Genomic DNA, 58,124 nt, shown 5'->3' on the forward strand with positions numbered 1-58,124 from the left:
CGCAATTAATGGAGGGTTCAGGGTCACCTGATCCAGCCCTAAGCCATATAAGCTTTATAAAAAAAAGGGAAGTGTCAAGCCTAATCTTAAAAGTAGAGACGGTCTCTGTTTCCCATCTCTATCCAGTTCAGGGAATTCAGGTGTTCCAATCACTTCCATACGTACAGGTGTATGAAATCAAGCATGTAGACTGCTTCTACAAACATTTGTCAAAGAATGGGTCACTCTCAAGAGTTCAGTGAATTCCAGGGTGGTACCATGATCGGATGCAACCTGTGCAACAAGTCCAGTTGTTAAAATTTCCTCACTATTAAATTTTCCACTGTCTGCTCTTCGTGAGATTATAACAAAGTGGGAGTGATTGGGAACGACACACACAAATGATCCTTGCAAATGATATTTTTAGTTTGGCATGACTTGCAACGAGGGGGGATTCTGTGGAAAAACACCCGAGTCATGTGATTTATTTCACATTATTTCAATAAATTCTTCCTGTGTCAGTCATTTAAACCAGAGCATGGTTGAGGGCTTTGTTGCTTACACAGACCACAAAGAGAAAGTTCAGCCTTTCCTGTTCACACACTCACACACGCTTTCTAGAAATTCCCAATCAGGGAAAAATGCTGTCGGTCAGGATGTGAGATTACAGTTATGGTGGTGAACCCCACACACTTTGAAGATATGTCAGCTGTTGGGAAATGTTTTGCTTTTCTTATTTCCTGAAGAATATCCTGTAGAGTTCTCAGTGATCACAACAGTCTCCTCAGATTTCAGCATTTAAGACCCTTTAAGTTGGTTTTTGGAGTTACTCATAGGATTTAGCTCATTTTTTTGACTTTATGAAAACTCAAGTTCAGTTGACTTCAGTTCATATGCAGATTGTGGTCATTTCTGTCACGGTTCTGGGTCATTTTGACCTAGCATTTTCTGTTTCTTATGTTTTGGAGTTTCTCTGTATTATGATTTATGTCTGATTCTTTAGCTTTCCTGTTTTGATGAGTGTTATAAATCGATGTTTCAGTTTGGTTCTGGTCATGAGTTTAGTTTGATGTTAATTCTTCTTTAAGTCTCGGTCATCTCTGGGTTCCATGTGTTATATTCTATAGTCTGCCTCTCAGTGTCAAGTCTGCGTCTTTGTGATTTGTTTCATGTTTTCTGTTTTATTTTGATAGTCCCAGTCTGATGTCAGTGTGTTCAGTTTTACTTCTCCCCTGTCTCGTTAGAATAATTTCTCCCAGCTGTGTCTGCCTCCTGTTTCCCATTCCCTGATTACTCTCCAGTGTATATAAGCCCTGTGTTTTCCTTTGCTCTCTGTTGTTTAGTTAATGTCTGCTCACCCTTATTCTTGCTTTGTGTTCGGTTTGCTTGCTTGCCTGTTAGTTTACTTGTTTTCCCAGTTTAGTTAGTTTTCTGTTCTTCTTATTTTCCTGTAGTAATCCGGGTATCTTCAGTTCACCTCTGCCTCCGCGAGTCCTGCCTTTGGGTTCAATCCTGCCTGCCTGCGCAGCACACAGCCATGACAATTTCTTTACATTCTGATCGCTTCAGTTACACTGGGGAGGTTTTAAACAAGATTATTTATCTAAAGTGCCCATAAAGGGATCATTAGCTGCTCATTCATAACACAAGATTATCTAAATGTTGTTACGCAAAAAAAATTAAAGTTGCCCTGATTTCAAAACCAATGTGACAGACTTGAGGTATTGAGGTATACTTAGGGGCTTAAACAGTGAATATTCAACAAGAAAGTTTTAAGAAAAAAGAACAAAAAGTCTGTGTGCTGAAAACCACCAAAATTCCAGTCAGAAACTGCACATTCACTGACGTGAGTAGAAAATTTGTACCAACAGACACATTTTATTAAATTTACCTTGAATGGTCATGTATAATAATCTGAAAAACAAACATTCTGCTGACAGCTCCCTCTTGTGGTACTGAAGGGTATACAATGCCTTTTTACATGGCAAGACCAAGGTCTATTAAGTTCTCATTAGTGATCATGATAGACTACAGCTAGTAGTTTTGAAAGGGATTTGTTTAAAATTGGGACGATCTCTTAAAGTCCAGACTCATTTTTGGGGCCACTCTCGAGTGAGCACTGTAGGAGCTGTTGGCACTTCAGTGGTGGTTTTCTGCTTGTTTAGGTTGTACATCTTTTACCACCTATGTGGGTTTTGTGGAGACACTAATATGTGTAATTTCAGGAAGGGTAGAAACAAGTTTTTCTTTTTATGATGCACATCAAGTATAGCCAATTAAATTTCGACTTTAGGTTGTTTTTCTTTTTTGCCTTGTTATTTAAGATTTGCACTCTGAGATCAGCTAATGAGTCATCGAAATGTGAAAAGGTGCCTCAACTACTCAGTTGTAGTTAGAGTAGTTTGTGCTTGCAGCTCCTGATGATAAATCTACTGAAATAAAAGTCAATCAGGAAATGCAGGAGGAGTAGAGGAACTGCAGAAATACACCAAAGTACAACTGCTGTGTAAATGCACTCGTATACTTTGCACCCCAGACATGTAATGTGTGACAGCTCATTATCATCAGTACTGCAGTGCTGGCTCCATCTAGTGTTCACTATTCATGCAAACATCACCACAGCAGATCATCATGGTGCCGTAATGTTTCTCTCTAAACCAAAACTCTTTGAAGGTAACCAGGCAAAATCAAATGACATTAAAACACTTGAAGCTTCTTGTTTTATTGGTTTACAGCATTGAATCAATCGTAATTTCTTGGTTCTTATAAACAAATCAACAGCAAAGACCTCTCAAAGCTACATGGAACTATTCACATTTTTTCAATAAGGTAGGGCACTCATAAATACATAAAATACACATAAATCAGTTTGTCAGTTCTGAGATCCTCTATTGTTCATTTTCTCTTCGCTCCAACATGATCAGCTCAGTTTCTGTGATGATGGCAGTCTGATTCAAACAACAGCACTAAATTGAAAATGCAAACAGCTGACATTTGTACAGAATTCACAGGATTCACATGAAAATAAATCAGGCTTTAGAAAGGCTTTTCTCAAATGTCTGAGTGGAATTTCTAGATACATTTTCTTTATTTACACCGTTGGCTTTTAATTGTCCAACAAACAAAATGAACAAAAAGCAAATTTTAGACTGTTCTAGAGGCCAAGTGGGGACCTCATGGAAATCTCTGGATGACCGGGAGAAATGCGTATTCACTGACAGGTTTCTGTAAAGCCAGTTTTTAGCATCACACTTCTCACAGTGTAACTCGAGCTCAGAGGGTAGTTATTGAGTGTCTGCAGGCAAGCCAGTATCTTCCATGCAAACTGCTGGCAACCTGCAATTGCAAGATTTTCGATGCAGCACTGTATAGCTTATCGTGACCAATTTCACCCTAGTAACCTCCATTAGTCACTCCAACCAGCCTGTAATGCAGACCAGGGATTCCATTACCTGTATTTTTATCAGTGTGTGAGTGATTGCTATTTAGGGGGTTGATGTGTGTTAGCAGTCAACTTTTCCTAGTTGCTTCCTCTGGGGTAAACCAATGTGTCAATGTGGGGAGTTTAGGTTAGGGTGTTTCCAATATACATCACTGAATAAAGCACAAATGTTGTTCAAGCTGTTATTGGAGTTTGTATATGTGTAAATATGTCTTCTTTGTATTATATTTTGGTTTGATATTTGTGTATGTCCTTCGACGCATATATTAAACAAATATGTAAGACTGCTTTTTTCCATTTACACAACATCTTTAAAATTAGAAATATCCTGTCTCTTAGTGACTCTGAAAAACTAGTTCATGCATTTATTACTTCCAGGCTGGACGACTGTAATTCATTATTATCAGGATGTCCTAAAAACTTGCTGAAAAGCCTTCAGCTAATCCAAAATGCTGCAGCAAGAGTACTGACAGGGACTAGAAAGAGAGAGCATATTTCTCCTGTTTTGGCTTCCCTTCATTGGCTTCCTGTTAAATCGAGAATTGAATTCAAAATCCTGCTCCTCACATACAAGGTCTTAAATAATCAGGCCTCATCTTATCTTAATGACCTTGTAGTACCATATCACCCTATTAGAGCACTTCGCTCTCGCACTGCAGGCCTACTTGTTGTTCCTAGAGTATTTAAAAGTAGAATGGGAGGCAGAGCCTTCAGTTTGCAGGCCCCTCTTCTGTGGAACCAGCTTCCAGACTGGATTCGACTTTTGTTGTGATTTGGTGCTATATAAATAAAATTGAATTGAATGTGGATGTGTATTTTCTTCATTTGTTTCTTACCCCAGATCTGGGTGGTCTCACGTGAAGCGAGTATAAAAGGAAGCCAGCTGCAGTTGTAGGTGTTGGTTAGTGTGTTGGTGTTACGTTTTATTCGAGCCTGCTGTCGTCTCTTTAAATCCACAACTGACCGCTGGCCAAAGTGACACAGCTGTAACCAGTAAGGAATCACATATTTTCCTCTCGTGAGAAATGGTTGACAGGTGATTTGAACGCACAACCTTCCTGCAACAAGGTGACAGTGCTAACTAGCACCACAACACCACCAATGTACAGAACTGAACTAAAATGTATTGCATGCTTTTAATTGAAGCAAAACATGAAAACAGTAGAGCTCCTTTGAACATCTAGCGGGTCACTGTGTGGATGAGGGCAGCTTGTGTTCCATGCAGTAGTTAAGGTCTCTTCAAGTACGTGTGCAAGGCTTAAACGTGTTCACACATGCAGCCGCTATTTGGAAGTTTTCTGTGGTAACAAAATGTATGTGGACGCACAGGAAATGGGACTGTCTGGTTCCTCCTCTAACTCAGTTGTGGTAAAGGTCTCTTCAGGACTCTGTGGCTGGCATTCACTATCAATTATAGGCATCCCCTCCTGGATCTCGGGATGTGATTGTGACTCCTGGTCCTGTACTATCAGGTTATATGAAGGGTTAGGAAACACATCATTAATTGGAAAAGATGGCAAGCCTGGCTGAGATGTGAGGCCTGTAGTGGGTAAAGTAAGGCATGGCTGGAGTTTCTTCAGAGGCTTATTGTAGTAACCTTTGGGAGTCTGAGAGAAGGTAAAAGGCATGTAGTCCTGGCCAACAACAGGCTGTGGTGGTCTGAATTTATCATGTAGTTCAGGAACATCCAAGACCTCACTGTAGTAACTCTGATCAAAGGGAAGATGACGAACTGTATGTTCATCCTGAAAAATAGAGAAAATGACATCACATTCACAGGAAAGACATCTGGATCCATATCGATTATGATGATGCACTATACAAGGAAACCAATAAATAACAGAGTAGTACAAATGTGTAGTGGAGAGATTTAGCATTAGCTAGCTAATGCTATAATGTCCAAAACACTTCAAATGGCTCTAAAAGTGAATCAGCAAAAAGTGAGTCAGTGTGCAAACATTTGAATACCCTGTTAATGCACCCAACTCTACATCTGAAATATATCTGAGAGTTAAGTTGAACTTAAGTTTGGCACCAGAAACGAATTGGTTAGATTTAGGAACACAAAAAAAAAAACTTACCGGTGATGCCAGCCACTTTTCAGTCAGCACTGGTTTTGGGATTGGAGGATAGACTTTGTGCTTGATGCTGTTGGGAGAAAATGCATTAAAATAAATGTCGGACAATGATTGGAAGCAAAAGTGGACAATATTTCACAGAAAATGTATATGCATTGCTTACCATGCCCATTGTCTGTAGCAGATAATTGTGCTGACAGACAGAATAAGAAAAACTGCTCCCAGGGATATCAAGATCAGCATTATCAGTTGATCAGCTGGTGAAAACAATGAACCGCATCGAGTAAATCAAAGAAAATGACAAATGTTGACAGTCTTACTAAAGAAAATAGTCCATATGGGGAAATAATTAACCTACCCGGGGGATTCAAGGTGACATTGATGGATGAATTACCACAAAGTCCAAATGCTGTTGATGCTGTCACCGTGAAGGTGTACATACTGATGTTCAGGTTCTTTGCAGTGAGGCTGGTGGCTTCAGGATCATCTAAATCAACACAGAGTGACCGCCATTATTACAACATAAATACATGTTTACGATCATCGGGCAACACTGGAGACTTACTTTATTTATCTCAGTCCCAAGCTAATCTTTGTGTGTGGAGAAACAAAACCAGGACTTTGTTATCAGAAGAGAAACTTAATAGTGTGATTAAAGGTCATTACCCAACAAGTGCTTTGCAAGAAAACGGCACAAAATTCTAAATATTTCAGATGTGAATTCGTATTGTGTACATACACACAGAAAGCTTTGTGTTTTTCTGAAAAATATGTCCTTAAAAAAAAAAAAAAAATCACACTTCAATCAAAACATGAAGTGATGACAGCTGGTCCTAAAACTTTGAACCAGAAAAAGAAGAAAAGATTCTGGTTTAAACCAGGAGGTAGTATCACAGCCGCATTTGAACATACTTAAGGATCACAGTGTGATATTTGTTTTGAGCTACAGCGCACTAAATGCAGTGGTCTAATTGGTCAGATCTGTGTCTTTGCATCCATAGAATCAGAAAAATGGTTCATGGTTCAAAAAAAGAAAAGCCATAACTTCATTGAGCAAAATTACATTGTTGGTGTGAACATCTGTATTAACAATAGGTAAACCTGAAAAATATTTCTAACACACAAAATATTTGCACAACCTTTGCGCGTCCAGTGTGTAAAGGCTTTAAGTGTGCTGTCCTACTAGTGCCAGCAATACATTTATAAACAAACTCAGCAAAATATTGCAGTTAAGTGTGCAATATTGGTGGCTGTAGCTCAGGTGGTAGAGCAGGTCATCTACTGATCGGAAGGTTGGTGGTTCGATTCCCGGCTTCCCCTAGTCTGCATGCCAAATATCCTTGGGCAAGATACTAACCCGAAATTGCTCTCTGATGCATTCATCGGAGTATGAATGTGTGTGAATGTCAGTTGTGCTTGTGCGAATGGGTGTGAATGGGTGAATGCACAAGTTGTGTAAAGCGCTTTGAGTGCTCAGAAGAGTGGAAAAGCGCTATATAAGAACTAGTCCATTTACCATTTACCAATAAAGAACAAATGGATTTGGCTAAGAACATAATTATTAAAACGTTTTTGTGTCAGACACTTCCCCCCCAATCTGATCTTTTCTGCAACCAAGTTAAACTGTTATAATTCTTAGTTAATTTATCCAATTGCAGTCATACTTTGCTTAAATCGACAGACTGACACCACTAAAAAGGGGGACTTGGTTTCTGTTAAACTTGCACCACAAGCGGGCATTATATAAGTCTATGTTCCATCCAAATACGCTTTCATTTCCCAAACTCAAACACATTTTGAGGCACTGCTGACAGTTAAACAGATGCTGGGAAGAATGTTCATGCTGAGGATCCTCGTAGGTGGAGAGAAAGCTCATCATATGGCAGGACGTAAACAGGAAGCTGATCCTATACTTAATGTCCAGACTGAAATCTTAGCTGGCCTGAGTGAGTATGCCTTCATACTGTACCTGTGCTCACGTTAAAAACATTCCCGCTCTTGTCCTGGTAGTAGAGAATATATCCATGGATGGAAGCAGTCTGCTTTTCCCGAGGTATGGGCTCCCAGGATACCTCAACAGCCGAGTCTTCCTGTTTGTATTTGAGTTTAAACAGCTCGACTCCTATTTCTGGAAAGATGTGACATGCATAAAATACACTGCTGATTGAACCATCGCATTTTGTGAGAAATCACTGAATCAGTCTTACTGGTCTCTCTGATGTAGCCCTTTCTTCTCTGTAGTAGCACCGCAGCTCCCTCAGTGCAGGCGTATATGGACAGCAGGTATCTCCGACCATCTTCAAAGTTCTCTGGAACAACAAAAGGGGCTGTGCTGAAACAGATGCAAATATGATCTGCAACAGTTTTGTAGGCAAAGATGAGGACGTACTTGAAAAAACTGTGGTATGAGTTCTGTTGGGAGGCACTTTCATCCACTCAAAGGTGCAATTACCGAAGACTGGACACCAGTCCACTATGTAGCCACAGCTGGCGTTAGGACTATCAGGCCAGGACAGGAAGAAGCTACCATTGCTGCCACTGATCCAGGAGGTCTTCACCTCGGATGTATCTGAAAAAGACTCTTTAAAATTAGATTTTACAACATACTCCACTTAAAAAAGGAAGAGGTTAAATCAGTATATATAGTTAAACCTTGAGAATTTTTCATGGGTTTTAAAAACAGTTTCATGCACTTTTAAGGCATTTAGCTTCCCTTTGCAGACCAATAAAATGTGCAAAAATGTACATACTCATCATGACTTGGATATATAGAATATAAACAACAATTACAAATTTGTATACTTATAATAGATATAATCTCAATCATGTGATCATGAAAACTGCTATTCCTTTTCTGCATTAGTTTGGAAACCCCTTTGCTTACAGCCTTCTGCACAGATTAGATAAAATCAAACCTCTTCCTCAAATGGAAATCAAAGTGAGCTTATCTGTAATGTGTGGTGCTCTGTTAGCTTCATACCTAGATTGCTGCGGGGGATGATGATGGTCGATGGTGATGAGCTGCCGTTTATGTTTCTAGCCGTGACAGTGACCATGTACTCCTCACTGGGGTCCAGCGTGAGTGTAAGACTGTGATTGCTTCTGGACACGTTGGTTTGGTTTGACTGATTTTTGTCTTTGGTCTTTGCCCAGGACACTTTGTAGTCAAAGATTTCTCCATGGCTCTGATTGGTCAGTGGCACCTGTGGAGACGTAACATCAAGACCTGAAATGGTAACTGTGTCCTCTGAAACATCACTTTCTAACTGTATAAGATGTTGCACTGATATTTTGTCAAATAGATTTAATAAAGATATTTTTTATTGCATCAAGTTGTGAGGAAAAAAATGAATCCAACATGCAAGTACCAAAAGCTCTAGTTTTTCTAAAGACCACTTGAGGCTGTCTCCAAAAGTCAGTTTCCAGATTTAGACCTTACCAAGAGGCCTCATAAAAGCCTTGTAAAAGCCAACTTGGACTCACCTTCCAGGAGATTACAGCCTGGTCTGCCTTCACCTTCATCCACACGTCAAGAGCATCTGGAACTGTGGTGCAACCAGACAAACGACATCTGTTACATTCACAAACTTTTTAAAGTCTTTTCTCTTAAAAAAAAACAAAAAACAAAAACAACTTACCATCACCCTTCGTGCGGATTTTGACACAATAGCTCCAGTCACCCCATTTCCAGAAATGCTGTGCTGTTCCACATCGGACCCTCACGTCATAGTCCCAGTGTGGTATCAAGTCCTTGATGACTGCAGCTGTGAGGCCAACTCCAATGTTTTCAGTCTACAAGGACAAAAATTATGTTAGCTGACTTCAGTGAAGACTTTTACTTTGAAAAGCCAATATGTAAACTTTCTTTTTTAATCTACTCACTTTGGTATTAGAGTTTCCATCACTGACATCTACTTGGCATGTGATGTTGAGATTACTGTACTTCTTCACAGTCCAGCTCCATTTCAGACTGATGTTTCTGGGGTTCACAGTTGAAGCTGCCACTTTGTCTGGAGCAACCATGTGCACTAAAACAAGAGATCACAACAATCAGCTGATCTTAAAGATTAAGAATAGCCTTTTTCCCCTCGTTTTTTCCAAAGTTTTACCTCTTTTGGTCAGGTCCACCCTGTCATGGAGCTCGAGCTTTCCCAGAGGATTAGTGACTGTTAAGGTCCAGTTCCTCTCAGCAGCATCCAGCTCCACTTTTTGCGAGCATTTACCCAATTGATGCATTGGTCCAATGTTGCATGGGCTAAAATGTAAAAATATACACTGCTTAAATATTAACAACAACAAAAAATCGAAGAACCCAGCAGGACTGCTAATGTTTTATGGAAGCAAATAAAGGCCCTTTCTCTCACCAGCCTCCACCGGCAGATTTTGTGAGCATTTTCCCAATGCTGTAGTGCAAAAGCATAAGTAGCTTAAATCTTTACCACAAAGGCTTCTGTTGGCTTCTCTGTTTACCACAAAGTAAACACAAAGTATGATGCAGTACTCGATACTACTGTGCCTGAGTGTGGTATCCATTTAGCCCATTAGCTTTCATAGTGAGAGAAAAAGAAAAAGACAAACTAACCGATGTTTGTGCATTTTGGACTGTATATAACAAACATATAAACATAAGAGATTTTCAGTGGTCCCAACTGCGGCCATTCACATATTCCCGTCTACCTCACTAATCCAACAGAGGTTGCTTCATCAATTATTCAGAAAGAGAAAATGAAATGAAATCTAGTACAACAAAGACATTTATATGTAAAGCAGGGAGTGACTGTATAATATTTTTCTGAAATCAGTAGTCAGATTACATTTTATTTACTTATTCTGACTAGCCTTTCTTTAGTCCCATACTGGAGCTCATTGTTACAACAGAGGTGTTGTGTATTTCCTTTTACCTTTCCTGGAGCAGGTATTTTCTTCTCACTTCTTCAACATCCTCTATTTTCCTTGTTATATTCCAAAAACAATCGATGGATTCCAGATCCTGGGTTTCACACTGAAGACTACTGTCACTAGGGGGGTCTAAATTTAAGGGAAATGTCAAGAAAACAAAAAAGAAGAACCAGCATTTAATTACAAGGTACATTTGACAAAACCACAAACCGCCCTCAAATGCTACAGTGCAGTGAAAAAGTATTTGGCCTCATTGTGCCAAATTTAAATGTTTCAAATCATCAAACAAATGTTAACAATAGACAAAAAAAAAGAGTAAGTACAAAATACAGTTTTTAAGTGATGGTTTTTTTCATTAAGACAAAATGCTATCAAAAGCTCCCTGGCCTGTGTTGTGTGTACAGTAATTCCTTTTTCTCAGTACTTTGTGTCATACTTACATCCAGCATGAAAACTGGCTCCGCTGATGTCTCCTTTGGTTGTTTCACATATTACATCCCTCCAGTTTTCTGATTGTTGGTCCAGGTGAACAGTCAGGGAGTGCACATGTTCACTGATCTTTGTAGTCGTTACATTAGTGCCTTTATAGTTGAGTAGAAACATTGTTTTAATACTTTCCCCATCTGGCACCATGCAGCAGAATGTGGCTGTGCTGCCCACCTCCAATATTTGGTCTCTTGGGAGAACCAGTATTTCACCCTGGTCTGAAGAAGCACAGTGATAAGAATAAACAAGACTGTAAAGTGTTTAAGAATCAAAAAAAGATCAAATGATTTGAACTTAATATTAACCAGGTAGTGTCTTCTGCATCCATGGGCTTGATTGGTTGTTGTATTGGGACCTGAGCCGGACTGAATGGCGAACACACTGCGATGGTAAATGGGAAGTCCATTTCCAGGAATGAGTAGATCCTATCTGTGCAGGTGCCACAACAACTTCACCCTACAACATTATCATAAACACATTAGAGGAACAGCTTTTTGTTTGGAGGCTACAGAAGTGAGGATTATAGTTACCCATAATAATCTCTTACATTGTGTTCAGGTTTGTCTGCAATGAGAAGCTGCAGCTCGTACACGAGCCCATCTCGTATCACAGAGCAAGAAGGGTCATCTTCCCACTTTAACAGGAAACTCTTGTAGTCAAGAGTCACATTCTGAGGTCCACAACGCAAAACACCTAAAGGAAGTGACCACAGGACATTTTATGGTTAAAGTGGAACACTGAGCAATTCTTGAGATAAAAAAGACATAGTTAGGCTGTCAGTGAGCACACAGACTCATACTGATATTTTGTTAATGGCCTCTGGTATCTAGCAGACACAAACAGTGTCATGAACAAGTATAGTATTATAGGCACGTCCATTATGTCTGCCAGATGGGGTGACTAGGACACTAAAACACTGAGGCTTAAAAATGCAGAGTCCAAAATCAGTGGTTAAATCGTGCTGCCTGTATCATTTTTTGGGAGGAGCTGAGAGTAAATATAAAAACAACTTACTAAGCAGACATTTGAAAGCTCTGCTCTATTTTTAGACTTGACTGATGAGGAATAGCAAGGGAACACTTTAGTTTCGGGGAATAACAGGTGATTTTCTGTACCGATTATGTTTTTTTAAAAAAGCAAGATGAAAAAGAAAAGCCACTGTGCAGTCATGTGATGTTGTACAGCTAACTGATGTGTGATTTAAGGGCAAAGATGATGCGCTGCTGGTTTGTAAAGTCTTTTTTCAAACCACTTCATCAAGTCATTGAACATATGTGTCCACACATGGATGTCTGCTATATATTTCTTAATAATACAATAATATTTTTCTCTACAAAGCTGAAACAGAGTTTTTGAGGTTCTGTCAAGAGAATTAACCACACAGGAAGTGATATTATTTGTCAGATATTTGCATTTAAAATGCTCAAAAACTGACAGACAGGAACAAGAAATCCACACAAATTAGTGAAGGTAAAGAAGATAGCTTGCAGACTTGTCTGCACCAGTCTGCCAGTTACAATGACCTTGGTTCTGAAAAATTGCAAACTTTGAACATTTATGTGAAACAAATTTGAATTATCAATTTGATTCAGAATAAGAATTAAGAAAAAAACTATTTCTACACACACAAAATGTTTAAAAAGAAATTATGCACATATTCTTTCACATCCACAAAAATGAGTTCTTGGGCCACCTATGACCACACCTCCACCCTCGCATGCTGTAACTTTATCTTGCTGACACGCACTGTATTTGTTTGTTTTATGACCAGTAAGAATCTGCACATAAAAAAATATCCTGTATACACAATTACAGCCTTTGCTGAAAATGGAGACTTCTTTACTAAAAATATCAGATACTTTCTGTACCTACAGATTGTCACAGAGGTTAGAGGATGACATACTCACCGTCTTCTTGTCCATCTTGTGTGCTTTCTCTGAAGAGTGAGAGCAATAACAACCACGTGATCATGATAATAATAATCCTGATAATCCTCGTTTAGAGCTGTTTGTTTATTTAGATAGAAAAAACCTTCAAGAATTCAGCCGGGTAGTTGCGGTGATAAACATCAGCTCGTCAGAGTGGTTGAAAAGCAGATTCCTGAGGCTTCTTTCATAGAAACAAAAGCATGTTCACGGGGAAGTTTGGGTTTTATTTGAAGAATCCGAGAACAAAGACTCGAACAGGGAAGAGTCACAGTGTTGGTGTCAGGTTACTCCCTGTAGCCTCCCTCCCTTCACATATACAATATGGAAATCCATTTGATTGTGAAATCCATGTGGACCCCACCACAGGAAATGGAGCATTATGTTCTCGGAAATGTGACTCACAGCAGCGAGCTCAGACATGCTCTGATGCTCCAGAAAAACATCGGTCAGGGAGAATCGAGCCTTAGATTCTGAAAAACATGATGATTCCAAACTTGGCATAATGACAGGACCTGCCGGCTCTGATTTTCAGACCAGTTATTGTAAAGCTTTAATTTAAAATTGATTCTTTGCTAAGGTCTCTGTGTAGACACTACACTGGTTCATCCTTCTAGTTAAGTGTTTTTTTTATGCATGAATGATTCATAGTTCAGTGTTAAGTGGTAAAACATTTCTCTGAAAACAGCCAGGTACGATGACTGGACTGAAAGTGAGAGCAAAAGCAGACAATGTCCAAAGGAAAATGCTAGAAGACCATGAAAAAGTCTGAAGAACTAATGGTTAAGCTCACTTGACCCTTTATACTGGTGCTGCAGTTGTGACATCACTTTTAGGGCACACTGCTTTTTATGAAGTTAATAACTCGGCACTCCAGCATCAAATCCAAATACTTCTCTGAGTTCTTGCACAAAGTAAATAAGCACCAAAAACCACTTAATAATAACAACAACAACAACAACAACAACAAGGCAGACAAAAAGTTGCTGCTGATGCTTTAAAATGTGGAGTCCAAAATGGTAGCTCTATTGTTTGCATACAGTCAAAATTATGTATGCACATTTTTATGATTAGATAATTAAATGTCTGCACCCTTGCTAACCCTGCAGCCAAAACATTTCATGTATCCATAAATAAGTAGGTGCCTATCAAAGAAAATTCCTGTTATTCCTGTTGAAGCTCAACATGTACAAGTATGAGATTTCCATTAGTTTACTCCAATAAGTGAAACAAAGAATTATTTATCTGCATAAAAACGGAAGACCGTCAGCAAAGGAAGCTGAGGCCATGAAGACCAGCATTAACACTACAGTTCTAGGGAAAAATAAATCTCATTAACATGTATGTACATGCACTTTGTCTCTTTTACATTAAATTGCACAGAAATTAGCGACACTAAATCCCTGACCTCCAAACTCATCTTAAAAACAATTTTAATCCCATTTGTCAAAATTTTATGGTAGGTAATATGCAGAGGTGGCAAAAGTACAGACTTTCCTTACTTAAGTAGAAATAAACTGTGTTAAAAACACTCCAGTAAAAACTGAATTATTGAAGAAACTTCTTTACTTAAGTAAAAGTGAAAAAGTGCCTACTCTGAAATGTACTCAAAGAAAGTAAAAAGTAGCTCCTTAAAGGACAATTCTACTAACCATTTGTGTACAACTGAACCTTATATAGTAATGTAACAGTAAAATGATATTTTAACATATCTAGAATGAAAAAATCTTCTAATCTAAATTCTAATTCAAATCTGGTATGTAGGACACAAGGAAACAAATCATTTAAAAAATACCTCCTTTCTGTTGCCTACATGGTAGAGGGTGACTTTGCCTGCATACCAAAACAGTCAAATGAGAACAGTCAGGGATTACAGTAGGATTCAGCAGGTGCAGGTGCTATGATCTCTGTAGTGGCTCAGCAAAGGGAACATATTGAGAAGTTAATAATTAAGTTAGAATTAAGCAAATTCTCTTCTACACTTGACGTAACCTAAATCTGACCATGAGTACCACAGCCACTGTGCACCAGTCCAACACAGAGCTTTACTGTGAGCTCACCACATTAATGCAAGCTAACCTGTTTATCTTTAAGAAAACTACACAGAATGTTCATGCTACGCTTCAATAAAACTGAGCGGAAACTTCACGGTGTGGGTTTCTATGCCTGAGCAGCTCTTGTAGGCCATCACTTTTGTCCTTCAAAATCACTGCCTTAACAGTGAAGTAACTTTTTTTTTGGTTTGATTACATACTTACATTGCATGAGAGTTTATTCACAAGAGTGTAACAAAGATCCATAGATTATTTCTCTGTTGTTGGCTAACAGCAGCTAACAGATAAAAACAGCAGTTCTTTCTGACAGAAAAGTTCAGGATATTCTCAACAACTAACCTCAGTATTAATATCATCTGTCAGAAGTGAGTCTCACTGACTCATCAGCCCATCCAGTAAACGGTGGAATGACAGCCTACCTGGTCCAACAAAGAGCTTAAGGGTGGATCAGGTCGGGAGCAATTTTGCTGTTTGAATTCACTAACTACAGATGAACACTGGCCAGTTTTGGGGGTAACTCTGGGATAAGAGTGTATAATACTGACAAATATTTAATTGACAAAGATCCAGTTTATTATTTAGTGCTGATATTATTCAGATATGTTAAAATATTGTGCATATACAAACAGTACTGGAAATACACCACAGAAACACACACAGTACGAGCCTCCTCAGATTTCAGCATTTCAGACCATTGAAGTTGCTTTTTTTCCTGTCAGTTTTAGCTGAAGTTTCATGGCCAGGGAGCAGCTGTTTACCTGCACACACATGGGGGCATAGTGGCATGTGGCTAGCACTGATGGATCACAGTGGGTACTCTCGCGTACGCCAGCTTCCTTCTACAGTTCAAAGGGTGGATCAGGTCGGGTTTAGTGGTTATTCTAAATGACCCGCAGGTGTGAATGTGAGTGTTTATGGTTGTCTCTCTTTCTGTCTTAGCCCTTTGACAGACTGGCAACCTGTCCAGTGTGTGTGCCGCCTCCCGCCCTATAGCAACTAGGATAGGCTCATGCCCCCCTATGACTTCGATAAGCAGAATAGGACGTATGGCTGTACACAGATGTTTTCAGATATGTGTTGCTGAACTTTAAACATTTATTTTTAGCTGACATTTATTTGCTGCAACATCAAAGTGGTGTGACAGCTTGACTTAGCTGTAGACTTCAGTTACTTTGGGATGGTTTTAAACTTTGTTTTCTGTTAACACTAAAAGTGCCTTTAAAGGGGTATTTTGCTTACAACTTTTTTATTGGTGTGTGTTACGTCCCCACATAAAAGTCTAGGCGATGAGGGTGGGGGACAGTAACAGTTAGATCCAGGTGGAATGAAAAGAACGCCAGGCAGAGGTATTTAACATAAAATAGATCTTTATTGTAGGCAAACACCTCAATAATCATATAAATGGCAACAACAAAAGGAGACAGCACCGCTGCTATAATAAGAAATCAGGGAGGTCAACCCAAAGTGGTAATGACCACTCAACAAAGAAAGCAACAATAAGGTTTCAACAGAAAGAGACAGCAACGCTGCTAACAAACAATATCCAGGCAGGCCACACAAACAAATGAAGGCCGCCGTCACTCATGGGCAATCACTGCTCAGATAAACACTACTCACAAAGAGCCACACACCAGAAGGCTGGTCATACGCAGCAGGCTGTTCCACACCTAAGCCAGTAGCACGCTCTGACCAGCACAGAGGAAATCCACCAGAAACCTCTCCTTCCTCCTCCACACTGCTCTTCTCCAGCTTATATCACCCCTGAGGGTAATTGGTTGTAACGAGAGCAGATGAGCAGCAGGTGTGACCTAAAGGAGAGGGCAGGGGCAGAGAGAGACAAGGGGAGGGGCCAGAACGAAGGAGGAGGAGAGAGAGAAGACAACACCACGCCCACACACTCCCACAGCCTCCCAGGATGTAACATTCCCCCCACCCTAAATCCACACTATACAAAACACAGAAGAAACTCATCACTATGCACTGCGTGAGAGTGCATCAGCCACCAGATTTGGGCGTAAGTAAACATGGAGAGCTCCAAGGGCTGCGACTCTGTTTCGCCAAACCATTCTCCGCTAGATAACTGACCTCCTTCCTCATCACCTCACGCTTTCCCATAGGGCAGCGGTACGCGTGCTGTTTGATTGGGGTTGCGTCCCCAACATCGATACCATGTTCACAAACATTTGTACGCGAGGGCACATCACCAAAGAGAGAGGGGTAGGAGTGCAGTAGATTAAGCACATCTTCGCATTGTGAAGGGGACAGATGAGACAAGTGGGCCGTTACTTCGGCTACGTAAGCTGAATTCGCCAACCGTCCACACTGTTGTCCCTCAGAAAGTATATGCAGATCGTCGTCAGCACTGGCCTCTACACTCAGCACGGTGGCGGAGACAGAGCTGGAGGTTGCCGCACTGGCAACAGTCTCATGGGTTTCCCTATCATGGTAGGGTTTTAACATGTTGATGTGGCACAGGCGTGTTTTCCTCCTGCGCTCTGGGGTACTGAGAACATAATCTGTCTCAGACACTTTCCTCACTATGACGTACGGTCCTGCGAAACGGGCCGTAAGAGCAGAACCAGGCACCGGTAGCAACACTAAAACCTTGTCCCCAGCCTGAAAATGCCTTTTCACAGCCTTTCTGTCATGCCACGTCTTCATGCACGCCTGGGCAGTACACAGGGCCTCTTTAGCTAATGAGGTAGCACGTTGCCAACGATCCTTACATGTCTTTACAAAATCTGCCACGTTAGTTTTTGGAGCACCCCCACTAAGGAACCTCTCTTTCAACATCTTTAGCGGGCCCCGCACCTCGCGGCCAAACACAAGTGTAGCTGGGCTGAATCCTAAGGACTCTTGCTTAACATTGCGTATTGCGAACAGTACAAAGGGGACACCCTCATCCCAGCTTCTGCCCGTGTCATGGCAGTACTTTTTTAGCATAGCCTTAAGTGTTTGGTGCCAACGCTCAAGTGCACCCTGCGACTCTGGGTGATAAGCACTAGACACAGAATGAGAGACGCCCAGGGAAGCTAAAGTCTGTTTGAATGCTCGAGATAAGAAGTTAGTTCCCTGGTCTGTTTGCACTGTTTTTGGAAGACCAAAGGTGGTGAAAAATTTGATTAGCGTCTTAGTAATGTTTGCAGTGGTGACCCTCCGCAGAGGAATTGCTTCGGGGAACCGCGTGGACAAACACATTATGGTCAACAAAAACTGATTGCCTGCTCGTGTTCTTGGCAACGGACCAACACAATCGACCAAAACATGCTCGAATGGCTCACCAACAGCTGGTATTGGACATAGTGGGGCGGGGGGCACAGTTTGATTTGGTTTGCCCACCAGTTGACACGTATGACAAGTATTACAGTACTTCGCAACATCTGTCTTCATTGCCGGCCAGAAGAAGTGCTGCAGAATACGGTCATATGTTTTAGTTATCCCCAAATGTCCTGACCATGAATGGTCATGGGCTAACTGTAGCACGTGCTGACGTAAACTAGCCGGGACCACTATCTGTTGGACTACACTCCAGTCCTCCCCTGGCTTTGAAGTCCACCTGCGCATTAGCAATCCATCACATACAACAAATGTCTGCTTCCTGTCTCCTGCCAGATGATCACTCTCATCTACGGCAGCAAAACATTTGGTTAACGATGGGTCTGCTTTCTGAGCGATAATAAGGGCCTCCCGTGTGAGGAGAGGGGGGGCTGCGGGTTCAGGAGCAGGCTCAGCCACTTCTTGAGCCAGTTCCTTGGCATCAGGACCCACCTCCCCCTCCTCAGAGGGCATCACATCCATCCCCAGCATAGAGCCGACCACTGACCCTGACAAGTCAACCACTTCTCCCTGCCGATGGGCCTGTGACCGGGTAAGAACACCTACGGGAAATACATCCGGGTGCTGCCGGTTTAAAACATCTGGCCAGGGGCTTGGGTCAGGGGTCTTTGTAACCTCTGGGGCAGGATAAACCTTCCCGCCTGCAATGTCATTGCCCATTATGAAGTCCACACCATCAATCGGGAAACAAGGACACACAGCTACAGGAAAAACACCGCTTATCAGGTCACTCTGCACCCAAATTCGATGGAGGGGGGCTGGCACATAAGTCATTCCAACGCCCCTAACAATAACATCAGTGCCGCTGGCGGTCTTTTCATCAAAGGCAAGTGCACTAGCCAGTATGAGGGACTGTGAACCACCTGTGTCGCGTAGAATGGTCACAGTACGTCCATCTCCAGGCTTACCAGAGAGTGACACCGCTCCTTTGAAAATGAAAGGTTTAAAACATTCGTCAGGCGTTTCAGTGCTAAGTGGTCTACTACCAGAAGAAGCGTTTTTAATCAGCCCTATCCCTTTTGGTTTACGTGGTGTTGAAACTGGCTGTCTTTGCCTGTAGGCCTCGCAATCCGCTATTAAATGGCCGGATTTAAAACAATAGAAACATTTCCGGTCTGACCTGGGACGAGGCACAGGCACCTCTCTCCTTGTGTCTTGCTCACCACTAGCCTTTGCTAGTATGTCGCGTCGCTCATGCTTAACAACACTGGTTTTATGGACGAGTGCAAACTCGTCAGCCAGGGTCGCGGTCTGCTGCAACGTAGAGACCTTCTGCTCATTCAGATATACCGCCATCCGCTCGGTGACGCAATTCTTGAACTCCTCAATGAGAATCAATTCCCGTATCGAAGCTAGGTCTGCAGCTTTACAGGCCATACACCACCGATCAAAGAGGATACTCTTTTCTCTTGCGAAATCCAGGAAGGATTGACCCTGCACCTTTTTCAGCCCCCGAAATCGCTGCCTGTAAGCCTCGGGAACTAGTTCATAGGCTAACAGGATTGCACTTTTCAGTTTGTCGTAGTCCAAGCTGCATTCAGCGGACAACGAGGAACAAACTTCCTGCGCCTTGCCCACCAGCTTGCACTGTAGCAGGATGGCCCACACATCCCGCGGCCAACGCAAGGCTGTCGCTATCCGCTCAAACGATTCAAAATAAATCTCCACCTCAGTGTCACGAAATGCAGGGACCAGACGACTATTCCTTCCTACATCAAACTGAACGTCTGTATGTGACAGCGAAGCCACCACAGGAGGGGTGGAGGCCTGCTGGAGTTCCAGCTGTCGCAGCTTGACCTTCGTCTCCGCCTCCACTTTCATCAGCTCAACCTCTCTAGCCCTAGCCAGTTCTGCGTCCAAACGCCTAAGCTCTATCTCCCTCTTCAGCTGGAACTCTCTCTCGCTCTGCTCCTTCTCCAGCTGGAGGCGAGCTAGACGGACTTTGAGCCTAGCATCCTGCTTAGAACCCTCTGATGACTGGATGGAGAGTGGATCAAAACGGGGCAGCGTCATAGGCCCCCCCTCGGGCAACCCCTGGTCCATAGGTGTGGACACTGCTGGTTCTACAACCTGGCCTCGAACAGGAGGCGCCGCACTTGGTCCAGCCGGACCGGGTGTGCTCGGAGGTTCTTGCATTACAACCACCCTCTTCTCCAACAACCCGGACACCAGAGCGGCTTTCAGCTCGGCTTTGCGTAGACCAGTGGAGACACTGATCCCGTAATGTGTAGCCAGCTCATGCAGATCCCTCTTCCTACAAACATCTAGCAGGGCAAGCGACGGCTCTGCTGTAAACCCAGCAATATCAAAAGTGGCCATGAAAACCCAAAATGGCCTGCCAAAACACAAGCAAACCACTAAAAGGCCACACACACACACACACACACACACACAATGCCTTCACTACAGAACTACACACGGGCGAAAGAGAAATGTGTTGTGTCAAAAAAAGTCAACCATTAATTGAAAAGCCCACACTCCCCCCAGTCCTGCCTGCTCAGAATCTAGCCTGTCCTAGCTTCTGGAGCGTACCAGGCTCGAGGCCACTTTAAAGGCGAATCATCAAGTGCCAAAAGGCACCGACAAGCCTACCCCCAACAGAGAATTAATCCCCACCCGGGTTTGCTCCGAAAATAAAAAAGGCAAAACAAAAAAACGAGTGTCCGAAGGAAGAGCAAATGCTCAGCTAGACACTCCCCTGTGCTAGCCGGGGAGAGCAGCAGTTGCCAAATGACCTTCACACAACACACAAACACCTGTACGCACTTGTAATCAACCCAATTCCTTTCATTCCGATCCCGGACGAGCCCCCACTTTGTTACGTCCCCACATAAAAGTCTAGGCGATGAGGGTGGGGGACAGTAACAGTTAGATCCAGGTGGAATGAAAAGAACGCCAGGCAGAGGTATTTAACATAAAATAGATCTTTATTGTAGGCAAACACCTCAATAATCATATAAATGGCAACAACAAAAGGAGACAGCACTGCTGCTTTAATAAGAAATCAGGGAGGTCAACCCAAAGTGGTAATGACCACTCAACAAAGAAAGCAACAATAAGGTTTCAACAGAAAGAGACAGCAACGCTGCTAACAAACAATATCCAGGCAGGCCACACAAACAAATGAAGGCCGCCGTCACTCATGGGCAATCACTGCTCAGATAAACACTACTCACAAAGAGCCACACACCAGAAGGCTGGTCATACGCAGCAGGCTGTTCCACACCTAAGCCAGTAGCACGCTCTGACCAGCACAGAGGAAATCCACCAGAAACCTCTCCTTCCTCCTCCACACTGCTCTTCTCCAGCTTATATCACCCCTGAGGGTAATTGGTTGTAACGAGAGCAGATGAGCAGCAGGTGTGACCTAAAGGAGAGGGCAGGGGCAGAGAGAGACAAGGGGAGGGGCCAGAACGAAGGAGGAGGAGAGAGAGAAGACAACACCACGCCCACACACTCCCACAGCCTCCCAGGATGTAACAGTGTGTTTCCAGGATTTTCTAAAAGATGTTGAACAACAACAATGAAGTGTGGCCAGAGGACACTTAATGGGCATGCCAGCCTTTTATGATCTTGAGGAATAGTAGGGGCTCAAAAAATGAATATTTAGTATGTTCATTAACAATATATCTGGCTCAGTTGTAAGAATGATTAATAAGAAGTTTGTGGCTGAAAGTCATTTAATGATATTTATCTCTAATGGTCATGAATAGAAACCCCAGAACAATTTAAATTTCAGATGACAGTTTCCCTTTAGTGGCCTCAACTGAATGGGCTAAAATAAAACAACCATAACAAATGTATCGTCATGGGGCCGGCCGGGCAGACACAGGGACCATGACATGTGGTACATCACCCAATAAGTGGTAAATGTAATTGTATACGGTACCGGTAAATGACACATTCCAACATTTCCAGAAGGCACATGAAGGGCAACTAATTTTATAGAGATTGTTTTTCTTTGTTAGCCTTTTTATATACCCCCTGACAACAGCTAACAAGCGTTGGGTGCCTTAACTACTCTGCTGTAATTAAAGCAATTTGTGCCTTTAGCTATTGGTGATAAAATAAGTGAAAATAAAAGTGGAAAGAATCAGGACATCAAATCAAATCAAATCACTTTTATTGTCACATCACATGTGCAGGCACACTGGCACAGCACATGCGAGTGAAATTCTTGTGTGCGAGCCCCACAAGCAACAGAGATGTGCAAACACAACAACACAAACGAGCAAAATACAAGAATGGCCAACCTGAAACTAATAAATATATGTACAATATATAATAGTGTATGCATTTCTGGATGTGTATACTAAATATTTTCCTACGTGTGTGTGTGTGTGTGTGTGTGTGTGTGTGTGTGTGTGTGTGTGTGTGTGTGTGTGTGTGTGTGTGTGTGTGTATACACATTTTTACAAATTAAATAGTAAAAAATAAAAAATAAAAAAATAATAAAATAATAATAACAATAATGATAATAATAATAATAATAAAATATACAGAGTTGAATATGTGCAAAACAAGTGGCATTTATATACAGTGTGGAGTGCATAATGTTGAAGTTCCAGTAGTGAAGCTGAGGTGTCTATGACGTGTTCAGCAGTCTGATGGCCTGATGGAAAAAGCTGTCTCTCAGTCTGCTGGTACGGGACCGGATGCTGCAGAACCTCCTTCCTGATGGAAGCAGTCTGAACAGTTTATGGCTGGGGTGACTGGAGTCCTTGATGATCCTCCCCGCTTTCCTCAGGCAGCGCTTCCTGTAGATGTCTTGGAGGGAGGGAAGCTCACCTCCAATTATCCGTTCAGAGCACCGCACTACTCGCTGGAGACATGCACTAAGAGTAGAGGTACCTCAGAAATACGCTTAATTATATCCTTATATAGTGTTTGATACACATGCATGTTACGACCCAGCTCAAAAGCCGCAACATAAAAAAGGAGACAAATACCGTTTGTCAGAAGAGGTTTTTTTTTTCTTAAAATGGAATACCAGGTTGGCTAAAATGGCTGGTGCCACCAAGGCAAAGACAAGTGAGCTCCCTGGAAGCTTGCCTCAGGTATGCTTTTATCCACACCTGACTAGGTGTGGCCAATTAGCACCAGCTGAACACATTGAGGAGATTAGCGGCTGCAGAGGGACGTAACAATGCAATCATCAACACAGCAGGTCACACAGCCTTCCTGGTGCTGTACTGTTTATCTCCATATGAACAGACTTTGAAGGAAACCAGACACAATCAAAGCATTAAAAAAACACTTCTTGTTTGAAGCTTCTTGTTTTATTGGTTTACAGCATTGATTCAAAGGTGATTTCTTGGTTCTTACAGACAGAGATCAACAGCAAAGACCTCTCAGCAGCTACATGAAATATTCACATTTTTTAATAAGGTAGGACACACATAATCAATCGGTCGGTACTGAAGTCCTCTCTTCATTGTTCATTATTTATTTGCTTCAATATGATGAGTTGCGTTTCTGTGGTGATGGCACAGAGATTCAGACACGTCATTAAAGTAAAAATGCAAACAGCTGTAACTTGTACAGACTTTGCAGTCAGGTTTGCAGAGATTCAACACAGAAAAATAATTCAAGCTTTAGAGGGGCTTCTCTCAAATGTCTGACTCAGTGGAACGTCTAGATACATTTAAAGAAACTTTTAGAATTTCTTAGAGATCGGTTAGCAATGCCCTAGGAACATCTAGGATAAACTATGTATTCACTGACAAAGGTCACTGAGGTTTTTGCAGTCTCTCATAATTTGCATGGAAGATGCTGAGCTGGCTGCAAACACTCACCATTTACTCTCTGAGTAAGTGCAACAGAAACAGAAAATGTTCCCTTATAAAGTAAAACTTTAAATGTGATGATAACATTAGTAAGACAAAGCCTTTACTTAGAAGGTGAAGAATCTCCATTTCCAGTTTGTGGCACACTTTTTTCACAGTTTCATTACAGTTCAGAGAGCCGTTAACAAGTTATTTCTAGACAAGTTCAAACTTCTGGCAACCTGCTAGTAACCAAAGCAGTTATCAGTGCAGCACTGTATACCCGTTTGTGACCAATTTCTTGTCAACTGACAGTCAGGGAGCACACATTTTTCCACAGCGACCAGTGGTTGTACTCTCTGATGTGTCCCTAGTATTGTGGGACAGAGCCCTTAAAAATTAAGTACCTTGAGGGATACAATGTCCCGTCATGAGAGCAGTGTTTCCAGAGTAAATTCAAATAATGCCCATTTGGTGCCACTTGGACACCAACAAGAGAAACCTGTCCTTTTCATGTCTTAAAGAGACCTTGATGTGAGCCAGCCACAGGAATGACTGTACAGTAGTGTCTGAAACGAACAGACCCCAAAGGTTCAACAGCAGCATCTTAGAGCAGTGTTTTTCAAACCCGCCATTCATACTGTATGTGTCACTGATGTGGTGACAAACAAAATAAATTTGCAGGGCACAAAATCTTTGAAAACCACTAATGCTCTGGTCCACTAACATAATTGGCTAACAACAAACAACTAGGATTATAATTCAGGTGTGAGTGTGTGAGCATCTAAACAGAAAAGCTTTAATGCCAAAATGTACTCCTAGGATCTCATTTGAAAGGAAACATCTTCTATTTTCTGAAAATGTCCTGTTTGTGTGAATGAAACTAAACTCACACCTAACTTTAGCTGAGTTGCTGATGACCTGGTGGATGAAGCTAACCAACTATGCAGTAGTTAACGATGCATAAAGTGCCTGAATAAGGCTTAAATGTGTTCACATATGCAGCAGCTAGTTAGATGTCTTCTGTGGTAGCAAAATGTATGTGGACACACAGGATATGGGACTGTTTGGGTACTCCTCTAACTCAGTTGTGGTAAAGGTCTCATCAGGACTCTGAGGCTGGTATCCACTAAAGCTTCTGATGAAAGGTATTCCCTCATGGACCTCGGGCCCTGATTTGACTTCACGGTCCACACTTTGCAATACCAGGTTGTACGATGGGTTGTACAACGGATTAGGAAATACGCCATTGATTGGAGAAGATGGCAAGCCTGGCTGAGATGTGAGGCCTGTAGTGGGTAAAGTGAGACATGGCTGGGATTTCTTCAGAGGCTTATTGTAGTAACCTTTGGGAGTCTGAGAGAAGGTAAAAGGCTTGTAGTCCTGGTCAACCTCAGGCTGTGGTGGTCTGAATTGATCATGTAGCTTAGGAATATCCAAGACCTCTCTGTAGTAACTCTGATCAAAATGAAGATGATGACTCGTATGTTCATCCTGAAAAACAGAGAAAATGACCTCACATTCACAGGAAAGATATCTTGGTGCTTAGAGATTAGGATAATGGACTATACAAGGAAATCAACAAATAACTGAATAGTAGAATATCCTGATATATAGATGCATCATTAGCTGGCCAATGCTACATGATATAGTACTGGCCATCTCAACTTACTGGTAATGTCAGCCACTGGTCGGTCAGCACTGGCTTTGGGATTGGAGGATAGACTTTGTGTTTGATGCTGTTGGGTCAAAGAATGCATCAAAATTTAAACAAAACCAATTATTGGAAGCAAAAGTGACAAATTTCACAGAAAATAAATGTGCATTGCTTACCATGCCCATTGTCTGTAGCAGATAATTGTGCTGACAGACAGAATAAGAAAAACTGCTCCCAGGGATATCAAGATCAGCATTATCAGTTGATCAGCTGGTGAAAACAATGAACCGCATCGAGTAAATCAAAGAAAATGACAAATGTTGACAGTCTTACTAAAGAAAATAGTCCATATGGGGAAATAATTAACCTACCCGGGGGATTCAAGGTGACATTGATGGATGAATTACCACAAAGTCCAAATGCTGTTGATGCTGTCACCGTGAAGGTGTACATACTGATGTTCAGGTTCTTTGCAGTGAGGCTGGTGGCTTCAGGATCATCTAAATCAACACAGAGTGACCGCCATTATTACAACATAAATACATGTTTACGATCATCGGGCAACACTGGAGACTTACTTTATTTATCTCAGTCCCAAGCTAATCTTTGTGTGTGGAGAAACAAAACCAGGACTTTGTTATCAGTAGAGAAACTTAATAGTGTGATTAAGTGTGTCATCGTCCGAGTGACAATCAATTTGTAAACGACACGTCGGCAACATGTTTCAGTTAACACCTTAATACTACAAAAGATGCAAGAAAAAACTTGATGTACAGCAAATCAGTTGAAGACATAATTTTTGACATTTTTTAGTATAAAAGACTTTCAAACGAATCTGATATTTTCTGCCACCAATTTGAAGAGTTATAGCCCTTAATATTTCATCCAATTACAACCATAAAACAGGCATGGTTTGTTTTACGTTTGTGCCACAAGGGGTTGTTATTTCCATTTGTTAGATCTGGCATTATTAACAGTTTCTAAGTCCAAGATAATGGAAAAAAGTGGCATCATGGTCAAATTAACCCAATAAAATCATCATATGCCAGGAGGTAAACACTAACGATGGATTAAAATCAGCTAACAGAGCACCTATGGAAAAGTGCTGATCCTTTGACTTCTAAGAACCTGGCGCATCAATTGATTCATTTCAAAACCATACACAGAACAAACATTACACCCTATAGGAGGTTCCAGATGAAACTACAGGCTACGTATCACTGTCACATCTGCAATGATTCGTCACCAGGCACGTTTTTGCACATGTTTTGGGACTGTCCTGTTGTATCCAATTTTTGGGTCTTTGTGAACTCTGTGTTATCTGAGGTGCTGGACGTTTTTTATATTCCCAATCCTGGTCTTTGTCTCCTTAATGATACCTCTGAAATCTCCTTAAAACAAATACAATGCAAAATGTTGTTCGCTGGATTCACATCCGCAAAGAAGACTATTACAAAGCAATGGTTCAGTCCTGACATTTGTATGGAATCATTCTGGATACGATGTCTTATCCGTGTTATTAATTTTGAACATACCACAGCAAAATTAAATAAAGCTCGACCCACGACTGTTGAAGTTTGGAAAATCTTCTCATCCAAAGTTATCTCCTGGAACAGGCACTAACTGTTTTTGACTGTGTTTTTGTGTTTTTTCTTTGCTGTCCCTATGCCTTGTGACCAATGTTTGCTTTGCTACTGCAGTTTACAAATGTGCTGTATATGTCTGTACCCCCCCCCCCTCCCCCAACCCCGTTTTAAATCAATAAAATGTTGATCACAAAAAAAAAAGTGCTGATCCTATACTTAATGTCCAGACTGAAATCTTAGCTGGCCTGAGTGAGTATGCCTTCATACTGTACCTGTGCTCACGTTAAAAACGTTCCCGCTCTTGTCCTGGTAGTAGAGAATATATCCATGGATGGAAGCAGTCTGCTTTTCCAGAGGTATGGGCTCCCAGGATACCTCAACAGCCGAGTCTTCCTGTTTGTATTTGAGTTTAAACAGCTCGACTCCTATTTCTGGAAAGATGTGACATGCATAAAATACACTGCTGATTGAACCATCGCATTTTGTGAGAAATCACTGAATCAGTCTTACTGGTCTCTCTGATGTAGCCCTTTCTTCTCTGTAGTAGCACCGCAGCTCCCTCAGTGCAGGCGTATATGGACAGCAGGTATCTCCGACCATCTTCAAAGTTCTCTGGAACAACAAAAGGAGCTGTGCTGAAACAGATGCAAATATGATCTGCAACAGTTTTGTAGGCAAAGATGAGGACGTACTTGAAAAAACTGTGGTATGAGTTCTGTTGGGAGGCACTTTCATCCACTCGAAGGTGCAATTACCGAAGACTGGACACCAGTCCACTATGTAGCCACAGCTGGCGTTAGGACTATCAGGCCAGGACAGGAAGAAGCTACCATTGCTGCCACTGATCCAGGAGGTCTTCACCTCGGATGTATCTGAAAAAGACTCTTTAAAATTAGATTTTACAACATACTCCACTTAAAAAAGGAAGAGGTTAAATCAGTATATATAGTTAAACCTTGAGAATTTTTCATGGGTTTTAAAAACAGTTTCATGCACTTTTAAGGCATTTAGCTTCCCTTTGCAGACCAATAAAATGTGCAAAAATGTACATACTCATCATGACTTGGATATATAGAATATAAACACAACAATTACAAATTTGTATACTTATAATAGATATAATCTCAATCATGTGATCATGAAAACTGCTATTCCTTTTCTGCATTAGTTTGGAAAACCTTTTGCTTACAGCCTTCTGCACAGATTAGATAAAATCAAACCTCTTCCTCAAATGGAAATCAAAGTGAGCTTATCTGTAATGTGTGGTGCTCTGTTAGCTTCATACCTAGATTGCTGCGGGGGATGATGATGGTCGATGGTGATGAGCTGCCGTTTATGTTTCTAGCCGTGACAGTGACCATGTACTCCTCACTGGGGTCCAGCGTGAGTGTAAGACTGTGATTGCTTCTGGACACGTTGGTTTGGTTTGACTGATTTTTGTCTTTGGTCTTTGCCCAGGACACTTTGTAGTCAAAGATTTCTCCATGGCTCTGATTGGTCAGTGGCACCTGTGGAGACGTAACATCAAGACCTGAAATGGTAACAGTGTCCTCTGAAACATCACTTTCTAACTGTATAAGATGTTGCACTGATATTTTGTCAAATAGATTTAATAAAGATATTTTTTATTGCATCAAGTTGTGAGGAAAAAAATGAATCCAACATGCAAGTACCAAAAGCTCTAGTTCTTCTAAAGACCACTTGAGGCTGTCTCCAAAAGTCAGTTTCCAGATTTAGACCTTACCAAGAGGCCTCATAAAAGCCTTGTAAAAGCCAACTTGGACTCACCTTCCAGGAGATTACAGCCTGGTCTGCCTTCACCTTCATCCACACGTCAAGAGCATCTGGAACTGTGGTGCAACCAGACAAACGACATCTGTTACATTCACAAACCTTTTAGGTCTTTATCTTAAAATATTTTTTATTTTAAGATTAAAATAAAGTCTTAAAATAAAAACTACTTACCATCACCCTTTGTGCGGATTTTGACACTATTGCTCCAGTCACCCCATTTCCAGAAATGCTGTGCTGTTCCACATCGGACCCTCACAACATAGTCCCAGTGTGGTATCAAGTCCTTGATGACTGCAGCTGTGAGGCCAACTCCAATGTTTTCAGTCTACAAGGACAAAAATTATGTTAGCTGACTTCAGTGAAGACTTTTACTTTGAAAAGCCAATACCTTAGCCTCCTTTTTAATCTACTCACTTTGGTATTAGAGTTTCCATCACTGACATCTACTTGGCATGTGATGTTGAGATTACTGTACTTCTGCACAGTCCAGCTCCATTTCAGACTGATGTTTCTGGGGTTCACAGTTGAAGCTGCCACTTTGTCTGGCACGACCATGTGCACTAAAACAAGAGATCACAACAATCAGCCGATCTTAAGGATTAAAAATAATCATTTAACCAAATTTTATTCAAAGCTTTACCTCTTTTGGTCAGGTCCGCGTTGTCATGGATCTCGAGCTTTCCCAGCCGATTAGTTGCTGTTAAGGTCCAGTTCCTCTCAGCTGCATCCAGCTTTACTTTTTGCGAGCATTTACCTGAACGTCCATTGATGCATGAGCTAAAATGTAAAAGATATACACCGCTATTACTAAATATTTACAACTAAATAAATACAGAGGCTAGCAGGACTGCACATTCACTAGGAAGCAAAGTAAGAGTACGTTTTAAATTTGTCATTGACTGAACTCCTTATTGCTTAATCAATAATGTTTGGTGCTTTAAAGTTTAGTCTATAGATCCCAAAATGTTTTTGCTTTGATGGTCTTTTAAATCAGAGCATTTCTCTCAACTGCTTGAAACTACTTTTATAAATATTCAGGTTTTTGGGTTTTTTAAGAGCTCTGGTGACGAGGTGTAATGTGTGCAGTTTTCACTGCAAATCATATAAAGTGAAATTAAAGAAGAATAGCCCTGAAAACAACTCCACTGTGATTTCATCAAGGACGTTCTCTTTGTAAACTCACTTTGACTTTTGACCTATATGGCATTACATACTGTGAGAAGCATAACTACTGTTTATCCCATAATTAATCAATTTGTTTTTTGGACTATGTTTATTCTGGGCACTTTATTTTAGTTTTCAAATAATGTGTTAACCATCTCTGCGTGTGTGTGTGGCTTATACTTGGATATGCATGGATTTTACAAAGGAGAGTGGCGCACTTTAAAAGGGAATGTTTTGACAAGGCCTGATATGTTGTAGATTTTCACTCTAACTAAAAGTAGTAAACAGGGCAGCCTGTCTGTCTGTGATAGCACTGGAGTCTGCATGCTCTCGCAGTAGAGCACTTTGCTTTCTGACTATTATTTTTTCAGGGTTTTTTTTCCCCAATAAATCATCCTGCAACTGAAGTTGTATAGCAAGTGCTCATTTTTGTAACTTCTGACTACAGATCATCGAGATCATCTAAAAGTACTGTTCATCAACTTTTTGTTCTTCTGAATCTGAAACGGTCTGCAGTGGTTTTTAACAAGGTGTCCAGTGAGGTGTCTTATTTTAAGATTCACACCCTCAGATGCTTCCATACAGGAGACTGTAGATATATTAGGGGTGGTTGGGTCTTATTATACCTTCCTTGGAGCTGATATGTTCTTTCCATTGCAGGATGTTCGTTTGCTGCCCTTCCTACGTTCCAAAAACAATCGATTGATTCCAGATCCCGGGTTTCACACTTAAGATCACTGTCATCAGGAGGATCTAAGTTTGTGGCAAATACCAGGAAAAACAGAAGCACATTTAAAAGAGAACCATTTATTTACAAGATCAATTTGAGAAACCACAATCTCAAATGCTACATCATACTTACAGCTGGCGTGAAAACTGGCTCCGTTGATGTTTCCTTTGGTTGTTTCACATCGTACATCACTATAGTTTTCTGATTCTTGGTCCAGGTGAACAGTCAGGGAGTGCACATGTTCACTGATCTTTGTAGTTGTTACATTAGTGCCTTTGTAGTCATATAGAAACATTGTTTTAATACTTTCCCCATCTGGCACCATGCAGCAGAATGTGGCTGTGCTGCCCACCTCCAATATTTGGTCTCTTGGGAGAACCAGTATTTCACCCTGGTCTGAAGAAGCACAGTGATAAGAATAAACGAGACTGTAAAGTGTTTAAGAATCAAAAAAGATCAAATGATTTGAACTTAATATTAACCAGGTAGTGTCTTCTGCATCCATGGGCTTGATTGGTTGTTGTATTGGGACCTGAGCCGGACTGAATGGCGAGCACACTGCGATGGTAAATGGGAAGTCCATTTCCAGGAATGAGTAGATCCTATCTGTGCAGGTGCCACAACAACTTCACCCTACAACATTATCATAAACACATTAGAGGAACAGCTTTTTGTTTGGAGGCTACAGAAGTGAGGATTATAGTTACCCATAATAATCTCTTACATTGTGTTCAGGTTTGTCTGCAATGAGAAGCTGCAGCTCGTACACGAGCCCATCTCGTATCACAGAGCAAGAAGGGTCATCTTCCCACTTTAACAGGAAACTGTCGTAGTCAAGAGTCACATTCTGAGGTCCACAACGCAAAACACCTAAAGGAAGTGACCACAGGACATTTTATGGTTAAAGTGACCTGAACAATTCTTCACAGTCATCGTTGGGCTATTTGAACAGCAGTCAGTGAGGACACAGCCAGTGGTGCCAATAGTGTCGTCACTGCCCGGGCATCAAATACTGATGTTTTGTTAAAGATTTTGTTAAAAACTGTTGCCTAAAATGGAGTTCATCTATTCTTCATTTGAGATATCCTTAAAAGGTGTGTCAATTCCCATAGATGTGTCACCCTGTTCAAAATGCCCAGCTTTACAGCAAAACATGTTTACAGCCTCATACAATTTTTTTTTTTTTTTTTTTTTGCACTTGGTAACAAATTTCACTCATGCAGCAACTGTTTAAGTTGTATTAAGACTCCTCATTATACATTTCAGGCAGATTTTGACTAGCAAATGGGTCCAAATAGGGCACTAGTTCTCTCTTGCCTCAGCTAATTCAAGTAGATTTATCTGTTCTCCGTGCTGAGGGTCAACCTGCTTTCATCTGTGAAAAGAACAGGTTGTCAGAATGTCCATCACTGCAATCTATGGCAGATGCCACTCGGACGTGACGATGGATAACCACCCTAATGAAGTCAGTTTCTGATTGTTTGGTCAGAAAGATTCCCTGCCTCTCTTCCTTACTCCCACTCATCTCTGCTATCCTCCTTATTCAAGATTGCTTCAGTCACTCCCATACTGAAAAAACCTTCTTTAGACCCTAACAACTTGAACAACCTTCGTCCGATATCTAATAAGTAGTTGCAGTTCAACTTCATTCACACTTGGTTAATATAAAACATCTACAAGAGATTTTAATCTGGTTTTCGTTCATGTCACAGTAAAGAAACTGCTTTACTTAAAGTCACTAATGATCTTCTAATCGGAGCCGACTCTGCTCATTCTCATCCTTTTAGATCTGAGCTCAGCCTTCGACACCATCTTTCACTCTGTCCTTATAAGCAGACTCTCCTCTCTTGGCATCTCTGACCAGTGTTGGTGAAGTTACTTGAAAAAAGTAATCAGTAACTAATTACTGATTACTTCCCCCAAAAAGTAATCCCGTTACTTTACTGATTACTTCTTTTCAAAAGTAATTAATTACTTAGTTACTTAGTTACTTTTTAAAAACACGATTTACAACCTGAAGAGGTGATAAAGCGATAGATCTTTCAGCCCAATTCTACTTTTTCTGCATAATCCATCATACAAAATGTAATCAAATGGAAAAGTCTCTTTTTTTTTTAACTTGTTTTATCGGTTTTAATCTTTTAACTTTATGGATCAAGCAAAAATTTAATTATATGCAACATTCTTTGACTTGAAGAAATTAGTTTAACATTTAAACCTATTTTCTGCACATTCCAGCACATAAAATAAAATATTTTTTGTGTTTACACTCACTCTTTCAAATAGATGCAAGTAAAACACAGCAGAAAATAAATAAAGTCAAAGACTCAGCGGTCCTGTTGCTCTATTTTCACCTGTAAAGCAGGACTGAGGTAGGCGGAGGTTTACCCTGGTGCAGGTGTGCCGCGGTCAGTTGAAGAATCCGCGACTTTCTCTGTGAGTTTCCCATTACGTCATGGCGCACTCGGTGCTTGCTTGGAAGTTTAGGGTTTTTTTCGCTGTAAAAAGAAGTTTTCTTCCCACGCACGATGGACGCTAATGTTTTTGTCACTTTTTATGGAATCAAACTCAAAGTAAGGTCAGTACTTCCACGCTTTAAACGCTGCACGCTCATACTCTCTCCCACAATCGATATGTGATCCATTGTTGATCTGCACACAGCTGTTGTCACTAACGGCGCACTCGCTTACGTCACTGTCGTGAGACATTCTCGCAAAAAATCACGGTTTTAGTAACGCAGTAACGCAGCGTTCCTACGGGAAAGTAACGGTAATCTAATTACCGATTTTGCAATAGTAATCCCTTACTTTACTCGTTACTTGAAAAAAGTAATCAGATTACAGTAACGCGTTACAAGTAACGCGTTACAAGTAACGCGTTACTGCCCATCTCTGTCTCTGACACACAGATATGATTGAACCCCTGGTTTCAATCATATCTCCTCGACCGCTCCCAGTTTATTCAACTGAAATCATTCCACTCTCGTCTATTCCCGGTCACTTCTGGTGTACCCTAAGGTTCAGTCTTAGACCCTCTTCTCTTCATAATATACATCCTCCCTCTAGGTACCATTTTCCACAAATTTGATCTTCACTTTCACTGTTTTGCTGATGACACCCAGTTACATCTCTCCTGCAGACCTGATTCCTCCCTCCCACCTGCTTCCCTTACAGAATGTCTATCCGAATTAAAATTCTGGTTTAGCTCTAATTTTCTAAAGCTCAATGAGGATAAAACTGAAATCCTCCTTATTGGCACCAAATCCAACCTTTTGAAGGCGAAACATTTCTCACTCACCATCGATAACTCCACAGTTTTGCCTTCTTCTCAGGTTAAGAGCCTTGGTGTCACATTAGACAGTTCACTTTCCTACAAGTCTCACATCAGGAATCTCACCCGTTCTGCCTATTTCCATCTACGCAACATTAACAGATTACGTCCTTCTCTTTACACACAGTCCACGTCCATTCTTGTCCACGGTCTTGTTACCTCCCGTATTGGCTACTGCAATTGTCTTTTGCATGGTCTCCCCCAAAAATCCCTCCATAAGCTTCAACTGGTTCACAACTCTGCTGCTCGGATTATCACCAGAACCCCGTCCTACCAGCACATCACCCCTGTTCTTCAGGAATATGTCTGTGAAGGTTCTCAGTCATCCAGGTCATCGTAGTCAAAGGAGCTTGCAAAGAAAAGCGTCTGGACTTCTTTAAGTTGCTTGAAGACGTTTCACCTCTCATCCGAGAAGCTTCTTCAGTTCTAAGGTCAAATGGTGGAGAGTCCCAGATATAAACCTAGTGGGAGTGACCCCCCACAGAGGGACAAAAGGACCCCCTGATGATCCTCTAATCGCCTGGAAGTTCTTCTCCTGGAAGTTCTTCAGGAACTTCACTTCTTCTGCTCACCTTCAAGGCCATTCATAACCTCGCACCTCCTTACGTTTCTGACCTGTTAAGCACTACCTTTCCTGCCCGCTCACTTCGATCTTCTTCTGTCCAGCTTGTTGTGCCTTATTTTGGCCTCACCACCACAGGAAGCAGAGCTTTTAGCTGCTCTGCTCCCAGGCTGTGGCGCTCTACCACCAGATATAAGAAACATTGGTTCTCTCCCCCAGTTTAAATCTCAACTCAAAACCCATCAGTTCAAATCTGTATATTCACTGTTTGTTAATTATATCCTGTGCTTTTGTTTTATTGTTCTTCATAGTGTCATTGTTATATTATGTGTTTTTATCTATTGTACAGTGTCCTTGGGTGTCTTGAAAGGCGCTTTAAAAATTAAATGTATTATCATTATTATTATTATTATTACAGCAGTGGCATGGTGGAGGTCATTTTGTGGAGCTCTGGCAGAGCTCATCCTTGCAGAAAGAAACAGATACAGGTCCTGCTGCTGGGCCCTGTCCAGCTGTCCTACCTGTCTCCTGGAATTTCCCCAAACCTTTCTGATTCCAAGATATTTCCTTTTTTTTTTTTTTTTTTTGGGGGGGGGGGGGGGGGGGTCACCATTGGTCCAGCCACAAACTACATGTTTCATTTCCTTTAAGCTCCCTTCATAAATACTTAGATCAAATATTGCAGCCTACCCTGTCTAATAATACTGTTTAATACATTCCACATACCTTTAATACATTTCTATTATTCTGTAATATTTTATTATACATCTTTGTAATTTTTTATATATTTTTGTTTCCTTTCTTCTGTATTGTTCTATTATAATTTGCCTGTAAACAACATTTACATTTCACCTGTAAAAGCCACTCTTCTGTCAGTGATCAATTTTATGTTCTGTCACCCACCCATCGCTATTTTTTTTTAAAAAAATCACAAGTTTTCTGGGGGAACCTCAGAGGGCACAAATAGTTTAAAAGCCAGTTCACTAACTGGCCACTTGAGAGCTCTTCTCTTTTTACACAATGACTGTTGAGAAAGTTGGAAGGAAGCATTTAAGAAGTTTTGCAAGGGAAGATGGGAAGTTAGAAGCTGACTGTCTGCATAAAGTATGTGGACATAAAGCAAGACAAAAAGGAAATCAATCATGCATTATTGTAGATGTTGAAGACATAGTGCTAACTGTTGGGTTTCAGCCATCATAGCAGCAGAGCTTCAGGGGCAAACATCATAACCACTGCCATGATGCTGGTTTGTGAAGTCTTGCTTCAAAGACAGTTCATCTAGTCATCAACCTCTTGGTCTTTCAAAGTGACCATATTTGGGCACACATGGACGTCTAGAATTTAGGTACTGTTCAATTACACCCACAGAAAAATGTATAATTTGTCAGATATTTGCATTAAAAACAAACTGGGTCAAGAAATCCACACAAATCAGCGGCAGTAAAGCCTAGCAGGGAGCTCACAGTCAAAATAGCCATACTTCTAATACGGCAAAGTGTAATCAAATTTAAACAGGTGGTTAGCAATTAGCAGCTAATGCTCACTGAAATCTGTAGTGTGTGGAAAGCATGATCCCCTGAAACGCCTTGTGTTTGTTATATGAACAGGAAAAACTGCACATAAAAATATCCTGCATGCACACCTGAGAGCATTTACTCATTGGAGCAGCTGAAACACGACATCTTCAATCAAGACGATGAAATACTCACTGTTTTCTTGTCCATCTTGTGTGCTCGTTGTGGAGAGTGACAGCAGTAACAACCATGCGATCATGATAATCCTCCCGTGTTTATTTCTTTGTAGAAAAAAAACTTCATGGATTGAGTCAAATGGTTGCCATAGCTCTGGTGATAAACATTTACAAATGGTTGTAAAGCAGGTTCCTGAGGCTTCCTTTATAGAAACAAAAAACTTTCACACACAAAACACTTTTGTGAGTTTTATTTGAAGACTCTGAAGAGAAAAGTCACCATGTCAGTGTCAGATAACTCCCTGGAGTCGCTCTCCCTTCTCATGTAAGCTTTGGGAAATCATTTCAGTTCATGATTGTGAAATCCATGTGAGCTCCAGTACAGGAAACAGAGCAGTCGCGTTCTCGTAACTGTGACTCACAGCAGCGAGGCCAGACATTCCTCACTTGCTCTAAGATTGTTTTCAGACTTGAAACCTTTTAGAAAAACACTAGTCAGAGAGAGAGAATCGGTCATCAGACTAAGGAAAACACTTGTTATCAGTGGTTCAGAACAGAAGCAGGGAGGGTTTTTTTTCCAGGTAAACAAAAACAACACGCCCAGATTAAATCTCTTAAACAGAGGCTTCTCAGATCTTGGTTAAGGATGAGATTTCTGTCAGTTCACCTATCAGTCAGTATGCTGCAGTTTTTCCAGTAATGAAAGGGAGGAACAGGAAGAAAGGAATACAAGGAAAATTGAAGATAAGGAAGCTCAATAAGTGCTACATTAAACAATACTTCTTATTAAGAGGCTGTTACAAGCTTTTATGTACTCCTTTTGTTTGGCTTTCCTCCAACTCATCCCCTGACAGCAGTAAAACTGACTCCCCTCCCCCAATTCTGAGTAAAATCCTTTCTGCCTCACCCTGCCCTCTGCTTCCTGGAGTGTGGACATTGGTTGAACATGTCATTTGGAGCCAGTAAATATGGACAGTAAATAAAAGTGTTGCGATGTGCCTGGGATGAGCTCTTAACAGTACAGTAGGACTCACATAGACTGCATAAATGGTGCTTCAGGTTTTTTTCTGTCTTATTGTCACATGTGTATGAAATCAAATCACCTAGCCACGTAGTTTGACTTCACAGACATTTGTGAAAGAGCTCATTGAACTGGTCTAATATAGGATGCTACTGTTGCAACATGTCAGTTTCCTCCCTGTTGAATACTAAGGAGTATGTGGTGTTACTGCAAAGCAGAAGCATTTATGAACCACAGGAAGTTGCTGAAGTGCCTAAAAATCACCAATGCTCTACTTACTCAGTGACTGCAGAGCTGCAAAACTTGCTGACATTAACATCAGCACAGAAACCCGGAGCCAGGGGCTTCATGGCATGAGTTTCCACGGTCAAGCAACTCCTTCGGGTGGTCAGGCACTTAATTTCTTCCATTCATCCATCCTTTCCTGCTTATCCAATTCAGGGTCGTGGCTTTAATGTTCCGTATACAGAAAATGACTGGAAGAAGACACTATGAATACATAAAGCATTTAATTAAATAAGGGGGGGAAATAAAACCATAAATCATTAAATAAAATTTAATTTTGTGATGTTTTTTTGTCTCTAATATGGTAATAATAAGATAATAACACAACAAAAACTGCTGTTTACACACATACACACACTTTCATGCACAAAGCCACTTTTTAGTTGTCATGAGTGACTGTGAGAAGGAAAATTACCCGAGTCAGTTATCTAATGAAATTCCTCCTTTATCAGTCATTTGAACCAGATCGTAATGACAGGCTTAGTTTTGTTTTCATACAAAGACAACAAAGAAAAGGTTCAGTCTTTCCTTTTCCCACTAAACATCTAAAGAATTCCCTCCACTCCCTGTTTCCACTGAATTTTCATTTCGGAACCACACAGCACTCCAGAAATTCCAGAGAAGGCAAGTGAGTATGTGAGTTTATAATTGCAGTGTTGACTTTAAACTGAGCTACTAGCTGATCTGCAGCTGCACTGAGAGCCGCACTGAGTCACTGGTTTTACTAGACGTGTATTTAGCCACGTCTTCATGTGTGATGTCAGCTGTTGGGAATTTTTTCTTTCTTGTTATCTCCTGTCCACAGAATTATGAAAACACAACGATCCTATTCTAAGGTGTTCTCACCAATGACACACAGCTTCAAACAGTTTTCTCAGATTTCAGCATATAAGAACATTAAGTTGCTTTTTGTAGTCATCATTCTGTGAGACTGTGTACACAGATATTGTCGGGCATGTCCTTTTAAATTATTACATTTATTTTTTTATCACATATACTTACTCCACCATCATGTGGTACAAATTAATACAATTCAGTTGATAAACAGATGTTTTTTTTTTAATTCTTAACAGAATAATTTACCAGAAGTGACTTTAAATGGTGCCTTTGCTGCTCATTTATAGCTCTTTTGGGGGGGGGATGTTTCCAGGATATTTTACTTGGTGTTTCAGAGAAACAATAAAGTTTGGCCAGAGGATTGAGTGGACAACCACTGGGTGTGACAGAGTTTCATGACCTTGAGGCATACTGTGGGCTCAAAATATGAATATTTATTCTGGACAGCACAGTGACGCAGTGGTTAGCACTGTTGCCTTACAGCAAGAAGGTCCTGAGTTTGACTCCTCCATCTGGGCAGGGCCTTTCTGTGTGGAGTTTGCTGGAGTTTCCTCCCATAGTCCATGCAGTTAGTGTGGTTAGATTTATGCAAAAAATTAAGGGCTCAAAAGTCTGTTAGACTGGACTTTTTTGAAACACAAATATTTAGAAAAGCGTTTGATATATGGAGCTAAAAAAAAATTAGGAATCATTATATATGTCTAAATTTTGGATCATAAATTATTTTTGCAAATCAGAGACGCTTAAGCAGAAAATGTTTTATTTTCACTTGCTGAATACGGGACAGACTTGACTGGAGGAAAGAAGGGGAGAAAGAAAGAGGGAAAGAGAAACAGCTGAGAAGAGGGACGGGGGAGAAGGGCAAAAAACAAGAACCAACAGAATGGGCAGGGGGAAAAAATGCATATATCAATCACCTGGATCACCTGCTGAGAAAGAAAAAAGAAAACAAGCAGAAGAGAACAAGAGTAATAGAATAAACAACATCACAATGATATATGGGAATATGACAGTAAATACTAAATATTAAACATTATTGTGCAGCACATAAGATCAACAGAACACAGTGTGCTTTGAGGTAGCAGCCAAAAGGGTGTAGTTTGTGGGTGTGATCACCCGTGTGTACACCTGTGAGCATGGACGCGCTTGTTTTTTTAAAAGGTTCCTTCATGTAATGATCTGCTAGAGGGTGTGGGGGGGCCACAGCCCCGTCCTTCAGGGCATGAAGCAGGTATGGAGGAGATCAAGACTCCAGACATCCAGAGGCCCCCAGAACACAAGAGACCAAGGAAGACTAACAGAGGAGCAGCCGCGCCACTGTCCCAGTAAGAGCTGAGGAGAGTCCCAGATGAGGGCTCACTCAGCAGCCGCGGAGCAGAAGCCAGGGGGAGTTGCAGTGACACGCCCGTGAGCTCCGCCGGCAGCCAGCCGTGCCTGAGTGACTGAGCCCCAGGCCGAGAGGCCGGGGGCACCCCACCTCCGAAGTGGCCCGAGGGAGCCCCAGGCTCCAGGCCCCGATAAGCAGCCGCCAAGGAGTGAGCCGGTGTGTACCTGGACGCCCATCCCCAGACACAAAGAACCACCAACGCACCGATGTCTGAGGGAGTCCGCCACTGGCAGGGCAAGTGGTGGTGGGGGGAGATAGGCCTCCAAACCTTGGAGGGCCTGAGATGTCCCCAGAGAGGTGGCGTCTGATACCCAGCCTGACATATAGACACAGACATACAGGCACACACAGACACAAACATCCATTCCCACCCTCATGCTCTCATATGCACTTACTCCACACTCAACCAACGAGGAGACAGACATAAAGAGACGCTGTACACACGATCACACTCCCCAAGCGTACTCTACAAACCGGGTCTAGGTACCCTTGCCCCTGGAGGGGGGAACTGCACCCAGACCCAGGTGGTGTTACCCTTTTCCCTGCTACCTGCCAGAAAGCAGCCGGTAAGCGCATGGTCCCTCCTGCTAGCCCTCAATGTCTACGTGTATTTAACATTGAGAGGTGGGCAACGACGCCAGGGGTGGGGCGTACACCCTGATGGTACTTTGGACTCCGTGTATCGTGCCCACCCCCAAGATCCTATATGTATGCGTAATGAGAGTGTGAGTAATGTGAATGTCTAAGTTGTGGGATAAAATTGAGGCAGAGGCAGCCAGAAGGGGACAGAGGGGGGGGTAGCCTCCTCTGCACCCTGGTGACATACCCTTACTCCAAGGTCCTGCATGTGTGGGTGGTTGTGGTGGAGCGGGAAGAGGGAGGCAGCTGGAGATGGGGAGGAAAGGAAGGGAGGGGCAAGTGACCCCTCCCTGGGGCCAGCTCCCCCGCTGACCCCAGTAGGCACCCCCATACTCTGCAACCCGCCAGGGAAAGGGGGCCCAGGCCCATCCAGACCGGGGCCCAGTGCAGCAGTGCCTCCCAGCCCCACAGAGCCCGGGACAGTCCACCCAACCCCACCACAGAGAAAACTGCACCCACCCCACCATCCACTTATCTTCCAGACTACATAAGACAATAGACGCCAAGAGGGGGAAAAGAGAGAAAAAAAAATGAGAAGAAAAAAAAAAAACAGAAACAAAACGTAAACATTCCAATTAAATCACTGACGGAGAGTGACGGTGTTAATTCTGCTATGAAATCACACTTTAAGATGCGATTTGATACTGGTAAGTTAAACAGATGTTAATGCAAGTTAGTGTGAGTGGATAGGGAAATGGTGTAGCTGATTCTTATCTGGTGTGAGGTTAATACAGCCACGGAGTGATGTTGGGGTCGCAGTGGAGCTGTCCGTCCGCGTACAGCCGGTCCACAGCGATGACAGCGCGGGAGCCCTTCTGGATGAAGCCGCGTCGGATTGGGAAGAGGACCCTGCGTCGTTCCAAGATCTCTTTGGGGAACTGGTCGTTCACACTGAAGTCCGTTCCTTTTAATTCCCTGCCGCGGCTTTTCACATGTTGCTTTTGTTTGAAGTGGCCGAATTTGGCCACGATAGGACGTGGCCTCCCGGCCGTAGCCCGAATGGGGCCGAGGCGATGTACCCAATCAAAGACGATGTTCTTCACAGTGTCCTCCGGCAGCTTCAGGTGGGTTTTGATGAAGCTTTTTACCGTGGTCTCCGCGTCCTCTCCAGCGGCTTCTGGAATACCAGAAAATACCAGATTATCATGCATGCTACGAGCTTGTAGATCGATAACTGTTTCTTTTATTTTTTTATTTTCGTTATTGAGCTGGGTAACATTATCTGTGAGACATTTCACCGACTCCCTTAGCGTGGCATTTTCAGCAGCAAGCGTTTCCACCTGCTGCTGGCTGTACTCCAGGGATTCTCGCAAGCATTTAAATTCTCGGTGAAGAATCTCCACCAAGGACAGCCTTGCGTCGAAACTGGACAATCACTTGTCGATTGACTCCAGTATGTCGGCAATATCTTTGCCGGCTGGCGATGTTGAGCCGGGGGAATCTGCCGGGCGTTGTCTTTTCGACGACGGCGTCTCAGGTTTGGCCGGGGAAGCTGCACACTGGGTCTTCTTCATCACGAGATCCTGAAAGCACTGATCAATATAATCTTGGAGAGTCTCTAAACTCTCCCCGTTGTTCTCCAGGGTGTTGGAGATTATTTACACAAATATTGTTAGTTATAAGACAGTTGATAAGTGTATTTGGTAATACTGAAGCTTAAATGAATTTGTTCAAATCTAAACTACCATTTGCTTTAATTTTCCGCCAAAATCTCCGGCGTCTGACGTCAGTTACAACATGAGTCGCTTACCTTGTCCGTCACTTACCTCTCCCTTCCGTCCTCTTACCTTGTCGCTCCTTTGTTTATTGTGCATAAATAGTGAATTGTCCTGACACAATATTGCGTTTCGCTTCTGTTATTACCATGGTACATTGACAAAAACATATACTTTTATTCACAGGATAAAACAGTTGCTTTGTATCACCAATTGTCCAGTGCGATTACAACATACAATATTATTGTCACTGCTACATTTCTGTTATGCTACCAGATATTATTTCCACTGCTAATTAATTACCGTTAAGCTCAAAGGTTATATTAATAAACGGTTAACGAATGTGTATTTATGACGACGATTTGTGAGACTGGTAAACTTACCTTTGTTCGTACGATGGTCTTTCGTTCTACACGGTGCATTTCAAGGTCCTGCACCTGTCCGTCGGTAAACTGTACCTGGGCTTGTTGCAGTGACCTGAAGTTACTAAACTTCACGAGTGTATGCACTCACTCCAAGAACCGTATGATTATAAATATGAGCGTGGTGAAAGTTGGGCAGCACGCTAACGTCTTTTGTCCACTCTGTGTGCTCGTAAGGGTCTAAACCTTTCACTCCTTTGATTTTTTCCTTGTATCTTTTCTTTGTCTTTTCGTTGAGTCTGTCTTTGTACGGACCGGCATTGTTCTCCTTTTGTTTTGTACATTATTTTTTTGTGCGGCAAAGAAAAAACAAGAAGGTATTGGAACCGGAGAATGAACATTTTGCGGTGCCTCAAATGTTTGCATTTGATGCGGTACTTGGATTCAAAGGAGCTTGCCACTTCACAGACACTTCACAGGCGCATGGCACAACATAGAAGAGCCACCTCCACAGGACAAGACTCAGCAGTCCATCTGCATCTTAAGGATAAAGGTCACTCTTTCGAGGATGCCAATGTTCACATTTTGGACAGAGAGGACAGATGGTTTGAAAGAGGAGTGAAAGAAGCCATCTATGTCCACTGTGAGCGACCATCTTTGAACAGAGGCGGGGGTTTACGACACCAACTCTCTGCCATCTATAATCCAGTTTTGAGATCCCTTCCCAGACACCTTAACGCCCACTCACATCCTGGGCCATCTGACCTCAGGAATTCGCATGATAAGGTGGGGCCAGGTTTCACAATGAACACACCCGAAACTCTGGCTGATTGGGACCCACACCCAGTTTCACACCTTGGCTCAGGCGATTAGAGGATCATCAGGGGGTCCTTTTGTCCCTCTGTGGGGGGAAACTCCCACTAGGTTTATATCTGGGACTCTCCACCATTTGACCTTAGAACTGAAGAAGCTTCTCAGATGAGAGGTGAAACGTCTTCAAGTAACTTAAAGAAGTCCAGATGCTTTTCTTTGCAAGCTCCTTTGACTACGATGACCTGGATGACAGAACCTTCACAGGTACTTGGATTGTTTTGCCACGAGTTCCCGGCATGCAATGCGTGAAAATCACGTGATTGCTAAACAAGGGGGAGGGTGCATCTGGCCTCCTCGGCTGTAATTGGTCCAGCCCAGAGTCGATCATTTCCAATTGGCCAATCCAACACCTTTCATTATATATACCCTTCCTAAAATAAAAATAAAAATCCATCGGCCCATAAAAACAAAAAATCGCCAGCGACCCACCGGGCAGATGCCCGGTATGCCCGATGGCCAGTCCAGCTATGATAGCTGTGTAAATGCACTTTACACTCCTGGCATGCAACGTGTGACAGCTCATCATTAATGCAGAGCTGGCTCCCTCTAGTGTTCATTACTCATGCCAAAATCAACACCGCAGGTCACACAGTCTTCATGGTGCTTTACTGTTTCTCTGGAAACCAACAACCAAGTTTCTGGCAGTAACCAGACACAATCAAAGCATCACATAAAGCACTTTGGAAGCTTATTGTTTTACTGGTTTACAGCATTGAATCAAAGGTAAGTTCTTGGTTCTTATAAACACAGATCAAAGGAAAATATCTCTCATCAAATTTTTCACTAACATGGGCTAAACATTAATGATCAGTCAGTCGGTTCTAAGGTCACTCTGGTGTGCAATACTTGTTCAATTCAATTCAGTTTTATTTACTCAGCACCAAATCACAACAACAGTCGCCTCAATGCTCTTATTAATGTAAGGCAGACCCTATAATAATACAGAGAAAAGCCCAACAATCATATGACCCCCTATGAGTAAGCACTTTGGCGACAGTGGGAAGGAAAAACTCCCTTTCAACAGGAAGAAACTTCCGGCAGAACCAGGCTCAGGGAGGGTGGGCATCTGTTGCGACCAGGTGGGGTGAGAGAAGGAAGACAGGATAAGACATGCTGTGGAAGCTCCAACATGACCAGTTTAGTTTCTGTAGTGATGGCAGAGCCAGTCTGACACATGAACTGAAATCAGCTGATCATAGTGACAGTGCAAGAACCAATAAACAGGATCGATAGGCAGGCAGACTAGTGATTCCAAGGAATCGTTAGTACTGGATCCAATTCCCATCGCTACGGTTGACTGTAGTTTCCATGGAAAATTCTCTGTAAACACTTTCCATTTAGTTTCCGAGTAAGGGCACTAAAACCGTAAACACAGAAGATTCCTTTCAGAGTAAAAGCTGCATCGTTTAAATGTATTGGTTGCAATGGTAAGGCAAAGTTTTTACTGTGAAGGTGAACACTACCAGTTTCTGGTTTCTGTCACACTCTTCACAATTTCACAACTGCTCAAAGAGGAGTTATCAAGTGTTTTTTAGAGACCTGCTAGTAACCAAAGCACTACATCAGTTTCAAACAAACGACTTCCGGAGCCCATTTGAAGCCAGTCAGGAAACACACATTTTTACATGGCAACCAGTGGTCGCCAGATGATCTCTGACGAGTCTCTAGGGTTGGGCGACTGAGGTGTTAGAAAATAAGGTAACTTGAGGGATACGTTTTGTCATAGGAGCAGTAACCTTTCCTCTTTGTGTCCTAAAGAGAAGCAGGAATGACTGGCCAGTAGTCTGTGTAATGAACAGACCACAAAGGTACAACAGTGCCTTAGAGGAGTGGTTTTCAAATATGAAGGGATTCAAATCTCATAGAAAAAATAATATTTTGCCAAATTTTTCCTTTTCTGTGTGGATAATACGTAGGGCTTGCATGATTTTTTTTTAAAAAGAGAGGCCTCTGTCTGCAGAGATGCAGTTGAATAATAAAGTATGAATAGTTTGAGCAAGGGGGAAAATCATGTGAAACTATGGCTCATGTGAAACTGTGGGGATAGACAACATAGGAAGAGAGGCGCCAGAATGTGTCCATATGTATCTGCACTGTGACCGCTTTCTGACCTGGCCTTAAGCAGGAAACAGGGAAATAAACAGGGCAATGTGACATTTTTCATTTCTGAGAATAGCAGGAGGAATGTGGAGCCAGGATATATGTAGGTAAGAGACAAGACAGCTGCACATACCAACGGTCATAGGATAGTGTGTATGGATTCAGTGATATAGTCACATGTGGGGGTCAGGTCAAAGGTGTTCTAAATTTATTGTGGGCTTAGAGTATAAATGTAACAGACTGAAGGAGCGTCCTTCAGATCTGCAGGAGCACTGTGCACATCTCCCCATGTGCATGTGTAAATAAGGAGGAACATGGGAAGTGAAGTATTCTGTCTCGTGTCTTACCAGGTCAGAATCAAAGGATCGGGAGCAACAGCTGGTCGCAACAGTCTGTTTAACCACGTACAACCTTTTGATTTTGCACCTAAACAAATAAAAGAACGGGTGCTAATGTATACCTTTTACAGGTTTTGAACAAGTATGTGCCTCTTTGGTCCTCAGAAGGTACAAATCAATTCAGTTCAGAATCAGAAACCTTTATTGTCATTGAGCATCAGCTGTTAGAAGCAGCTCTTGGTAGCAGCATTTATAATACATAACAATAAAACCAATAAATAGGTAACAATAAAAACAAATTTAAAGAATACAAACTATCTAATCAATAAATTCAATTTTATTTATATGGAGCCAAATCAGAACAGCTGCCTCAAGGCCCAGTACATTGTAAGGTAAAGACCCTACAGTAATAAGAGAACCCCAACAATCAGACAACCCCCTTTGAGCAACAATGGAAATAAAAAACTCCCTTTTAACAGGAAGAAACCTCCAGCAGAACCAGGCTCAAGGAGGGGCAATCATCTGTCACAATCTGTTGGGGTGAGGATAGGAAGACAGCTCAAAGACATGCTGTAAAAGAGAGCCAGTGACTGGCTCATGTGACTGAAGCAAAACCCAGCCCTAACCCTAGCCGAAGACGATAATGAAGTTGATTAACTATGTTGTAGTTCAGGGGTGGGCAATTCCAGGCCCCGAGGGCCAGTGTCCTGCAGGTTTTAGATCTCACCTTGGGTCAACACACCTGAATCACATGATTAGTTTGTTACCAGGCCTCTGGAGAACTGCAGGAGCTAATTTAGCCATTTAAATCAGCTGTGTTGGTCCAAGGACACATCTAAAACCTGCAGGGACACCGGCCCTCGAGGCCTGGAGTTGCCCACCCCTGTTGTAGTTAATGATGTCTAAAGTTCCTGTGTAAAGTTTAAATGTGTTCACACATCTAGCAGCTATGCAGATGTCTTGGTAGTAATAAAATGTATGTGGACACACAGGAAATGGGACTGTGTGGTTACTCCTCTGTGGGTAAAGTGGGGCATGGCGGGGTTTCTGCAGAAGCCTATTGTAGTCATCTTTGGAAGATGGAGAGAAGGTACAACACATCAGGTCCTGGCTACCAACAGGCTCTAGTGGTCAGAAATTATCATGCAGTTCAGGAACATCCATGACCTCGCTGTAGTGACTCTGACCAAAGTGATGATGATCAAACACATGTTCATTCTGAAAAACAGAGAAAATGACCTCATGATAATGCAATATACAGGGAAACTAATAAAGAACTGAGTAGTACAGTTGTGTGGAGTATAGAGGTAGCATTAAGCAGCCAGACAGAAAGTAATTTATTGCACTCCTCGTTGCATCCATAAACTGACCTGAAACACACAAGAAATATCAGCTAACAAAAGAAACAACAGTTCCCCGACAGATATCCTGATTCTCTTACAGATATGTCAATATGGGGTCACTAAAATTAATATTGAATCGGTGCGTGACGTTGCCTAAACAATGCTGGATTCTGTAGTTTGTGGTTCCCTCCCAAATCGGACCACAACTGACATGTTTAGCCGAATGCTCTCTTTGTGCTTGATGCTGTTGGGTGATAGAATGCATGAAAATAAATGCCAAACAAAGATTTGGAGACAAAAGAGGCAAATGTGCACTGCTTACCACACCCGGTGTCTGTAGCAGAGGATTGTGCAGATGGACAGAATAATAAAAACTGCTCCCAGGGCTATCAAGGTCAGCACTGTCAAGTAAGCTGGTGAAAATAATGAAACGCATCGAGTAAATCAAAGAAAATGATACAGTTGACAGTCTAATTAAAGAAAACAGTCTTCAAGATGAAAAAAGTAACCTACTCGATGGATTCAAAGTAACGGTGTTGGATGAAACTGCTGTTTGTGCGTTTATCATGAAGGTGTACGAACTGATGTTCAGGTTCTTTTCAATCAGGCTGGTAGCTCCAAGAGCAACTGTATCAAGACAGAGTGACCACCAATATTACAACATAAACACATCTTTATGATCTTCAGGCAACCAGCTAATCTTTCTGTGTAGAGAAACAAAATCAGGAGTCAAACCTTGCAGATTAAATATTTTTCTTCTAGAAATGTTCATAATCAATCAAAAGATAGATTGCTGTGTTTTTATGACTCCAGTGGTACCATGATTTACAAAATGAGCACCACATTTACTTCAGTAAGAGACTTTAATCAATCAACTGAGACCAAAAGCTCATCAGGTAAATGTTTACTGAAGTCACATCAGTTGAGAAGCAGCAACTTTTTCTTACTTTCATATGACCTGACTTTACTCAGACTGTATAAAAGATTTGACTCATCTGTATCTCATCATACAGTTTTATTTAAAACCCTATGATTTTTAAAGAAAATACTTACCATCACCCTTCGTGCAGATTTTGACACTTTTGCTCCAGTCACCCCATTTCCAGAAATGCTGTGCTGTTCCACATCGGACCCTCACAACATAGTCCCAGTGTGGTATCAAGTCCTTGATGACTGCAGCTGTGAGGCCAACTCCAATGTTTTCAGTCTACAAGGACAAAAATTATGTTAGCTGACTTCAGTGAAGACTTTTACTTTGAAAAGCCAATACCTTAGCCTCCTTTTTAATCTACTCACTTTGGTATTAGAGTTTCCATCACTGACATGTACTTGGCATGTGATGTTGAGATTACTGTACTTCTGCACAGTCCAGCTCCATTTCAGACTGATGTTTCTGGGGTTCACAGTTGAAGCTGCCACTTTGTCTGGAGCAACCAGGTGCACTAAAACAAGAGATCACAACAATCAGCTGATCTTAAAGATTAAAAATAATCATTTTAACGAAATTTTATTCAAAGCTTTACCTCTTTTGGTCAGGTCCGCGTTGTCATGGATCTCGAGCTTTCCCAGCCGATTAGTTGCTGTTAAGGTCCAGTTCCTCTCAGCTGCATCCAGCTTTACTTTTTGCGAGCATTTACCTGAACGTCCATTGATGCATGAGCTAAAATGTAAAAAATATACACCGCTATTACTAAATATTTACAACTAAATAAATACAGAGGCTAGCAGGACTGCACATTCACTAGGAAGCAAAGTAAGAGTACGTTTTAAATTTGTCATTGACTGAACTCCTTATTGCTTAATCAATAATGTTTGGTGCTTTAAAGTTTAGTCTATAGATCCCAAAATGTTTTTGCTTTGATGGTCTTTTAAATCAGAGCATTTCTCTCAACTGCTTGAAACTACTTTTATAAATATTCAGGTTTTTGGGTTTTTTAAGAGCTCTGGTGACGAGGTGTAATGTGTGCAGTTTTCACTGCAAATCATATAAAGTGAAATTAAAGAAGAATAGCCCTGAAAACAACTCCACTGTGATTTCATCAAGGACGTTCTCTTTGTAAACTCACTTTGACTTTTGACCTATATGGCATTACATACTGTGAGAAGCATAACTACTGTTTATCCCATAATTAATCAATTTGTTTTTTGGACTATGTTTATTCTGGGCACTTTATTTTAGTTTTCAAATAATGTGTTAACCATCTCTGCGTGTGTGTGTGGCTTATACTTGGATATGCATGGATTTTACAAAGGAGAGTGGCGCACTTTAAAAGGGAATGTTTTGACAAGGCCTGATATGTTGTAGATTTTCACTCTAACTAAAAGTAGTAAACAGGGCAGCCTGTCTGTCTGTGATAGCACTGGAGTCTGCATGCTCTCGCAGTAGAGCACTTTGCTTTCTGACTATTATTTTTTCAGGTTTTTTTTTCCCCAATAAATCATCCTGCAACTGAAGTTGTATAGCAAGTGCTCATTTTTGTAACTTCTGACTACAGATCATCGAGATCATCTAAAAGTACTGTTCATCAACTTTTTGTTCTTCTGAATCTGAAACGGTCTGCAGTGGTTTTTAACAAGGTGTCCAGTGAGGTGTCTTATTTTAAGATTCACACCCTCAGATGCTTCCATACAGGAGACTGTAGATATATTAGGGGTGGTTGGGTCTTATTATACCTTCCTTGGAGCTGATATGTTCTTTCCATTGCAGGATGTTCGTTTGCTGCCCTTCCTACGTTCCAAAAACAATCGATTGATTCCAGATCCCGGGTTTCACACTTAAGATCACTGTCATCAGGAGGATCTAAGTTTGTGGCAAATACCAGGAAAAACAGAAGCACATTTAAAAGAGAACCATTTATTTACAAGATCAATTTGAGAAACCACAATCTCAAATGCTACATCATACTTACAGCTGGCGTGAAAACTGGCTCCGTTGATGTTTCCTTTGGTTGTGTCACATATTACATCACTATAGTTTTCTGATTCTTGGTCCAGGTGAACAGTCAGGGAGTGCACATGTTCACTGATCTTTGTAGTTGTTACATTAGTGCCTTTGTAGTCATATAGAAACATTGTTTTAATACTTTCCCCATCTGGCACCATGCAGCAGAATGTGGCTGTGCTGCCCACCTCCAATATTTGGTCTCTTGGGAGAACCAGTATTTCACCCTGGTCTGAAGAAGCACAGTGATAAGAATAAACGAGACTGTAAAGTGTTTAAGAATCAAAAAAGATCAAATGATTTGAACTTAATATTAACCAGGTAGCGTCTTCTGCATCCATGGGCTTGATTGGTTGTTGTATTGGGACCTGAGCCGGACTGAATGGCGAGCACACTGCGATGGTAAATGGGAAGTCCATTTCCAGGAATGAGTAGATCCTATCTGTGCAGGTGCCACAACAACTTCACCCTACAACATTATCATAAACACATTAGAGGAACAGCTTTTTGTTTGGAGGCTACAGAAGTGAGGATTATAGTTACCCATAATAATCTCTTACATTGTGTTCAGGTTTGTCTGCAATGAGAAGCTGCAGCTCGTACACGAGCCCATCTCGTATCACAGAGCAAGAAGGGTCATCTTCCCACTTTAACAGGAAACTGTCGTAGTCAAGAGTCACATTCTGAGGTCCACAACGCAAAACACCTAAAGGAAGTGACCACAGGACATTTTATGGTTAAAGTGACCTGAACAATTCTTCACAGTCATCGTTGGGCTATTTGAACAGCAGTCAGTGAGGACACAGCCAGTGGTGCCAATAGTGTCGTCACTGCCCGGGCATCAAATACTGATGTTTTATTAAAGACTGTCATATCTATCTGTGCTGGTGGATGAATGAACCTACTATAGCAATCCACTTCTTAGAGCTGATGTCATTAGACATTTTCAGGTTCAAACACTACTTCAGTTCTCGAATTCAAACAATGAGCCACCAACAAAAAATTGGATATCGTATTTGAAGTGCATGTTGTGTTAGCCAGTGTTGAGCATCAAGCTATGAGGCAGAAAATTGTGGTGATCCCGTCATGTGCAATGTCCTGTAATGTAGTTATACCCATCAACTCCCATGGTAAAATATCCAACTTTAGAGCAGAAATAAACATGTTCACAACCTGATACAAAAGAGTTTTGGCCTCTGTAAACCCCTGTAATAAACAAAATAAAATCAGTTTACATTTGAGAAAAAAATACATTGTTAAAGTTTACAAAGCAGGCACTGGTGTACAAAGTTATCACAGCATGTCCAAAGGTCAAAACTGGAATGAGATGTATCATTGAAAAATAGAGGAGAGAGAGACACTGCAGCACAAGTCTGCCAGAGGCAGGAGGTAAAAGATTTCAAAGACTCAGAGAAAGACCAAGAAAAGCTTCTCTTCTGCAGAGAGGCCTTCAAGCCAGACATAAGTATGCTAAGGACACGTGGAGAAAATTACGCATAATAGAAGTATGTCCATTAGTAGATATGACAAAATGAGATCTCTTTGGCTAAATTCAATTCAATTATATTCAGTTTTATTTATACAACGCCAAATCACAACAACAGTTGCCTCAAGGTGCTTTATATTGTAAGGTAGACCCTACAATAGTACATACAGAGAAAAACCCAGACTGTTTGGGGTGAGAGAAGGAAGACAGGATAAAGACATGCTGTGGAAGAGAGCCAGAGATTAATAACAAGTCTGATTCAATGCAGAGAGGTCTGTTAATACATATTGAGTAAGCAAGGTGACTGAAGAAGAAATATGCAATGTATCATGGGAATCCCCCATCAGCCTTCGTCTATTGCAGCATAACTAAGGGAGGATTCAGGGTCACCTGGTCCAGCCCTAACTATATGCTTTAGCAAAAAGGAAAGTTTTAAGCCTGATCTTAAAAGTAGAGATAGTGTCTGTCTCCTGAATCCAAATTGAAAGCTGGTTCCACAGAAGAGGAGCCTGAAAACTGAAGGCTCTGCCTCCCATTCTACTTTTAAATACTCTAGGAACAACAAGCCTGCAGTGTGAGAGCGAAGGGCCTGATTATTTAAGACCTTGTCTGTGAGGAGCAGGATTTTGAATTCAATTCTGGATTTAACAGGGAGCCAAAAAGGGGAAGCCAATACAGGAGAAATATGCTCTCTCTTTCTAGTCCCTGTCAGTACTCTTGCTGCAGCATTTTGAATTAGCTGAAGGCTTTTCAGGGAGTTTTTAGGACTTCCTGTTAATAATGAATTACAGTAGTCCAGCCTGGAAGTAATACATGCATGAACTAGTTTTTCAGCATCACTCTGAGACAGGATATTTCTCATTTTAGAGATGTTGCGCAAAAGAAATGCTGCTTATGTTTGGAGAAAGAAGAAGGAGGTTACAGCTCGAGAACACTGTCCTTCTCATACAGAAAAGACTCCCATGAAGATATCTAAAGATTAAAAGCAAAAAAGCAAAGAAGAAAAATCCATCAAGCAAGTCTTGATGCAAGCTTACTCTTCCAGGTAAGGAAATCCCAAAAAGTTGATTTTGTTTATCTGGATTGAAGCCCGAAGAAGTCACTTGGATGAGTAATGAAACGATACATCCAGATGAACAGGATCAACTTTTTGGGAATCCCACTGTAAAGTTGTGAGGTGAACTGAAGATGTGACCATTTGTGTCCACAATAGTAATAATAATAATAATATCCTAGAATTTTGCTCAAAAAAGCTGAAGCAGACTTCATGGGGCCTGTTAGTAAAATTAGCCACACAGCATTTTATATTTTTTGTCAGATATTTGAGTTACAAAAAAACCCCAAACCCACCAACAAGAGGTCCACAATTATCGAAGCTAAAGACCAACAGATAGCTCGCAATGAGGTCTGTGCCCATCTGCTAGTCAAAACGATGTTGAAAATGCAAACTTTAAACCTTTATAAAACATTTAAATGGGTTGGTTATAAAAAACGAATTATCAATTAAAAAATCACCCCCTGTGCAGTTGTTACAAAGGGGAAATTACAGACACTACTTATGCCTTGATTCTGCATCTCAGTGGCTAATGCTTCCTGAAAACTCTGGTGAGTGCAAAGTCAACATAACCTGGAGCTCCACTGCATGTCTTTGGCTTTTAGCATACATAGTAAAGATTCTTTGTGCAAACTCAGGTGTATACACAACTAAGAGCTGAAATCTGAAATCTTCTTTACTAAAAATATCCAATCCTTTTCATACCTGAAGACTATTACAGAGGACGACATACTTACCCTCTCCTTGTCCATCTTGCGTGCTTTGTCTGAAGAGTGAAAACAGTAGCAACCATGTGATCATGATCTTCTTCCTTTGAGGCAATGAGCATCAGCTAACAGGTGGCTGAAAAGCATATGAAGCAAGGTTCAGGTTTTTTTTGAAGAATCAGTGCGCAAAATATCAGAGAGAAGAAGAAAGTTAGTGTCAGGTTACTCTGTGGAGCTGTGCTCCATTCACACACTCACTCTGCAGATCCATTTATATAGTAATGACTGTGAGAGCCAGGTGGACCACACACAGGAAGCTGTGTGTTCTCATAACTAGGACTCAGCTGCCAGTTGGGACACGCCTCACCCACTCTGCTGCTTTTACTGGGAACTGACCTTTTAGAAAAACATCAGTCAGAGGGAGTGAATCAGAGCCAACAAACAGAATCAATCCAAACTTCCTCATCGGATTCATCCCTCCATTACACCTGCTGGAACTAGTGTTCAGTACAGTTCTTGTGCAGTGTGGCATACCTCATCCTCTTTTACCCATTTCCTTCATAAAGAATGGCTTCTTGACAGCCACCCTTCCACTGAAACCATTTCTGATGAGTCTTCAGTGAACAGCAGATGAATCAGCTGAAGGGGCAGCTGCACCTCTCAGGTGTTTGCTGGATTTTTTTCCCCTAGTTCTTAAGGACATGACTTTCAGATTCTGGTCACCTGCTGTAGATAGCTTTGAGGTCTGTCACTTCTTCTGTTATCCACCACGAGACAAGATCTTGCTTGGAGTCCAAGACTGAGTGTGATTGATGGTCATTTGTAGGAGATGAAACTTTTATGTTATGTGTGTTTTTCTGGATTTTTGTTGATATTCTGTTTCTCTCCTTTAAAATTGGAGGCAGCTAATTTCTTTGTGTGTGAGCAAACTTACAAATTAAGCAGAGGATCAAATAATTATTTCACCCAGTGTACACACACACAGACACGCACACTTCTCAGTCCATACAAAGAGCCCTTCTAAGGTCTGAGTGACTGTGAGGGCGAAATCTGTGGAAAATGATGTGTTGTATGATGATGTATTTCTCATAACCTAATCTCTACTTTTCCAGTCATTTAAAAAGATTAATTATCTTTACACAGATTACAAAGAGGGTCTTCAGTCATGACTAACAGAAGAATTCCTTCCACTTCCCGCTTTCCACTGTGTTTTGGCAGCAAGTGACGGTTTAGAAATTTCAGAGAAATTCAAGCACGACAGTCAAAATGTGAGTTTGCAGTTTCCCTGTGAGTGTTTGGTTTTAGGGATGGGGGCAAGGTAGACAAAGAACAGGGTCTGAATGAACCGGAACTGAACTTCAGCTCCAGCATGAGCCGCACTGAGTCATTGGTTTACTCAAAGTCTTTTCATGTTTAATTCACTGTAATGTTTCGTCTGCTGGGAAATGTCACCTTCTGACTACAGCAATATAAAAACACAAGTGTCCTGCACAGTTCCCACCAGTCACACACGGCATGAGGCTCCTATGATTTCTGCATTTAAGAACCTTAAAGGTACTTATTGTAGTTGTGGTTGAGTTAAACTGAGTTTATTGACTCCAGAGGAGCCAAATTCGTGCTCATTTTATGCTTCATCTTTGGCCAAAAATTTGCTTCACGCCGTGTCCTGGAAACCCATCAGGGGCAGTTGTTTGATTCTGTTTGTGGGTGGCCGGTGCTTTTTGGTCAGCATGATTTGAAAGAATAATCATAGGTCACATATTAAATGTTCATGTCATACTAAATGTCCAGTTGGAATAACATTGGACTCTTTCTCATCCTATTTGTTGTTAGTGGCAAATATTTGGGGCTTTCCAGTGTGACTGTATTCACATGGGCAACACGAGGCCAAGCTTTGCTTCGCATTTGGTGTAACACATCAGACTGTTCATGCTTTCATGCTTATGTAGCTTTGGTTAAAGTGTTTTTTTCCCCTAGTGCTAAACAAATTATTCACCATCACCGTCACATCATAAAAAGGGCTTGTTATATATTTTCCAACAGCAATTTTAGCACAGGGGAACTCCAGGCCTCGAGGGCCGGTGTCCTGCAGGACATGTCTTGAAGTTCTCCAGAGGCCTGGTAATGAACTAATTATTTAATTCACGTGGGTTAACCCAGGGTGATATCTAAAACCTGCAGGACACCGGCCCTTGAGGCCTGGAGTTCCCCACCCCTGTTTTAGCAGATTATGAGTCTACCTTCCGACTGTGGAGCCCATTTAAATTCAGTAAATATTATCACCTTCACAGGACCAAGTTGCTGCCACGTGATTGGCTGATTTGTGTTAAACAACTTAACTGGTATACCTAATGAAGTGGCTGTGAGTGTCCATGAACCATGGTGCTAAGAGAAAAAACAAACAAAAAAACCCCACATGTTACCATAAGAATAAAATAAAGAAAAACATACAAGAAACAAGTGCTTTGAACAATATTCATTTAATCATTCTTTTAACTTTGTATTTTTTACATTCACAATAATTATATCGTTCCCATCGTTTAAACTGGCCAACAAAATTCTGTTAGTCAAATGTGAACACACAACCTCATTTAGACTCCAGTAAACATGTTTTAGTGTAATCTTAAAGCCTAATCTTTAAGTGCTGCAGAACAAAGCAACATAACATATGGCCTTAAACCCAGTTAAGGCCATTTGCGATCTATGATTGTGGTGAACTTTTAGACTCTAGTCAAAAGTCAAGTTCACACAGTGTGGGAAAAGTCATCAAGAAGAGAAGGCAGAGTAGAGCAGGGTTGCAAAATGGCTTGCAGCTGTTACTGATTTCCAACAATGTGGTCTCTGGTGGGCTTGATCTAAACTTCTCTGGTTATGTTTTAAACTATGGAATAGTCCAAACATGTTATTTTCTAAAACTTTCTCCTATTTTTACAAGTTCAAGACTAAAAAAAGTAATAAAAACATTTTCACCCTGCGCAGCTTTGTGCATTACACAATGATGGAAGTCTAAGGCACACAAGTACAAACCAGACTGCTAGCTACAGATAACTAGAGATAACAGATAAATATTCTTATCAGACAACGAGCAGTCTTCATTAATGATTTTTTTTTTCAAAGTACAGAAAATAATCTGTGTGATCAAGTTTTTAGGGCCCGAGCACTGAGAGTGCGAAGGCCCTATTGTATCTGCTCCGTTTGTTCTTCTTCTTCTTGTTATTATTATTATTATTCAGGAAAAACAAGGGCGTTTTTCAGGGCCTAAACATGCTCAAAAACTCATGAAATTTTGCACACATGCCAGGTCTGGTGAAAAATTTTGTATTTTAATGGTTTTACATATGAGCACTGGGAAATGGCTCTAGAGCGCTACCTATGCCTTGTTAAATGCAGCCCTACGACCACATCGTTTGAGCTACATGTATGAAATCTGGCACACATGTGTATCTTGCCGAGACAAACAAAAAAGTCTGTGGGCCCATTGACGCAAACCAAACAGGAAGTCCGCAATTTAGAAGTGAAGGTGACATTTTGGCTCTAATTTTGCCATTTCCATGCCTCGAACTTTTTTGAACTCCTTGGGATTTGGTCGTATAAGCTTCATCTTTGGTCAGTGCCAACTACACACCTGGGCCATGTTAAATTGTGGAGCTTTTGACTTTTCGCGATACGGTGAGCCCGTGGCGCCACGGCGAATTTCGATGACTCGCCATGAAAATCTTATAGCCTCTCATTTTGTCATACATTGTCCGATCTGGACCAAAGAGCACACATATGATAAGGCTCCACCCCTGAACATATTTCAACTGCCATATTTGACATCAGGGACAGCGCCACCTAGTGGGAACAGGAAATGTCATGTTTTACACTTTGGGGTACAGTATAGTGATGGGTGACATCTGCAGCCTCAAATTTCTCCAGGAAAGCCTTAAGGAGTTGGTCTTGGGTTACAGTGAAAACTGTGACTTTTCGCGAAAGGGTGTGACCCCAGCAGCATGGCGAACTTTGATGTCTCGCCATGAAGAAACAAATTAGTATAACTCAATGAAATCCAGTCTGATCAGTACCAGACTTTACAGGCATGATGTCAGACCCGCCCTGAACAGATTGATGTGCCCATTGTCGGAAATACGGACAGCGCCACCTAGTGGCAACAGGAAATGTCATGGCTTTAATTTTGTTGTACTGATTTTCACAGGTTGATCGTGGCCACCTCAAAAGCGGTGAATATCACCATCAGTCCCTCGTGATGCTTCAGTGCAAAAATTGTGACTTTAAACTGAACGGCGCATCCTGGTGGCAACGCGGTTCACCATGAACAATGAAGTGGCTTTTGAGGGGCTTGGAAAGTTTAAAAAGTCTTGAAATTTGGGCCACACCTCCAACGTGATGAAGGCTTTGTTGTTATGTGATCATTTTCATTGAATAGCGCAAAATGGCTCTGCAGCGCCCCCTACAAAATTTCAAAACATCAGCCCCTGCTCTGTGTTTTATGTCTGAAACCTGGTAAACTTATACAAGATATCAAGATGTACAAAAAAAGTCTCTTGGAGCAATATCCC

General features: G+C 41.6%; 3 protein-coding genes across 3 annotated transcripts; all 3 read right to left on the reverse strand.

Annotated features, from left to right (window-relative positions):
- Positions 1-2,685: 2,685 nt before the first annotated feature.
- On the reverse strand, positions 2,686-13,086 carry LOC113026111 (leukemia inhibitory factor receptor-like). The gene is made up of 17 exons (XM_026174561.2): positions 12,792-13,086; positions 11,432-11,577; positions 11,190-11,340; positions 10,839-11,102; positions 10,401-10,527; positions 9,609-9,754; positions 9,382-9,527; positions 9,138-9,291; positions 8,983-9,044; positions 8,480-8,702; positions 7,889-8,068; positions 7,707-7,808; positions 7,469-7,627; positions 5,858-5,986; positions 5,663-5,756; positions 5,503-5,569; positions 2,686-5,166 (listed from the first exon to the last, which is right to left on the reverse strand). Exons 1-17 carry the CDS (start codon positions 12,853-12,855, stop codon positions 4,705-4,707), a joined length of 2,676 nt encoding a protein of 891 aa, XP_026030346.2. The 5' UTR covers positions 12,856-13,086; the 3' UTR covers positions 2,686-4,704.
- Positions 13,087-23,456: 10,370 nt separating this feature from the next.
- Positions 23,457-36,881, reverse strand: LOC113026113 (leukemia inhibitory factor receptor-like). The gene is made up of 18 exons (XM_026174563.2): positions 36,758-36,881; positions 36,497-36,631; positions 31,620-31,765; positions 31,378-31,528; positions 31,028-31,291; positions 30,792-30,918; positions 29,642-29,778; positions 29,416-29,561; positions 29,173-29,326; positions 28,996-29,057; positions 28,493-28,715; positions 27,900-28,079; positions 27,718-27,819; positions 27,480-27,638; positions 25,993-26,121; positions 25,798-25,891; positions 25,637-25,703; positions 23,457-25,458 (listed from the first exon to the last, which is right to left on the reverse strand). The coding sequence occupies exons 2-18, from the start codon at positions 36,558-36,560 to the stop codon at positions 24,973-24,975; spliced, it is 2,691 nt and encodes an 896-aa protein (XP_026030348.2). The 5' UTR covers positions 36,561-36,631; positions 36,758-36,881; the 3' UTR covers positions 23,457-24,972.
- A 9,337-nt stretch (positions 36,882-46,218) lies between these two features.
- Positions 46,219-53,851, reverse strand: LOC145430106 (leukemia inhibitory factor receptor-like). The gene is made up of 11 exons (XM_080304511.1): positions 53,596-53,851; positions 50,879-51,024; positions 50,637-50,787; positions 50,287-50,550; positions 50,051-50,177; positions 48,901-49,037; positions 48,674-48,819; positions 48,431-48,584; positions 47,891-48,004; positions 47,700-47,790; positions 46,219-47,252 (listed from the first exon to the last, which is right to left on the reverse strand). Coding segments are annotated over exons 1-11 (1,395 nt in total). The 5' UTR covers positions 53,660-53,851; the 3' UTR covers positions 46,219-47,251.
- Between the last annotated feature and the right edge of the window lie 4,273 nt (positions 53,852-58,124).

Source organism: Astatotilapia calliptera, chromosome 7 (assembly GCF_964374335.1).
Source record: "Astatotilapia calliptera chromosome 7, fAstCal68.1, whole genome shotgun sequence".
NCBI lineage: Eukaryota > Metazoa > Chordata > Actinopteri > Cichliformes > Cichlidae > Astatotilapia > Astatotilapia calliptera.

Coding starts and splice junctions, on each gene's coding strand:
- LOC113026111 (XM_026174561.2), bottom strand. CDS start 12,855: ATGATCACGTGGTTGTTATTGCTCTCACTCTTCAGAGAAAGCACACAA. Junction 9,045..9,137: donor AATCCGCACGAAGGGTGATG/GTAAGTTGTTTT, acceptor GTTGCACCACAG/TTCCAGATGCTCTTGACGTG. Junction 5,987..7,468: donor TGTTTTTAACGTGAGCACAG/GTACAGTATGAA, acceptor GTGTTGATTTAG/ATGATCCTGAAGCCACCAGC.
- LOC113026113 (XM_026174563.2), bottom strand. CDS start 36,560: ATGATCGCATGGTTGTTACTGCTGTCACTCTCCACAACGAGCACACAA. Junction 31,529..31,619: donor CAGACAAACCTGAACACAAT/GTAAGAGATTAT, acceptor ATAATGTTGTAG/GGTGAAGTTGTTGTGGCACC. Junction 29,562..29,641: donor CGCGGACCTGACCAAAAGAG/GTAAAGCTTTGA, acceptor CTCTTGTTTTAG/TGCACATGGTCGTGCCAGAC.
- LOC145430106 (XM_080304511.1), bottom strand. CDS start 53,659: ATGATCACATGGTTGCTACTGTTTTCACTCTTCAGACAAAGCACGCAA. Junction 50,551..50,636: donor GATGCAGAAGACGCTACCTG/GTTAATATTAAG, acceptor GTGCTTCTTCAG/ACCAGGGTGAAATACTGGTT. Junction 48,820..48,900: donor CGCGGACCTGACCAAAAGAG/GTAAAGCTTTGA, acceptor CTCTTGTTTTAG/TGCACCTGGTTGCTCCAGAC.